This window comes from Theropithecus gelada, chromosome 2 (genome assembly GCF_003255815.1).
Source record: "Theropithecus gelada isolate Dixy chromosome 2, Tgel_1.0, whole genome shotgun sequence".
Taxonomy (NCBI): domain Eukaryota; kingdom Metazoa; phylum Chordata; class Mammalia; order Primates; family Cercopithecidae; genus Theropithecus; species Theropithecus gelada.
This window is the reverse complement of record NC_037669.1, coordinates 80,481,166-80,553,254: the sequence shown is the minus strand read 5'-3', so window position 1 is coordinate 80,553,254 and position 72,089 is coordinate 80,481,166. Positions and strand designations below refer to the sequence as shown.

The 72,089-nt window shown below is 41.1% G+C and overlaps 1 long non-coding RNA gene across 1 annotated transcript; it reads right to left on the bottom strand.

Moving 5' to 3' along the window:
• Positions 1-46,294: 46,294 nt before the first annotated feature.
• On the bottom strand, positions 46,295-67,218 carry LOC112619530. Its single transcript, XR_003118243.1, has 4 exons — positions 67,127-67,218; positions 50,328-50,441; positions 48,840-48,940; positions 46,295-46,611 (listed from the first exon to the last, which is right to left on the bottom strand). It is a non-coding gene; the product is annotated as an uncharacterized LOC112619530 (long non-coding RNA).
• Positions 67,219-72,089: the final 4,871 nt, after the last annotated feature.

The window sequence follows — 72,089 nt, the reverse complement described above, 5'->3', positions numbered from 1 at the left end:
TACTAAAAATAAAAAAAAATTAGCTGAGTGTGGTGGCAGGCATCTGTAGGTCCAGCTACTTGGGAGGCTGAGGCAGGAGAATCGCTTGAACCTGGGAGGCAGAGGTTGCAGTGAGCCAAGATCACACCATTGCACTCCAGCCTGGGTGACAGGAGTAAAACTCTATCTCCTAAAAAATAAATGAAAATTATTTTGAATAATTTAGTTTTCCTTCTTTTTGGCACCGTCAAAATTCAGTTCCTTGATGGGCAACATTCAATCTTCTGGCTAGATGACAAGCAGTTCTGGTAGGGTTGTCATAAAGAAAAAGAGGCCGGAGGTTTCAGTGAGCCAAGATCACACCACTGCACTCCAGCCTGGGCTACAGAGTGAGACTCCATCTCAAAAAAAAAAAAAAAAGAAAGAAAGAAAAAGAAAAAGACAAAGCATGTCCCATCACCTTGCCAGTAGCATGGCATAGACATTCTCAGGTGAAATCGAAGAGACATTACATCCTGGAAGCTGATGTCCAACTTCAAAGACCTAGTAAAATGAATTCTTGTGATTTAGCCACACAGAGCTATGGAAAATTATTGACAATATCTCAGTTAGTTGATACTTATTACCTACATATTATAACATGTTTATTTTAGGAGCCTGAACAGTAATAGCTGAAATTTTCGAAACTATTACTTAGAAATAATACGAATTTATTACTTTGAAATAAGATGTGTTTATCTCAGTACCACCCTTCATGGGGATCAGATTTTACCTTATAATGGAATAGACAGGGATATCTGGCAGTATTAATATTTATTTTCCCCCAAGATAATTTTTTGTCTTCAATAAAGTAGTTCGCTTGATCTGTGCTTTGTAAGTCAATGCAGAGTTTCAGAAAGATTGCAGAAAGACATTTAAGAAAGCTTCCGCCTTGGCTAAAAATGAGCAGAGTGCCCAGAACATAAATACTAGCAACAGGTTGTGCCCTGGGTTGGTAATTTCCCGCCTGTGACCCGTTTAGAATCAGATCATCAGAGATCAGACTCAGCATTCTAAGTGCCTTCCTTACAACATTCCATCCATTGAGGTTTAAGGTGGAAAATAGAGTTGAGGCAACAAAGAGGCCTAGGGGATCAATTGCAAATATCACTGCATAATGAATAATATTTCCCTAATTTTTTTTGTATTGATTGTACACCTGTGGTCTCCCAAAACAGTTTTGATAACTTTCGAACTCAGAGGCTCATACTGCCTTCCTGGAAAAGAGATTCAAAGTGCGCAGGCAAAAACCCAAATTCGTTCTTTCAGATTTATTTTCTTTCAAAAACCTTCTTTCTGGTAAATCAAATCAGATAATCATTTCTACTTGTTAAAACTATTAAATCAGGAGGTTTGGGGATAGTAGAAGCCGTGGCAGCAAAATGTTTGCATCTTCCCGAATCTTCACATAGAATCAGACAGAAAGACTACTCAGTAAAACCAAAGCTCATGGTTTCAGAACAAAGCAACATGACAGGGTATACCGCAAGCCTCCAAATGCAACCCAGTGTCAGCATTTGTCAGAAAACAGAGGAAAGCAGTGGGCATCTGGCCGACCGAAGAACAGGAGAACCCCAAAAGAGCCAACAGACACTAGCTGGAATGCACAGCAGGCCGATTTTAAAGTAGCAGCAAAAATGGGGAGGGGTTTTGCTGCATCGCGTAACAGATGAGTGCCTGTCAGGTCTTAAAGAGCTAGGGCAGTCTTATCTGCATGAACTCTCCACTCTGACTTCCCAGGGTCCATTCAGGACAGGACTCTGCACCAACGAGAAACTGTTGGGAGTTGAATCAAAATTTAACAGGACAGGGACAATAGATACAACCAAAGAACAAGATCCGGATAAAAATAGGAGAGAGGAACAGATACAAAGAATCTCAAAAACAGGCCACCGTATTTTTAATACTACATGAAGACAACTGAAAAGAGAGTTCTATTAAGTAAAATAAATCTTTTCTGAACCAAGCTTTCTTCTAAAAGTTCAAGGAGAGTAATTTTACATAGATATGAGCAAAAGAAAATATCCAGGTCAAATCCCACACAAAATTGTTATAACAAAGAGAATAAATAGTAGAAGATATCCTTGCACATGATGAAAACATGCCAGAGATAGATACTCAAAAAACAAAGATAAAAAATTGGGACATTCTATTAAAAAAAAAAAGTCTAAAATACATTGAGTAAATGATAAAAGATATGAAAAAAACAACAAATCAAAATTAGAAATATTCAAATTAGGTGACGAAGCTCAAGGAGGAATTAAAATAAAAAGAAAAAGTCATTAAAAAATAGTGGCTAAACTAGAAGGAACAAAGGAGTAAACACAAGGTAACGCCTTAAGAAAAATAGAAGATAAAAGGAGGGAATTTTTAAAAATCAAAAAGAAGACGGCCGGGCGCGATGGCTCAAGCCTGTAATCCCAGCACTTTGGGAGGCCGAGACGGGCGGATCACGAGGTCAGGAGATCGAGACCATCCTGGCTGACACGGTGAAACCCTGTCTCTACTAAAAAATACAAAAAAAACTAGCCGGGCGAGGTGGCGGGCGCCTGTAGTCCCAGCTACTCGGGAGGCTGAGGCAGGAGAATGGCGTGAACCCGGGAGGCGGAGCTTGCAGTGAGCTGAGATCCGGCCACTGCACTCCAGCCTGGGTGGCAGAGCGAGACTCCATCTCAAAAAAAAAAAAAAAAAAAAAAAAAAGAAATGAAGAGATAAAAAGGATTCACTTGAAATTGACAAATATTGAAGAGGCAAAGAAGATCCAGTGTATAGATAATGGGAGTTTGTGAGAAAGCAATCTGAAGCAAGGAAGCAGAGCAAATACTGAAAATATAATTAAGAATTTTATTCTGGAGTTAAAAAATTTTAAAGTGCATATTGTGAAAGAGATTTTTCAATATCAACCAATAGCAAGATATATCCCAATAAAATGTCTGAACTTCTTTTTTTTTAAATGGAAAATCACATTTGGGAATCCTAACAAAGAGAACCCTTGACTTACAAAGGAAAGAATATCAGATTTCATCAGAGTATTTGACAGCAACATTTTACTTCAGAAGAAAATGGAATAAAGAAGGCATGAGGAAAGTCATCATCTACCAAAATTGACCTTCTAGTGTAAAGGGCATAGAGAGTCATCAGTATCCAAATTGGAAAGAAAAGTGACATTAACCTTGTTTGCAGATGACATGGTCTTATACCTAGAAAAAACTAAAGAGTCCACCAAAAAAACCTGTTAGAACTGAAAAACAAATTCAATAAAGTTGCAGGATACAAAATCAACATACAAAAATCAGTAACATTTATATATGACAATAGCAAACAATCTGAAAATAAAAATCAAGAAAGAAATCCCGTTTACAATAGCTACAAAAATATAAAATAACTAGGAATCAAGCTAATCAAGGAAGTGAAATACCTATAAAAGGAAAAGTACAAAACTCTGGTGAAAGAAATTGAAGAGGATACAAAAAAGTGGAAAGATATTCCATGCTCATGGATTGAAAAAATTAATATTGTTAAAATAAGGATACACCAAAAGCAATTTACATATTCACTGCAATCCCCATTTTAATATCAATGACATTCTTCACAGATATAGGGGGAAAAAAATCCTAAAATTTATACGGAACCATAAAAGACTCTGAAGAGCCAAGGCAACCCTGAGCAAAAAGAGCAAAGCTGTGGGTATCATAATACCCGACATCGAAATTTACCATAAAGCTATAGTAACCAAACAGCATGGTACTAGCGTAAAAAGAGATACATAGACCAATGCAACAGGATAGAGAACCTATATATAAATCTACACATTTACAGCCAACTCATCTTTGACAAAGGCACTAGGAACATACAATGGAGAAAGGGCAGTCTTTTCAATAAATAGGGGTAGAAAAACTGAATAACTATTATGCAGAAGGAAACTACATATCGTAAATGAAAATCTAATCCATAGATGAAAGACTTAAATCTAAGCCCTGAAACTATGAAAGTACTGGAAGTAAACATTGGAGAAATGTTCCAGGACACTGGTCTGGGCAAAGATTTTTTGCGTAAGACCTCAACAGCACAGGCAACCAAAGAAAAAATAAGTGGGATCACCTCAAGCTAAAAAGCTTCTACACAGCAAAGGAAACAATCAACAAAGAAAAGAGACAAGGGAGCAAGTATTTGCAAACTGTGCATCCAACAGGGATTAATGACCAGAGGAGTTCAAACAACTCAATAGCAAAAGGAACAATCTAACTTAAAAATGAGAAAAAGATATGAACAGACATTTATCAAAAAAATACATATAAATGGCCAACGGGTATGCGAAAAAAATGTTCATTGCTAGTTGTCAAAGAAATGCAAATCAAAACCACAATGAGATCTCATCTCATCCCAGTTAAAATAACTTGTGTCAAGAAGACAGACAGTAACAGATGCTGGTGAGGATGTGGAGAAAGGGGTACCCTCATACACCGTTGTTGGGAGTGTAAAACAGTAAGTACAGCCATTGTAGAGAACAGAGTGGAGGTTCCTCAAAAAACCGAACATAGAGCTACCATATGATCCAGCAATTCCACTGCTAGAGAAAAAGAAAAAAAAATATATATATATGTGTGTATATATGTATATATGTGTATATATACACACACACATAACATATATATATACACACACACACTTTTTTTTATTTTTGAGACAGAGTCTTGCCCTTTAGCTCAGGCTAGAGTGAAGTGGTACCATCTCAGCTCACTGCAACCTCTGTCCCCCTGGGTTCAAGCGATTCTCCTGCCTCAGCCTCCCAAGCAGCTGGGATTACAGGCACCTGCAACCACGCTCAGCTAATTTTTTGTATTTTTAGTAGAGATGGGGTTTCGCCATGTTGGCCAGGCTGGTCTCGAACTCCTGACCTTAGATGATCCATCCACCTCGGCTTCCCAAAGTGCTGGGATTACAGGCATGAGCCACTGCACCTGGCCAAGAAATCAATATATTGAAGTGCCATCTGCACTCCCATGTTACAGCACTATTCAAAATAGACAAAATCAACCTACGTAAGAGCCCATCAGTGGACAAATGAATGAAGAGAATGTGGTATATATACACGATGGAATCTTATTCTGACATAAAAAGTAATAAAATCCTGTCATTTGTGGCAACATGGATCGAACCAGAGACCATGATAAGCCAAGCACAGGAAAACAAATATTGCCTATTCTCATTAGTATGTGGACACTTAAAAAGTGGGTTTTATGAAGGTAGAGATTAGATTGGTGCTTATCAGATGCTAGGAAAGATAGAGGGAAGTGGGGAGATGAAAGAGAAAAAAAATAAGGATATAAATGTATTTATTACCACCAAACTTTACACTTCAAAATTGTGACAGGCCAGACATGGTGGCTCATACCTATAATCCCAGCACTAATGGGAGGCAGAGGCAAGTGGATAGCTTGAGCTCAGGAATTTGAGACAAGCCTGAACCACTGCACTCCAGCCTGGGCAACAGAGCAAGATTCTGTCTCTAAAAATCAAAAACAAAAAAAAGGCAACAGTGGTAAATGTTATGTGTGTATTTTACCGCAATTTAAAAAATTAAGAAAAAGGAAAAAATAAATAGAAATGTAAGATTTCAGGGGTTACCTTTCCCATTATCTCTTTTTTTCTTTGTTTCTTTCTTTTTTTTGGTCAAGGAATCTAGTAGAGAATCATCTTCAGATTACCAAAATGACTAGAGACCTCAATATTAGAACTGGCAGTAAGCACTTAAATGTATTGTTACAATACTTGTGTGTCTATGACTAAGAAGAGAAAGATTCTGGTAAGTAATGTTTGTATGATGTGAGAATGCAGACATAGTACCACAATAAAATGAGGAGAAAGATGGGAGAGCATTTGTAAAAAAATGTTCTCTAATCGGGAATCATTATTGATGGCTTTAGTGTTGTTATTCCAAGACTCGTGTATGTATACAAGGGTAATGTAGGAAAATTAAAGTAAAATTCGTAAACTCCCAAATTTGAATTAAAAATATCATTACGAATTCATGATGTATTTAGACATTGAGCATTGATGACTACTAACATCAAAAAAGAGTGAAAAACAAGACATGGTGTGTCTCCAGGTGAAACAACCCACTACCACCATTAGTCTTGCCAAAAGCATCAAACTTGAGTGTAATTAAGCCTCTTGATCCAGTTGTCAGTTTGCAAGAAATACCAAGGAAAGAGGCTCGCGTTGAATTGTCTGTGTGTGCAACCAGTAAAATCCAGACGGCAGGAAACTCTACATGGATGGCACAGGTTCTTCAACAAATACAAAGTAAGGGGAAAAAATGATTGGAGGGAAAAATATCTCAACTAGAATGCCTTCCTCACCTTGCATTTATATTGGAAAAATAGTAGAAGAATTTAAGAATTGCCTTAAAACTCCTGAAATTTCTTAAACAATTGGTCGGATGATAAGAAAATGTAGGGAAGATTTGAGGATTCAACTCATGGCAATGATAGCAATAGCTATTATGCATGGAAAGCCTACCACGTGTCTGGTACTATAATAAGAACCTTCAATATATTATCTCTAATCTTTATGACAGTGATGTGAAATAATAAATATGATCCCCATTTTACAGTTGAGGAAATAGAAAAACTAACAGGTTAAGAAAATTTCACAAGATACTTAATTAATACATAGCTGAGTCAATGGGCTAACCCGGGCCTATGGACTTCATAGCTCATAATTTTTAACTACATTGTATAAAAAATTAACTTTAAAATGTGTATTAAGAAGCCTATGTTGTAACCTTAATGCTATCATTTGGGAACTTAAAAAGGTTGTGTTAATAAATCTTTTGTTACAGTTCAGACATAAAGCTAAAAAGAATGGTGTGGGATTTAGTATTAGCCAAATGGTATTGGCATCTAATCATCAGCATATCAGACAGAATTTATATTGGGCATTAATTTTTGGCTCAGTAGAGATGTCATATTTTTGAACTCTTATTCTGTGCTTTGAAAATTGTCAAGCACTGCTTCTAAACATTTTATCACTTTCAATCTTATTTTGCATCTCTTATTTTATGGAAATTTTGTTTAGCTACATACTTAAAATTTTGGTTTCTGATAGAATCAGAACAAGATTTTGATGATGCCCCTGAAGGCAAAGTAAGAAACCATTAAACTGTTATTAGTATTCTATAACTGATCCCTTATACCATGGAGCTAAGCTTCTTGAAGAAAATAACTTCTGAGATGCTGACCCAATGTAACTGAGTTCTCTGCTTAGCACATCCCAAATATTTCATGCATGGCAAACAGGGAGCTGTCTCCAAAATGGCACTGATTTTAGGGAGTTTCTCATTTTGATTGGGCAGCACATACATTGCAATCCATTTCACTTCATGATATCTTTATTCAGATGCCACCATGGGAAGCAGCATGATCTTAGAGAAGCATGGACTACCCTAGAGATTTCTGGAGGGGATTGCAATAATAATATTTCAATTTGCTATAAGGCCAAGAGTTTCATGCAGAACCTTTCTCTTTCTTTCTATTTCTTTTCCTGTCTGACTCATTCTCACTCAGCTTAAAGCCCATCTTGAAATGGTGTTAAATCTAATACTACTCTCAGATTTCATCAATCTTTGAAGTTGGCCAGGGCTACATAGAGTAAAAAGGCAAGCAAAAATGGGCCTCTATAGATTAGAGATTGGAAAATACCTATTAGAACACCAAGATTCTGACAAAACTTTCCCCTCCAATATACAGGGCTTGAAATTGAACTGGTTTTCTCCTCGGATATACCTCAAAGAATGTTAACGCCTCCTTTGTAGTGGATTGTAATTACTCGGGCGTCCCCTGCCCACATTACCTCCATTTCTTTATTCCTGATTTTTAAATGAAGGTGATAACTTTTGCTTCATTACAAATTTACCAGAATTCCATAATCTGCATGTTGTTGATTTAGTCCCTGTCCTGGAGACTTTAGGATGCTAATAAATGGATGTAAATAAACTTGGACCCTGGTCACGGATTATAGAGAGCCACTGAGCAGCACTTCACATGGAAGGTCAGTGCATTTTTAACAACATAGAGAAAAAAGATTAGCCATGGGTATGTTTCAGATCCAGGAAAGATGAAGTCAGAGAAAACCATCTTCCCTCCCTTAGAAGACTTTGTAGAAGAAGGGAATTTTCAGGAATTGCTTAAATGACAAATGAGCTACCACCAACTTCACAAGGATTCTGTGTTGCTAAACAAAATACTTTCAAATCACTCAGGTATTACTGGAAGAGATACTACACAAATACACTGCCAGATCTGTATTAGAAGTCGCCCTTTAACTTTGGCCACCCACTTATTCTTTAAATAATCTAATCTCCTCTTCTGAAAGTTGATGTGCGTATATTTGTACTTTTACATGTGGAATATAGAGTTGTGGTTGATATGGGCAATAATTTTAAGAATGATGTAAAACAAGATCCATAGTATCACTGAAAAATGTAATGGATTTGCACAGTGAAATGTCTTTGGGATTGATTAGGACTATTTTGCATGACTTGGTAAAGGTAAAATGTCATCTCTCTTTTCTTCAGACAAATGGATTTGGTTATCTTTTTTTTTTATTTGTTTTTTTTTTTTTTTGAGATGCAGTCTCACTCTATCACCCAGGCTGGAGTGCAGCACAATCTCGGCTCACTGCAACCTCGACCTCCCGGTTTCAAGCGATTCTCCTGCCTCCGAGTAGCCAGGATCATAGGCATGTGCCACCACGCTCAGCTAATTTTTGTATTTTTAGAAGAGACATGGACCTACTCTTAGGACCTACTCTTAGGACCAAATTAGGACCATAATAAAAAAATTTATTGAAAATGACCACATTCTCTTTTACTATAAACTTTCAGACTATAATTTTTATAGTGGTCTGGTCTTCCTAATTATATTTGAAATTCTGACTTTTATTTCTCTTTCAATTCTCAGGGCAAACTCATTAGTTATCAAAATCTTTTGATCTTTAGTAAATACTCATTATGTTAGCAGTTTATAAGCTAAAAATAAGAAGCACAACAGGAACCACTGAAAGATTGAATAAAACTTTCTAATTCTAGACCTAACTTTTGTTGAGTGACTTGGATAAATCATTTAACATCTCTGTGGTTCACCTCCCCTTCTGCCCAAAATCTAACAAATCTCTCCCCTCTTATTTCCCCAAATGCCAATGGACAGATAAATGAATAGGTGGGTGCATGGGTGATATATGAATCGATGCACGGTTGGGCATGTGGACAGATGCATATTTGGGTGTGTGGACTGATACATGGTTGGGTGCATGGGTGGTTGGATGGGTGAGTGCATTGATGGGGTGCAGGGTTGGGTACATGGATGGATTCATGGATTGAAACCTGGTTTAAAGGAAAGGCAGAAGGACATACAAAAGAAAATGGTTTTATTAAATAATGAAATTAATTCAACAGAAGAATGAACTGAAGTAAAACTGGAAAAACTGATAAAATTCATAGAAATGTTTCTTTCCCTGAAAGGAACTATAGTGCCTAAAATATTTTTTAAATAATTTCAAAAAATGTATTTGTGCCAAGCTCCATGTTAGATAATGTCTCAGATGTTTTCTTTGATAAGAGGCCTCTGTATTTTATATGGCAGAAACTTTATAGCAAGAGTCCTCCACTTGTATAATAAGATGTTTGCAATCCATAGAGACAACCTCCTGCTATTTATCTTACGGTCCAGTCCAGTTCATTGCTGCGTGTGTAAGGAGAGGTACTGAACATCAGTTTGAAAGGTTCCTTAAAGCATCCAGAGCCCCCTGGTATAGGTAAAGCTAACCAGGGGAGCCATTGTTGTGTTAATTTGTTTTGTTAGATTAATGATTCTTCTGTTAATATTTAACCTTTTGTCACATTGTGATGCATAAGGTTGTACATCTAGATCAATACAAATGAATAATGAGACAGGCATATTTTTTTCATCTCATTTATTTTCCTGCTAGTATACAACAGTGTTTTATTGACAGTGTGTTTCCAAAGGTCCATTATTAATTAAACTTAGAGAAGGCCATATCCTTTTACCACATGAAAAGAAACACCAACGTTTCCCCGCTTTGATCTTTTCTGAGGACTTGGAATAGTAAAGAAGTCTCTTAGGACTGTGGATGGAGGGGAGAGTGAGGTATGCTTCATGGAGTGTTTGCAGATTGGGCACTATGTACTATTCCCTGAGGGGCAGTTCTGAAAGCTTCTCTGTGTTTTTATGGTTAGGATGTTATTGGCGATGATGCTAAATAAGAAATGCAACAGTAGCTGGGAATTTCTTCAAATGGTATGGTTTAAAATTACTAGGTCTCCCAGAATAGAAAAGAATAATAAAGTACAGGTTTCCTCCATCCCTCACAATATCATTTTGCCAGTTTTATATTTTAAAATCATCCTCATTTATGCATTCTGTCAATAAAATCTGTCAGGGCAAAGTCCTCACTCCACACAACGTAGGAATAAGAGCGGCAGCTTAACCATCATGTAGGGGTTCTGCGGAGACGTTCTGCTTTCAAATCCACATTTCTCACCAGGGTCCTGAACTCTCTGCTTTGTATTTGTCTGTCTGTGCGTCTCTCTGTCTAGCTCCTTTGCTTCTCTCCTGCACATCTGTTCCCTCTCCTCCCTTTCTGTCATCTGGACCTCTCATCCTCTATCCAAATGATGCAAGGATGCTCTACTCTCTCCAAGTTCACATGCCACTGCCAGACACTTACAGGGACTGAGGAGCACATTTTGATTCCAAATTCATGGAAGAAAGAAGCTGTTTGGCTCTGCTTGGGCCAGATGGTCCAACATGGCTGTACGTCACCCACCTCCATGGGTGTGGAAGGAGGGGTGATTGTGGGAGGAGGGAAATGATCATGAGCTAGGCAGACCTTCCAAGGAGTGTCTACTACAACAAGGTACCTCATAAAGGTGTGCTGAGTAGAAAGAAAGACAAGGAATTGGAATAAATAATTTCTATTTAATTGTAAATTGTGCTTTCTTCTTGAGGGCACGTAAATTTAAGAAACAGAATAATTATAACAGCATTTTCATAAATTAAGTAGTATTAGGTTTAACCCGAGTCACGGCTGGGTGCCCAACACAGCAGGGGTTTAATAAAGGCTTGTTAACTGTCTAGAACTCTGTTGAATTTAATTTAACTTGATTTAGCATTTCCTATATGCAAAGTACTTGACAACAATTGCATTTCCTGATATTTGCAGTCTTCCTGAGAACCTGAAATGCTATTTCTCATTTTATAAATGTGAAGCTATAATTGCCCAGAGAGACTCATTGCTTTGTGGGAGGAGAGTGGAAATAGTGGTTAAGGACACCAAATTAGATCCAGATCTTGGCTCCTCTGCTCACTAGTTTTGTGACGTTGGTCAAGTTACATAATCCCCTTGAACCTCACTTACATCTCTTAAACTAATATAACAGAAGTTACCAGGCCCAGGTTTCATGAGGATTAATTGAGAGCTTAGGACACAGAAGGTGCTCAGTATGTTAGCTCTTAATAATTGCGATAGTTATTGTTGTACAAAATTTTACTGCACATCAGGCAACAATTTTTTTCTTAAAGAAGAGTCCCAGGAATGCTGTAACATAAATGGCTTAAGAGCTGGTGCTGTTGTTTGCCCGATAGCTCCCTGTAACTGATACGCTCAGGTTACAGGCTCAAGTATATGTGTTTTATTCTCTGCATCACACACAGAGAACACCCTTCCCCTTGGGTGCTGGTCTGTTGGATCCTCCTCTTCAAGAGACAGACCAAGCTCTGAAATACTGACTTGAAGGGCTGGGTAGTAATTACTTTGCTCCTCTTACCTAAAGAAGAGAGAGCAAAGCTAAGGGGCAGGTGATGTGGTTTAGCTGTGTCCCCACTCAAATCTCATCTTGTTGCTCCCATAATTTCTATGTGTTGTGGGAGGGACCCAGTGGGAGATGATGGAATCATTGTTCGGTGGTTGGGGCGAGGGCGGTCTTTCCCATGCTGTTCTCATGATAGTGAATGGATCTCACAAGATCTGATGGTTTTAAAAATGGGAATTTCCCTGCACAGGTTCTCTATTTGCCTGCTGCCATCCACGTAAGATGTGACTTGCTCCTCCTTGTCTTCTGCCATGATTGCCAAGCCTCCCCAGTCATGTGGAACTGTAAGTCTAATAGACCTCTCATTTGTAAATTGTGCAGGCTCGGGTATGTCTTTATTAGCAGCCTGGAAAGGGACTAATACAGCAGGTATGGAGAAGCCATGCACATTGTCCAAGCAGAGCCTAGGAGCATTGTGTGAGCACAGGAACAGGTTCAAAACAAGGCTGAACAAGGAGAGAGGGCTCAGGCCTTACTTAAAAAAATGACACTGGGGACCTGGAGAAAGCTGCCAGGGGAAGGGGCTAGGGGTTTGTTAAGGAGAGGAGCTAGAGTTCAAAGCATCATGCTGGGACAGAGGCCATTATTATGCAAATGTGATACTGGTCTTAACAGTGATCAGAAAGCGTTTATAGGCTAATTATTATAATATATGCTAATTACTATAATATTGGTTATGTGTTGCCTGGCTTTCTTACTGCTAATTGGAAGAACTCAACGTTGTCCTAGTAATGTGGCTCATGGTACTGTCTTCAGAGCAGCTAAGTTTAATCAGACCATAGCATCAGTGTTGGTACATTCATGTATATAAGGTATAATCCTTATGATTTCATTATTAATCATGGCTGCAGAACTATCTTGAAATCATCTGAATACCATTTAGCCACTCGTTGATTATTTCATTTATTCCAACTTTGTTGAGCAGGCTCCAGTGAAACCCAGATTACCTAGACCCGACAGTCTAGAGGGAGAAATAGCTACATGCACCATATATGCACATGATGAATGTTTTATGCAGCTTAAACTTGCTTCTCACAGATTTGGGAAGCGAAAAGTGTAGTGCAAAAAATACAAGACAGTTGGCAGATATACCCATGTCTCTTTTATCTATGCTGTCAGAGCTAAAAACTCTTGACTGAGCTGTAGAGGGTCAACAGATGGCCAAAGCATCAACCAGAGAAGCAAGTTCAGCTTAAATCCAACTCATTAAGATTCTAGGTCAGGCTTCAGGCAGGAAGCCTGAACTCACAGGTCAGTGGAAATAGACAGGGGTTGATGCAAGTGACCTTCAACATCAAGACCTGATTGCTCCTGCCATTGAGACTGGCAATGTGGAAGGAAAGGGCAATGATATACCTTCAAGCTGAAATTATGTGAAAGCAGCCTATGGTTGCAGTCTCAAGTCGGAAGGAAACAAATGTGTTCTACGATGGTCTGGCACTCGCAGGAAATTACTATCTTGGGAGAGAGTTGCCAAGCTAAGACTCTCAAATCTGGCAGGGTTTGCCTACTTAAGTCCTAGATGAGAGTTCGTGGTCAAACGCTTTCTTTATAGTGTAAAGCCATTTCTTTAAAGGGAATTAGCAGCACTGAACAGTGCCCTTGTGATTTCCTGTGCTGGGAGGAATGATAATTGAAGCAAAACATTGCCATTCTACAAATTCTCTATTTATTCATCCAATCAGTCAGTATCTTGCAGGCACCCACCATGTAAGGGACCACTAAAAAGCTCTGAATTACAGCAGTGCAAGGTAAAGCTGATGCCCTTCTTCAAGAAAAGGAGAAATAAAGGGCTAGCAAGAACATAGCAGAAGAGATGTATTCACTGTGTACCCTGCTCCCAGGCATGAGAGAGCACCCAGCAGGTGTGGTGTCTGATGAGGGCCTGCTTCCTGGTTCTCGTGTGTCTCCAGGGGTGCAAGGGCAAGAGCAGCCTCAGGTACACTTTATAAGGGCACTAATCCCATTGATGAGGGCTCTTCCCTCATGTCCTAATCACCTTTTTTTAAAAAAAATTTATTTATTATTATTATACTTTAAGTTGTAGGGTACATGTGCATAACGTGCAGGTTTGTTACATATGTATACTTGTGCCATGTTGGTGTGCTGCACCCATCAACTCGTCATTTACATCAGGTATAACTCCCAATGCAATCCCTCCCCCCTCCCCCCTCCCATGATAGGCCCTGGTGTGTGATGTTCCCCTTCCCGAGTCCAAGTGATCTCATTGTTCAGTTCCCACCTATGAGTGAGAACATGTGGTGTTTGGTTTTCATTTCTTGTGATAGTTTGCTAAGAATGATGGTTTCCAGCTGCATCCATGTCCCTACAAAGGACACAAACTCATCCTTTTTTATGGCTGCATAGTATTCCATGGTGTATATGTGCCACATTTTCTTAATCCAATCTGTCACTGATGGACATTTGGGTTGATTCCAAGTCTTTGCTATTGTGAATAGTGCTGCAATAAACATACGTGTGCATGTGTCTTTATAGCAGCATAATTTATAATCCTTTGGGTATATACCCAGTAATGGGATGGCTGGGTCATATGGTACATCTAGTTCTAGATCCTTGAGGAATCGCCATACTGTTTTCCATAATGGTTGAACTAGTTTACAATCCCACCAACAGTGTAAAAGCGTTCCTATTTCTCCACATCCTCTCCAGCACCTGTTGTTTCCTGACTTTTTAATGATTGCCATTCTAACTGGTGTGAGATGGTATCTCATTGTGGTTTTGATTTGCATTTCTCTGATGGCCAGTGATGATGAGCATTTTTTCATGTGTCTGTTGGCTGTATGAATGTCTTCTTTTGAGAAATGTCTGTTCATATCCTTTGCCCACTTTTTTTTTTTTTTTTTTTTCCCTGAGACGGAGTTTCACTCTGTCGCCCAGAGTGGAGTGCAACTTCTGCCTCCCAGGTTCAAGCTATTCTCATTGCAACCTCTGCCTCCCAGGTTCAAGCTATTCTCCTGCCTCAGCCTCCCAGCCTCCCAAGTAGCTAGGATTACAAGTAGGGGCCACCACACCCGGCTGTGTGTGTGTGTGTGTATTTTTAGTAGAGATGGGGTTTCACCGTGTTGGCCAGGCGGGTCTTGAACTCCTGACTTCAGGTGATCTGCCCACCTCAGCCTCCCAAAGTGCTGGGATTGCAGGCATGAGCCACTGTGCCCAGCCCCCTAATCACTTCTGAAAGACCTATTTCCAAATACCATCACATTGGGAATTAGGTTTCAACATATGCATTTTCCAGAGACACAAACATTCAGTCTAAAGCAGCTCCTTAAGCCATGAGCAATGCACTTTATTCCTCAGGCTGTCACTTCACCTTCAGGCCTCAGGTTTTTGCAATCCTGTCTATATGGCCTCTCACTTTGATTTCCTTAGCCATTTCTGGTAGGCTACTGGGAAGGAGTTAAAATGGCTCTAGGTCAGCCTTCCACCCTCAGCCCCACATAATCCACATCTTATTCCTTGTAAAGACTCACACTTTTGTTACCTCGACATATTCTGGAAATGGAGAACAATCCCCATGCTGCCATCTCTATTTAACTCCCATCTACTCAATTGCTCAAGCAAGAGTCAGATCCTAGTCTATCAGGTCCTTGGCTATAGAAAATACACATCAGGTCCTCCTTTGACGTGCTGCTAGACCCAAGCCTTAGTCCTTCTTCATGGAAGGTGGGTTAGGACTTGTAGCACGCCAACAGCTCTCTCCAAAAACACCCTCTCCCAATTTCCTAACCACTCAGTCTTTTTATAGCCTCATTAGAGGCAAGGGATTTAAAAGTCAGGAAACCACGTTCTAGACAAGTTCTTTGAAAATTTTGCTCATGTTACCTCCTGTGGAATCTGGTCTGTCTTGAATCTTCGTACCTCAACTAAAACTTCCAATGTAACATTCTGCTACGTAGATTTGGTAACACACTGCTGGGCGTTTGGGAGAACCAGACAGAAAAGAAAAGAATGTCCTCTGTGCTCCTTGATAATGAAAAATGGATATTGATGGAGAGATAGGGCAGAGGGGAATTCACTGGCAGAATTTAGGATGAGTCTAAAGGAGGACAAGAAATGAAACAGAAGGGAGAAATCATGAAAAATGTAGACTTTCAATGGAGCATCTGAGAAACACTTGTTGAGAAGATGGGTCACTGCTCTGGTTTGAAGTCATAATTGATCAAGGAAATATGCCCAGTTAGAGTCTTTGTCTCCATCCCAGGGCTGCTATTTTGGTTTCAGGGAAGCAGCTCAGTGATTCCTGAGAACATACAGTTTACGAAAGAAACTTTAGGTTTGTGAGAACACAACTGAACTGTGGATTCCTTAGTGGTCAGACAGATCATTAGTTCCCTCCATCCCCAAACGGCTCTATTTGTCTTACATTATAAACCAGCTCATTGAAGAACAGAAGGCTTATGCCAGGCCTGATAATCAACTCTGCCACTGGAAAGCACTGTCGTTTTGCTTCTGGATTTTTAGTTTTTTCCCTTTATAGGCATAAAATGTGGGGGCCTCTCTTAGGAAACCATGCAGGTGAAGCTTAGTCATTTGTGTCTGAAATGACATATCTATTGGGATAATTTCAATCTGGTCCCAGAACGGACCATGAACCTGCCCCAGTCTCATCCAGGGCAGTGATGAGGAGTTATGTGTACCTGTGGTTCCTAGTCGAGAAAGCGTAGCAGACACCCACACTGCAACTCTCCAGACTGGAGCTGATGAATAGATTTTATGAGTGTCAAGATTTCAGTGGTGAAAAGTTTGGCATTCTCATTTACCAATTGCATTATCCCTATTCAGAAAGCAGTGGCTAATGTGGATGAAAAATGGAAGGCCACTTTTAATCTACCTCCCAAAGCTTTCTCATTGATTGGGACATTCTTAACTGTCTTTTACTCAATGCCTGCTCCTTAGCGCCACTGTTTTAGCTCCCCACATGTTTTGTTCCTCACATAATGAATACATTTCGGGTATTTTTCCAAGTCACCAGTCGCCCACTTTTACTGACCTCACTATCAAAATGTAACCCATCCCCTTCCCCAGGAGCCGTTCTGTAAAATGTGAGCCTGTGCCCAGCCTCAATCACATTAGATCAAGCTTGAGTGACATCCTATCAGCTGGACCAATCAGAATTCCTTCCTTCTAAATTTGGAATTGAGATCAACAGATGATCAGGGAGATTATCTCCATGTGTCTGGACAGGTAATGGCTACACTCAGGAATCCTGGTGAAGCCTGGGACAAAGTCAGGCAACCTACAGGGAGAGCAGGGAATGATGTGGGTTCATAAAGAAAGAGAGACAAAGAACGGGGAGAGAGTGCTGGGTTCTTGGCAGCATCCAGTGCCTAGTTGCAACCTTTCCTGAGGCTTGGCTGCATTCTTGGTCTTTGTTTCCATGTGTAATGACAGCATGATCTGGTTTGTCCAGTTTAATTATAATGGTGCTCCCCCTTTCACCAGTTGAAAGTCCACAGACACCCTATTTCTATGGGACTTCAATTTTAGTCATGTAAGAGAAACTCTCTATAGCCTAAGTTATCTCAAGTTAGGTTTTCTCTCTTACATTAGGACCAATGCCTACTGCAACCTTAACAAATAGACATTTTAGAGAGTTGTCTCCATTTTACAGACGAAAAAACAGAGGTTCTGGGAAGTTAGGCAAGTTATCCAAGGTCAAACATATAATAAATGGTGGAGCTGGGATTTGAACCAGATCTGACCACCTCTAAAGCCCATTCAGTTTTCACTGGACTTTAGCATTTCTCAAGGACACTGACTGTAGTTGTTTTTGTAGTCAACAGCAATTTTGTCTGTCTCAAAGCCTCTAAGGACAGATTGGGTGTCCAAAAAAATGAATCCCAAACTTTTCTGATTAAATATCTGCTTTCCAATTGCTCTTTGAAATATGAGATAGAAAATGGCAATGCTGATGAAGATGAAATGAACTCAGGCAGAAGCCTGAGCTGAATTTGGGAAAGATGATTAGTGGATTGAGTGCTGGTGAGAAACAAAGAGGTTGTTTGCCTTTTTCCTACTGTCCATGTGTCATTGAAAAGGTGGACACATTCCCACCTGAGATGACTCTAATTAAAAGGTCTTTTGGATAAAAATCTGAATGCAACAGAGGGACCATGAATTAAAGTGTATGTGTTCTCTGTACTGATCTGGTTTCATTAGCCAGTGGACCACATCTTTTTCTATTATACATCAGGGATCATTACCTAGAGTGGCAGTGAATGCAGCCACTGGCTGAGACTAGAAGGCCCATTAGACACTGATTCTTAAGACTTTTTTCTCTCCAATCAAGTAAAGTCACGACTTTCAGAAACGAGTCATTATATATGTTTTTAATTAACCTTAACTGGATGCCAGCTTTTTTCATACAGGTCAGCTTTGACTTAACGAATGTAATGTGGCTAGATTTTTTTCTTCAGGGGTGACATGGCTCTGGTTAGTACTGCAAAGAGGTTTTAGAACTAGACTTGTCCAGTCCAGCATAGTTTTCTCTCAGGGATCCAGCCCAAACTCCCATCAGAAGGAATCTCCCTTTCTTCTAACCACTACTATGCGCAAAATCCATCTACCTTTTGTGATATACTCATCACTGGCAGAAATCGGGGACCATGGAAGCTAAAAAGTGCTATGCCAGTAGGACTGGCTGTTGGCATGCTTTTCCAATTAAAGTGCTTATACTTTTCCCTGCCTCTTACTCTATCCTCTTAATGGCAAAGGATGTGGTGCTAATTTTACTGGTCAGCAATCGGAAGAGATCAATAGCGAACAGAGGTGCCAATTTGTAGGGGAGGTGTTATTTTTAAACAGCCTGCCAAACTCCAGAATTAAATTGAGGCTTTAAGGACAAAGAATGGACAAACCAGGTCTAATAACTCTTTATTCTTTCCAGTTTCCCATATTTTATCATTGTCTTGTTTTCTAAATGTAAGTTGCTCTGGCTGCTTTCAGAGAAGGATGGGGGAAGGATGGGAGAGGGGTAAAGAAGAGGTGGAAGGGGGAGAGAAGGAAAGTATAAAAAGCTGCATGAATTATCAGGGCCCAGAGGATGACATAATACCAATGAGTAACTTTAAATTGTTGGCAATGTCTGTACTGCTGACTCTGTGATTGGCTGGTCCCCACTGAGGAAGATTATTTAATGTAAATTTGTCATTTCACTGTAACTCTCCAGCTTAACATAAATAAAATTTCAACACGTGCTCAACATTGCACCCAAAGATACAGACAGAGAAAAGATACCATTTTATGCCTGGGGTAATTTCTCCTCAATCAGATTTCTTTCCCAGGACAAAGTCATTCAATTTTGCTGCTGTATAGGTCAGGCCTTAGGAAAGAGGTCCCAGATCCATTGAGCATTCTCTATATTCGTATCATGTGCCCTGGATGTGGAATAAATGATACTGGGGGTGGGGGAGATGGTTTGGTTCTGAGGAAAACCGTATAGAATAAGCGAGATGATTCCTGGTCTTCCAGTCCATAGGCCAAAGTGCACTATCCCTGTGGGGAAATATATGAAGGGAGGGGCCACTGGGGCAAGTGGGAGGGGCACTGGTATTTTCAGAACAATCCTTCATATTTTAATTTGCAGGAAAATGCATCTTTGTTATGTTTTCACTACTAGATTACCCTGAGGAGGCATAGTCAGATTTTTTTTTTTAACTTTTAAATTCAGGGGTACAAGTGACAAGTGCAGGTTCATTACATGGGTAAACTTGTGTCATGTAGGTTTGTTGTACAGATTAATTCATCACCCAGGTATTAAGCCTAGTTCCTATCAGTTGTTTCTCCTGATCCTCTCCCTCCTCCCACCCTCCAGCCCCGATCCGCCCCAGTGTGTTTTGTACCCCTCCATATGTCCATGTGTTCTCACCGTTTAACTTCCGCTTACAAGTGAGAACATGCGGTATTTGGTTTTCTGTTCCCTTGTTAGTTTGCTAGGGATAGTGGCCTCCAGTTGCATCCATGTCCCTGAAAAGGATATGACATGGTTCTTATTTTTTTAAAGCAACTATTTAAAATGGAAATGGGAAGCAAATCCTGCTTAGCCCAGATTTGAGAGGAAAGAGCAAATGGGTAGACCATGCACAGTAAGTAATTTCCAAACGATTCTTTCTCTTCAGCTTGAGATATTTCCATGAGGTGAGAGTCACACATTCTTATATATATTTACACCCAAATTACTGTACCAACATTTAGATCTTTCCCAAGTAACAGTGTGAAACCAGCAGCTCAAAAGTATTTATAACAGAGATGCATGATTGGTGGCACAAGAATTGTTTTATAAAATACTATACCTATCATTTTCGATTGTTGACTTAAGGTGGATGATCTGTATAAAAAATAAATTATTTGTGTTAAGGAAATGGTGATTAAATATGGGCTTTGTGTGTTAGTCATTAATCTTTCCATTTAAATGCAAATTTTCATTTCAATCCCTACCTGAAAATACTCACATCTAATAAGAAACAAGTTTGATTTTCTGATTTATTATTTCAGACAAAGTCTTTGGAATATGCATTTTCTTGTCTTGGGAAAGAGTGGGTTCTATTTACAGTTTTCAAATGTATTTTAAAAACCCAGCCAACCAAATATCACTTGCAACTCAAACATGAAAGTTATTTGGTTGGCCGAGAGACGTCTAGACGTATGGGTGTGTGTGTTTGAGAGACAGGTGTTGAAGTGGATATCCACTCTCCCTTGGTGATCCCCAAGTCATGGATTACTGGGGATCTTGGAGTTACTGCTGCAGTTTGAAAACGCTGGTATTCACCAAACATTATCTTAATAGTCGAAAAAGTATATATATCTTGCCTGTGTATTTTAATAGTAATTATTAGTATTACATAGCAGGAGGTACCATATTAAACTCTAAACTAGGTTCATTCGTCTGATCCTTACAATAACCCATTGACATAGCCATTATTTTTATGCTCATTTTATAGATAAAGAGGTGAGACCCAGAGAGATTAAGGAACTGGTCTAAGTTTATATGGATGTTAAATAAAGGATAGGTTGACACCAATACCTGGGAATTCACCTGTAGACCATGCAGCCTTTCAAGATTAAGTATTATTTAAAGGCATTTCTGATGAATTGTTTTTCAAAATCAGTGTTAAAAAAATGTGGTCCTCAAGCACGAGAAGGCTAAGAGCCCATGCTCTTATTTAATCAGGACCTACATTTAATCAGGACCTACAGTTAATCAATTTGGTTGTTGTCAACTGAATTCTTTCTAAAACTAGGAGATCAAAAGAGATGGGTAAGGGACCAACCGAGGGTGTGCAGTTCATTCATGAACTAACTTACCTGCCACTCAGAGGAAATGATACAAATTTTAGGTCAGGTGCTCAGGTACTCATCAGAAGGATGAAGGAAAGAGTCAACTACTAACAAGCCACTCTGTGAATGTAGTTTTTCTGTTTCTTACAAATGGCCACGTCAAGATGACCCAAAGGAAAAAAAAAAATAGAAGGTAAAGTAACCAGGAGACTGAGGTAAGTGGATCACTTGAGGTCAGGAGTTTGAGACCAGCCTGGCCAACACGGTGAACCCTGTCTCTACTAAAAAAAAAAAAAAAGATAAAAAATAAAATAAAAATTTGCTGGGCTTGGTGGCAGGAACCTGTAGTCCCAGCTACTAGGGAAACTGAGGCAGGAGAATCACTTGAACCTGGGAGGTGGAGGTTGCAGTGAGTCAAGATTGCACCACTGCACTTCAGCCTGGGTGAGAGAGCGAGACTTCATCTCAAAAAAAAAAAAAAAAAATCAAGACGGTGAAGTACAGATCAAGGTAGAAATTGCTGTTGCCAAGGGGTGCTTCCCTCTTTAGTAATATAGGGGAAATAAATACTTCTGTAGGCTGCCACCCTGGAAAAAAATGTTAGTACTGGAGTATCATCTAGCAATGTCCTGTTACGTTACTCAGCTCCTCTTCTATCAAATACTATTAGCAGCTTCACACATGTGGGAAGGCTAGGTTAGACAACCTCCACCTAGTAAATCCTTTAGCGCAGTAACTGATAGTTGCTCTTGTCACTGCTACCAGATCCCTCCCCCACTCTCACGCCTACCAAAAAAGTGGTAAACGCGATGAAGAGAAAGAGGAAAATGCAACTACCTCTTTTTTTTCTTTTTAGGCTACAATAATACATCTCCTATGGCTCTCTCTAAGAAGCTAGGAGCATTCTGTGGTCTTTAGGAGAGCCATTTAGTGGCTGCAGAATTGGTCATTAAAACAAGAAGAGACCTGCCTGCTGTGCCTCACCCATGCTCTGGAGATCACTCTGGTCTCTGACCTCTTCAATCTTTCCTGTTTTTATTTGGTGGTCGGTCCATGCCCTGCCCTGCTCTGAGCATTACTAACCTGTAAGTGAGAGCCGGGAGGGGGGTCAGCCTCTGAAAACCCAGATAATTGTAAATGTTAAAGCACTTCATGGCATTATAATTAACTACTCTATTAGGTGTTTTACGATCCTGACACCACCACAGAGAGAAAATGTTTAATCAGAATTGAAAGCACCTTGGAATTAATCCATTTTCATGGTGGAAATTGCAGTGAAGGTATGAAATCAGGTCCAGGTGGGAGAGCTAGCCCATTTTCCTCACAGGTTACATGCTAGTCACTGTCTTTCCTGCAGCTGGTTACAACTTTACCACCCAGAACTATCTATGCTGTGCAACAACTTTTTCTTACTACAGCAAAATCCATTTATCAGCCTTACTTGGAGTCAGGGTTCTCAACACGATTTTCCCTATCAGAATTCTGTAAGCCCCAACCTGTCTACAAAAACAGCGTGGCATGTGGACAGCTCAATCTGGAATGAGGCTTATGTCACCCAGTACCAACCCTGATGCATCCCCTCTGATTCTCCCAGCAAAGGCACTGAGGATCGCCGGTCCCCGCTCCACCTGGCTAGCATACCTGACTGAACAACATGGAGAAAGGAGGAGCTGGCCATATTCCAAGGGTGGTTGAGCCCTGAGTTACAACTGCTTCCTGCTCCATGATTCCATCCATAGGGCCCATAGCACAACACCTGCCACAAAATCGACAGTTTCCAAGTGGTTAATCTTTTACAGGCACCATCATTTTGCTACTGGGCTGGGACGAGTTACTTACCTGCTTAAACATCTCACTATCTTTATTACAAAAATAACCTTGTGGGACTTATGTAAGAAACAGAGGTAACAGATATAGGATGCCTAGGACATGGTACGTGCCTGAAATAATGAATGAGCAGCATCATGCAACAGAGGGTGCTCACAGGTGTCTGCTCATATTATTACAACAACTATTTGATAAACTTTGTCCTAGAAATAGAATAAAGATAGTCCTCTGCATTGAATAACTGCATTGGTGTGCTCAGACAAATATATTTGTTGATTTCCAGGCCTCTGAACTTTTGCACAGGCAAACATTACTTACTTAATTGTATTTAATAAAAGTTAGAAACATCAGAAGATATATTATTTAAGTCACACTTTAGTGCTTATTTTAAGAATAGGATGTTTTGTCCTTGATGGTGACTACCTTGCAGGAAGCCCATTTGGACAGGTTGTACCCATTCTGCAAACAATAGATTTCTGCCTGTCACTGCCCAGCTGATGGACGATTTAAAAATGGTTTCTAGCACCTGTGAATTGCAGAGCTACCTATGCAAACACTTTACCGTCTCCTAATAAGAAACAACGAGGTCTGCAATGCAATCAGGTCTGGAGGGTGGCCAGGTAATCTATTTGTACAGAGTGTCTGTCCCTGTCTGTGAAGGTGTTTATTTTTAGCTCTCCACTGTTTCTAGCACCATCCCTCCTTTGGAGCCCGACAGCCCATTTGAGGGGCCTTAAAAAAGCTATTAAAAGCAAGAAGCTGCTGAAAGTGGGAGGCAGTTGAGCAGCCGAGAAGGTGATTAGAGCAGGGTTCACCTTAGGTGTCCGAGGTAGAAAGGCGGCTTCAGCTTTGGCTTCGACAGAGTGTCAAGCAAGTTGGCCAACAAACTTTTAAAAGCCAGCCCCAGTGAAACTTGCCTGGAGTTTTAAAGAAACAATGCCCGAGAAGACCTCAGAGTGTGAGGGCCTCTGGGTACAAAGGATGGCACTGGGCATGTGACTTCTCACAAATAGGCAGGAAGCTAGACTCCTGAGCTCAGACTGCAAATGCCAAGGGCAGAAGCAGGAAAAGAAACCCTGGGTCGGTGACATTTCCACGGGGCCAGCTGGTTGGTGCCTGTTTGGGCTAAATCGGGGTGGCAGGAGGTCTGTGCTTAAGGTCACATTCATAATTGTGATAGTGTCAGAAGGTGACACCACCCAGACAGTCCTTGGACACCTGCAGGGGACAGAGCTCCAAGGTTATGAAAGTCAGCAATGACATATCTCGGAGCAAGTTAAGTCCCACAGGGTCAAATTCTTTGCAGCAATGAAGGAAAAAGAGGCTGAGGACATTGCCTTTCTTTTTTTTTTTTTTTTTGAGACGGAGTCTCGCTCTGTCGCCCAGGCTAGAGTGCAGTGGCCGGATCTCAGCTCACTGCAAGCTCCGCCTCCCGGGTTTGTGCCATTCTCCTGCCTCAGCCTCTCGAGCAGCTGGGACTACAGGCGCCTGCCACCTCGCCCGGCTAGTTTTTTTTTTGTATTTTTTAGTAGAGACGGGGTTTCACCGTGTTAGCCAGGATGGTCTCGATCTCTTGACCTCGTGATCCGCCCGTCTCAGCCTCCCAAAGTGCTGGGATTACAGGCTTGAGCCACCGCGCCCGGCCAGACATTGCCTTTCTAAGTGGTTCCAAGTACACTGAGTGCCCTAGATAAATATTAAATAGCAATGATGACATCATATCACATCAAGTGCGTCATTAGAACTCAGTAAGTCTGGTTGAGCCAGCTCAGTGTGACCATCAGCAGAGGGCCTGACCCCAAGGATTTTTAGTGTGGAAGGGGACAATGGGAAGCAAAACAGCAAATAGCAGAGACTGTAAGAGCAGCTGCATCACTCAGGCCTGCCAGGCCCACAAAAGAGTCCGTGACCACAAGCACTGGTCAGCTCTCTGCCTGGGTGTTTTGATTTACAGCAGACACAAAAGGTACAAGTAGTTTCACAGAGTACCCAGGGGAGGCAAAGGAGATGAGAGACCTTCCTCGTCAAGGTTTACAATCATGTATTGGCCTTTAACTGGGCGGCACTTAAAGTCTTAGAGGCAGCAGAGAAGCAAGTGGGGAGTTGACTTCTCAAGAATGTCACAGTGGAAGGAATACCCTGCTGGTAGATGTTGCAGAAAGTATTCTCAGCTAATGGTGGGGTTTTGAGGAGTTGCAGAAACTGAACATTGACCTCTGAAAATGGTGGAACATTTTCCTTGCGAGTTTCTAGGATTCTTCTTTCTATGCCCAACCTTCAGGTGGTGGGGTATCCATCAAGAGGTGGAATGATTTGTCCAGGTCATGCAGCCAATCTGGCTGAACCTTGTCAAATCTCTTAGCTGACGGTGAAAGGTTTTGGACCTCTAACTCTAAATAAGTGACATAACTGAACCTCAGGCCACTGAAAGCTAGGGGTCAGTCATGGGAAGAGCATGGACTTCAGAATCAGAGTGAACTTGGACTCAAACAACTCCACATTCACTAGCTTTGGGACCTCGGCAGAGTCGTTTAACCTCTGAGTCTCAGACTTCACATGTATAATGTGGAGAAAATACTGCCAGCTTTGTCAGGCTGAGAGAGAGTGTGTGTCAAGCACTTAGTACAGAATCTGGCAGAGTTGCCATTCAATTAACTGCATTTATCAATCCATGTTAATTGTAATGAAAACCAACAGGGAATTAGAACCAAAATAGCTGTCTTTCAAGTCAGAATCTACTGATGAACTGAAACAGAGGAAGAACCTACAATTTTAGACTGTGTCTTAAGGTGCTTAATATTATGGCAACTATTTAAGTATCTATTGTGGATAATTCTCTAGAGTTGCATTTTAGAAGTGAACATCATTATCTCCTAAATATTTACAAGTTAATCCATTACATGAAAGGATAAGAGAAAATAAAAGATTTGAGGCCAATGAAAAGAACTGTGTATGGGTAGGTTGTTTTTTTTTTTTTTTTTTTTTCCAACCAAACTGAGAATGTGGATAGGGAAAAATAAATGAGAACAAGAGAGACAATAAAGATACGGTACTTCCAGCTCTGAGTAATGCGAATTGGAGAGGAGGACGGATTCCAACCACTGGGATAGGTCAGAAGGGAAGAGAAGAATAGAAACCACTTGGCAGACATCTGAAAGTCAGCAGCTACCACAAAGGTGGAGGTGAGTCTCCGGAGACATCCAGCCTCCACCTGCTGCCTCACAGCACGATCTTCTGTGAAGTGGGAATCACTGGCACTACTAGAACAAAGAGCCAATGCGGGCAACCAAGCAGCATCCATCTGCTCAAGCTGGAAGCAGGAGACATGGGGAACACACAGGCTATTAAATATAAATAACCTGTATCATCATAAATATTTTATATGGCTGCATACAGAGAAGGTACCATATTTTATACCCTCACTGCTAATCTAAATGTTTTATTGTTGCCAGTTTTGCCATTGACCTCAGCTACAGTGAGGTGTTTGTGGAGATTGACATTATTTGGTTATATCACCAATGATCATTCCTATCAGCATGTGACATCATCTCTCCCGAGGAAATAATCGGCATCCATTGGCAAACACTGGACACGGATGGATTTGTTTGCTTTTAAGTGATTCTGAGAGATGCACAAGCATGTGCACATACTAAGGAGAGGGTTTACTTTTAGAATGAAGAAACTTGAGGAAACTGTTATTAAGGAAGTAGTTTTCTGTGCTTGATTCAAATGAATAAAAGGCAATACATTTCTGAGCAGGAGCCTTGAAAGGATTTCTATTTTTGTGTAAAAGGAGTGTGAATTGATACACAAAATATGGTATATCCGTATGATGGAATAGTATCTTGTGACAAAAACACAGTACTGATATGTGCTACAACATGAATGAGCCTCAAAAACATGCTAAGTGGAAGAAGCCCGACCAAAAATAACATATAATTCCATTTATATGGAATGTCCAAAACAGGCAAATCCATAGAGACAGAAAATCAGTCCCAAAGCAAGAGGGTCTCGACAAGAATCCAAATCCCAACCTTGTCTAATGTCAGGGTGGAAAAGGGGAGTAATTAATAATGTGCACTGAGGTTCCTTTCTGGGATAATAGAAATATTCTAGAATCAGAACGGGGTGATAGTTGGACAACTCTATAACAAAAGCTGAAATGTGCACTTAAAATAATAGATGAATTTTATGGAATATAAGTTCTATTTCAAGCTGTTAAGATGAAAAAAGGAGTGTACCTTTTGCTGGATGCTACTGGAAGACCTCTTTGGAAAAAAGGTAGGGATATAAGTTTTGAAGCCTCCCAGAAAGGTAATAAAGTGGGGGCATGGGGACTGGAAAGCTGAACTATGGACTCTGTTCCTCATGGTTACAGGAGCATCCTTCATCCCCTGACAAAGATGTGACCACAGTTCCCACCAGTTTGCCCTGTTCATATCTGGATATGTGTCTTTGTATGTGCTGAGACAGATGCTCCAGCTAAAGGGAGAGTGAGCAAAATAAAACTAGATCAGACCAGTCTCACAGGGTGGGGAGGGGAGGCATTAATAGCACCAAAAAGGAAAGAAAGCTGGATCACAGGTGGCACAGTCCCAAGGCAAGAGGGTCTCACCAGGAGTCGAAAGTCCAAATTGAGTGTAAGCCAGAGACAGTTGTAATACAAGTAGCTTTCGAGTTCTGCTAGCAGCAGAGAGCAGAGGTGCCGGGGGTCATTGCACAGCACAGTAAGACGTGTCACGTGCTGCATCCTCCTGTCAGTGTGATATCCTGCCAGAAGCTGCAATCCAGCTTATTATTCATAAATAGGATTGGGAAGCACACCTGGGTATTTTTCCCTATCTGTCTAATTAAATGGTAAGTCCCAAAAGTGAGAGACCAACTTAAGCTCCAGGTTGTGCTCTCAGCATAGGTTTTGGTGCTGGATAAATAGCAAGCAGTAGTCTTGGAAGAAAAGACTAGCATTTTCCACAGGGCCTTTGTAGCTGACGTGAAAAGAAGTCCTTTGAATGGAGCTGCAGAAGTTCCTCATGGTTTACTTATTTCTTAGTAAGAGGCTCACTCTTGTCAATCACATTTTTCATTTGTAGCAAACTAAGCTGACTGAGGATTATAAATTACATAGTTTCATGTTGAAATATAACCATGTAAGGCCTCAGATGGGAACTAGTTCTTGTTAAAACTAAGAAGCAACTAAGGAGTCAGTGCCTCACATCAATTCCTCTAGAAAGAGTTGGCCCAACTCAACCCAACACCTAGAGAGGTGCTGTCCAATAGAACTTTCTGCAATGATGAACAGGCCCTGTGACATAGAAGACATATGTAGCTAGTGGCTACCATACTGGACAACACAGCACTACAGGCTCTTTAGTACAGAAGATTCCGCAGCTTTTTGACAACCTGCACTGAAGTTTATTCTTATATAACAGTGACAAATTGGCATTAGGTGGCGAGTACCTGTAGTCCCAGCTACTCAGGAGGCTGAGACAGGAGAATGGCGTGAACCCAGGAGGTGGAGCTTGCAGTGAGCCGAGATTGTCCCACTGCACTGCAGCCTGGGCAACAGAGCGAGACTCCGTCTCAAAAAAAAAAAAAAAAAAATCATGTTGATCTGTCCATTCAACAAGTATTTACTGTGGACTTTCTAAGCACCAGGCCCTGCTCTAAACGATGTAGCTATCTGAAAAAAAAAAAAAAAAAAACAACAATAATAATAGTAATAAAAACTGGCAAGGCCCTTGATTTAAAGGAGTTTATAATATAATGTGTAGAAATAAGAAGTAAGAAGCAAATAAAGGCATGGTTATAAATAATAATCAGTGTTTTCAAGGAAGCACAGGGAATGTTGAGAGGGAGATTGAGCTTCTTTCAAGGGAGAAGTCAGGGAATATCTACCCAAGGAGGTGGGATGGAGGCTTCAGTTGGAGAAATGGTTGAGAAGGATTGTTTTAGGCAGAGGGAACATCATAGCAAGAAACCTCAGGTGGGAAAGAGCTTAATGTGTTTGAGGAACTAAATTAAGGCCAGTGTGGCTGGAACAGAGTGGGTGAAAGGAGAGAGGAACAAGATCATGTTGATAGGCTGGGCAGGAGTCAATCATACTGACTCTATTTCCAGTATATCAGAAGGTCTTGGGAGGATTTCAAGAAGAATGACATCAATCAGATATGATATGAAAGTTTACTCTGACTGCAAAATGGAGAGTGACTTGGAGAGGGGCAGGAGAGAGAGTAGGGACAACAGTTAGGAGGCTGCTATGGTCGAAAAGTGAAAGGCAGGTGGCAATGCTGTAATCTAGGACATGAGCTGAGCCATGAAGATGACGGAAGAGGGGTGGATTTGAGAAATGATTCAAGAGGAGTGATAGAACTGAATGATAGATTGGACATTAGAGCAAGAAGATGGAGAACTCAGAAATAATTCTCAGGTTTCCAGGCTGAGAAACTGGTAGACTTTGGCCTCATTGGCACTATTGGGAATGGAATGCAGATCTCTCTTCCCACTCTAATTCTGTGTTGACTTTGCACGCCCACAGTTTTTTTTCCTGATCATGGAAGGTTGGTGATAACAGGGACTGAACAGGACCATCCCATTTAGCACTGACGCATTTCTGTTTCCAGACCTATCACTTTAAAGTATCTTTTATTCCTGAAGCAAGAATGGGCTTGAAAAATAAATTATATTAAAAAATAAAAATAAAATGGCTTCATTTAACTCTAAAATCCATCATGTTATAGAACTAGAAACTTCTAGAGGGTTTGCTTCATTGGTTCCCAATTTTTCAGAAATGTGGGACCCCTCTGTAACAGTGAAGTCCACCCCTCCGTATCATGGTAATAAAACTGTCTATCTGCTTCATTTAAATGAGATACGGGCTGGAAGAAAGATGCTAAACACATAGCCTCTGTGGAATTAGATTAAATTTTCAATTTAACCTGCTGAGATTATGAAAACAGTCTGACGCACAGGGCAGAGGGAGTTGCAGCAATTATCAACCTGTTAAGAGTTACAAAAACAGTGGGATTTTTGCAAAATCATTGCCCCAGGCCTTATATCACCAGCTTTCAAACTATGTCCCAGAAAGATGTAAGTACTTTCTTAAATTTAAGGGACTATTTAAAGAAACCACACTCTCCTACTTCTTGACTCCCACTTAGCCTCACTATGCAAGGGTGAAGGGAGAGTCTGCCACCAGGTTGAGTAATATTTTTCTCATCCTGAATCCCGCACAGCCCATCTCCTTTCTCTGTGCCTGATAGAACACTTACCATGGGTTCGGCAGGGACTGTACCGAGCCCTTTCCTGCATTATTTCATTTAATCTTCACAAAAATTTCATGAGATAAGCTTTCTTTTTTTATGTTATTAACAAATGGGGATATTGATACTTTAAGTGTTAAAGAATAACCACTTTATTTTGGGTACATATTTATTGATCAAGAAATACATGGTAACAAAGTGCTATAAATTTTAGTGATCGTAGATGAATTTGTATTTCATTCATTCCAACAGTCTCTATCTGCTTGGGAAGTTAGTTACCATGTCATTCATTTAATATTTAAACAGTATGTAGAATGTTATGGGTTTGAGGCTTCTTGCAATTAATTATTATGCCTGCCCCCCGCCCACCAGGGGTCCTTGGGTCATGATCGACATCTTCTGATCAAACCCAAACTACTTGTTCTAGATTAGAAGATTGGACTTTAAAGAGGACAGGTGACTTGGCCAAGGGCACAGAACTTGTTGATACCAGAGTGGAGGCATGGACCTGGTCCTTCCATCTTTTCATTCACAATCTTTGCCACTATAGCTTCTGCCCTTATACGGTGAAGATACTAGCAAAAAAAGGTGATTAAATCAGGACTGGCGGGAGAGTTGTAAATGCTATGAAGAGGAGTTGCCTGGAGAGTTCTGCAGAGAAGGATCATGAGGCCCAATCTGTACTTACTGGAAAATAGTGCAGTGACTGATGAATCATGTCTACCATGAGTTCATGATTGGGAGTTAAGTCACATGTACTATGTATTTGAATGTAACTGGGTCAAGTCTTTGTGGCTTTCAGGTGGCTTTAGGCTGGTTATCCTCATGGGATGGAGCTGTGCTCCATTTTCCTCATGGCTGTCCTGCCCATAAAAGCCTTAAGAAGTCTGACGTAGTGGCATGCACCTGTAGTCCCAGCTATTTGGGAAGCCGAGGTGAGAGGATGGCTTGAGGGCAGGAGTTCGAGGTTGTAGTGTGCTGTGATAGTGCCTATGAATAGCCACTGCCCTCCAGCCTGGGCAACATAGAAAGGCTTTGTCTCTAGAAAAATATCTATTTTTTTAAATTGGATTTTTAAAAAGTTAGAAAAGAGCAACAGAATTCCACTAGCTCTGGGCACTGAAGGAACATTTCCATCTCCTTTCCATCTTATTCACCAGCCTATGTTATTTTGCTACAATCAGATACTAGTAAAAAATTCTAAGCAGTTAAAAATTCTGAGCACTGTATACAAAAACCTTCCTTGACAAAGAAACAGCAGTTATGCTGAATTGTGAAAAATTCGGATGATGATAATTGGGAGTACCCCTTGACATTTATTCAAAATTTTAAGTTGGAAAAACTAAAAAAGTAACATTTCAATGTTTCTCTGTTCCCGTTTACCTCCAAACTGGCAATTGATTGCCCTTATATCTGAATACACAGCTGAGTCTTGAAGTAGCATTAAGAAAATAGAATTTCCAGTAGAAAGCCTGAGTCTACCCACAGACAGGGGTATTGACCAGAAATGTAAGGGCAAACTAATCCAATTACTTTCAGTAAAGTTTAACCTATAATCTTCACCCAAGCATATAGGTACCTCAGAATAAGAGAAAGAACTTATAAAAAATTGATGATGTTGCCCCCCCAAAAAAGAGAAAGCCAGCAGCTGGTTTTGGGGAGGGCTAAAATCTGTTTCTGTCAGCACAGGGACTACCATCTTGGAACTGTGAAAGAAATGAAAATCAAGGTGAAAGTTAAGTACTTTTTCCCAATGACCTGGTGTAATGATTAAAATGCTGAATTGCTTTTTTAAAAGGTTTTTCCACTGAAAGAAAGAATGTCAGAGCCTTGTCCCGACTCAACCTCTGCTCCTTCTTTCCAAATGACTGTGAGAGAAAAGAAAATGGAATATATATTTATATATTTTTTCTTGGTAAACAATTTGATCTCTTTTATCTGAAAGTTCTGCCAATGTTTTCATCAGTTCCCTCAGAGATGGCTGTGATTCCACTTTTTGTTTGAACAAAGAATAAATTGAGTTTCTTTGAGGTGAAAAATAGAAGCCTTGCTAAAAGCACTGACTTCAAAATAGTGCTTATCGTACATTTAGAGAAAGCATATTGAAAAAACAGTGCTCGTGCCGCCTTTCCCGAGAAGCCCACTTTGGCTTACATTAAGCTGCCAGCATCTTCTGGAAAAAACAAACAAACAAACAAACAAAAAATACCTTGGAGATATGCTCACCTAGAGGCAGTGTTGGTATTTTCCTTTGAATCTGTTTCTCATTCATTTACTTGTGCCTCCATTAGCAATTTATTTTTAATTCCACATTCTATGGGAAAAGCATATTGCTGGAGAACAGGCACATCTTACATGCATACGCCTGACATTTTAAAAAATGAATGTAACGCACTCCACACTCAAAATAAACAAGCTGTTTTTCCCTTTCCCCACACAATATTTATGAACCTCCAGGAGGAGATTGCTAATGCATTTACCACTGCCAGCACACTAGTCCTTGCTGTGTAACTCCTTTGTTCTTTTGAAAGAACTGTGTCCATGGCTCCCAGAGTCCCACCCTTACTGCCCAGGCTCAGGAGTCACCGGCCATCAGGTAGGTGACCTTCTGCTGGTGACCTGCTGGATTCAGAACAGCAATATTTCAGAGTTAACCCAAGAAAATTCTTGAAGCTTGCATATTTCCAATGAACAGTCATGTTTACTTTTTCATTGGTGTTAATCTGCCTTCTCTGTGTTCTGCACATTGAAGAATAGTTAAAATCATCAGGCAGATCTGAGATGAGTCCCTATTCCATTCTCTGAAACCCTGGGCAAGAAACTTTTCTGAGTCTTAGCTTACTCATCCATATTTAAAATTTATACTGAAATATATATGTATACACACACCTACATTAAAAGTTATTGTAGGGATTCATGAGAAAATGCTTGTAGAGGGCTTAGCACAGGACTGGACTTGCTAATAATTATTATTTGCTAAACCAGTGATTAGATAACATTACTGACATTTATAAATAGCTTCCCATTTTACAAAGCTGCTATCCTGAACAGCATATGAAAAGCAATTGGTGTCCACATTAATATTGTTTTTCTTTAAATGTCATTTTAATACTACAGATAAATTACCTAAGCTAGATGTCTTAGCCTATTCCAAAATAGATTGACTGTAACCAATCCTATTTCCTCCAGGGTCCCGACCAACCGGGCAGTTATGACATTCTAAAGAAAGATGGCCACTGCTATAGATATTAAGTGCTATGGTTTGAATGCCCCTGTAAAACTCATGTTGAAATTTAATTGCCAATGTAACAGTATTTAAGAGGTGATTAGGCCGTGAGGGCTCTGCTTTCATTAATGGATTAATGCTGTTACCATGGAATGGGTTTCTGATAAAAAGGATGAGTTCAGCCCAATTTCCTTTCTCTGCCTCCTGTGCTTGCTTGCCCTTCTATTATGTTTTGATGCAGTAAGAAAGGCCTCACTAGATGCTCATGCCATGCTGTTGGACTCCACAGCCTCCAAAACTGTGAGAAATCAGTGTCTTTTCTTGTAAATTACCCAATCTGTGGTACTGTGCTAGAGCAGCAGAAAACTAAGACAGTAACCTTGGGTTGAGTCTTAGGAACTCCAGCCACTGTAAAAAAAAAAAAAAAGAAAAAGAAAAACATTTTCTTTTAGTAATTAAGACAAAAAAATCTGCTAAGCAAAATTTTTATTTATTTAGCTCGGATTAACTTGAAGTACATTTTCAAATTGAGTGCTCATATTTCTTCAATTCTAGAAAACTATAAGCCTTATCTTTTTGAAAATTGCTTTCCCCTACATTCTTTGTTGATGCTTCTGTGAAATACAGATCTGGGCTTTCCCATCTGTCCCAGTTGTGTCTTTAGCTGTTTTGCATTCTGAATGGTTTCCTCAAATTCAGTTAGCCAATTTTTTTTTTTAGGTGTATCTGATATGTTGTTCAACATGCTGACTGGGGTCTTAAATTTAATGACTATGGTCATCTCTTAGTATACACAGGGGATTGGTTCCAGGACTCTCTTGTATACCAAATTTCATGCATACTCAAATCCCACAGTTGGCCCTTTGGAAGCTGCATGCACAAAAATCAGTCTGCCATATAAGTGGATTTCTCATCTCACCAACACTGCATTTTCTATCTGCATTGGGTTGCAAAAAAATCTGCCTATCACTGGAACTATGCAATTCAAACTCATGTTGTTCAAGGGTCAACTGTACATAACCTATTGCCAATTATTTGGTTCTCTTTTCAATGTTTATGATCTTTAAAAAATAATGTCCTCTTCTTTCACTAGGGTTTCTATGACATCTTTACCTTTGATGCTTTTCAACACATTGATTTTATACTTTCAATTAAATGATTATCTCTAGTTCTTGAGATACTAATTTTCCTGTTATACAGCTGGTTCTCCCTCATGGTTCTGTGTTTTCCTGGGCAGATCATCTTATTTTTAAAAAATTGGGCTTATCATTGGAAATGGGGGGTGGGAACTTCTTTGCAAGTTCTGTATGTCCTGGATTATAAAAATATTCCTGTGGACCACTTCAACACTTGATTCTCCTATACTTTTCTATATTTGTATTCATTTCTCAGCTTGAGATTCTCATTCCACAGGTTAATTAAGACCCCACACCTGATCATGGAATTTAGTCTGTGGGTTTTCCTCTCTGTGTATAACTATTTCTCCACTTGTAACTCCCTCATAGTTTTATATGATGCAATATTAGGCCAACAGGGGAATTTTTCTTGTCTTTTACTCATAGAAAGAAGAATATTTGAAGGCTCCAGTATTTTTGTTATGGGCTTACTTCTAGTTTCCAGCCTCTCATTATCCAAAAGGTCACCATGGCATCATATCTATTTAGATTTTGTGGCCCTCTTTGTTTCTAGACATCTGGGGATTACCTCTCCCTTGCAAGCTCTACTATGTATGTACTTGTTTTGTTGTTTTTACATTTCAGCCTTCCATTCCTTGTGTTTTTAACAGGTGGATCAGTTCAGTGCACTGGGTTGACCTAAGCATCTTTTCTTAGAGAGCACTTCTCACTACTGTATATCACTTGGGCCTGCCTGGCTATAACTCAGCAAAATTGCCCACTCAAAGCACTGAGACCAGAACCAATTTAATGCCTTGATCACAACTCTGGACCTTTTGGTGAAGCAACATCAAAGTGATGCTTCCCATTTTATTTAATGAGTTGTCTTGAATTCTAGGTTTATTTTGTGGAAAAACCCTAGATGTTTGATCATTTAAAAATACAAAAAGCAATTTCTCACAAGGATGCCTTTTTACCTGAAGGATAAACTGGAAGGTATTTCTTTCTGCAAACCAGCTCCAGATGATCTCAACATCTAAAAGAATTTAAAAAGTTATTTTACCCCTAATTTAATCAGCACTCCAAGCCAGTGATGGTGTTTTCAGCAATAAATAAATCATCTCACTGCTGGCCTAATGTTTTCAGAGAGTATCCTAGGTGATGTATAAATTGTGAAATTGTTATGAAAACTTTGACAAGAAGGGCTTAACCCCTTTCTTATTGATGAGGTGATATCCAGGTGTTTTTATAGTCCTTAATCTATAGAAATATAATTTGGGGTCTAGAAGCGTTCTGTTGTAACAAAAATGAAATAATCCAAACTTTTTCCCTCTCTTAATAAAAATTCCCCATGACCTGAAATAGTCACATTTCCCTATGGTAGAACTAGCATGAAGGTCAAGAGTTGGAACCTAAGAGATGGTGTGGGAGGTAGTAAGGCAGGTAGAGAAAGAAAGATTGGTTTAGGTCTTTTGTCTAGCTGATAGTACAATAGGGCCAGGACTAGGGTAAAGCAAATGGGATCCTTGTCTTGGGCACAAAATGCAAGGCAAGTCTAGGATGCTTAGTAATTATTATAGTATTTTAAAGTAATATTAAAAATATGTTAATTCACTTGATTCAATCATTCCATAAGGTATACATATATAAAAACATCACATTGTGCTTTATAAATGTAATACAATTTTGATTTGTCAGTTAAATAGTATTAATAAAAATAAATTTAAAATTAATAAAGCAGTATTTTAAAAAATCAAATTGGCAAACTATGAGCCATGGACTGTCACCTGCTTGGGTAAATAAGATTTTATAGGAACCAGGACCAGATCATGGTGAGGTGAATGAGGCAGAGTTGTCCAAATGCAGGGTCAATGAGGCATAACAGTTGTCCCTTATTATCTTCTGGGGATTGGTTCCAGGACCCCCACAGATACCAAAATCCTCTGATGCTCAAATTCCCTACATAAAACGGCATAGTATTTGCACACAACCTACGCACATTCTTGTATATACTTTAAATCATCTCGAGATTACTTATAATACCTAATACAATGTAAATTCTATGTAAAGAGTGGTTAGATTGCAATTTTTATAATTTTTTTCTTTCTGTTACTGTTTTTTTTTTCTGAATACGTTCAATGCATGGAGAGCCAACTGTACTGTCCTTATTTAAAATTTGATATTTTGTTCATCGTTGGATTTTTGCATTGCTTTTGATTTTTTAAATCGTTGCCTTAAAAAATATCATTTATCTTGACTACCCCCTTAAATTTTGTGCCCAAGAGGAGTGCCTCACTTACGTCACCCTGTTTCTAGCCCTGAGATGGGAAGATATCACAGAGAAATGGTGATTTCTGAGCTGTTACTCTTGCATAGCTAGTTATACAAGCATCATAACAACATTCCGGGATGTATGATCTTCATCAGGGTGTTTAACTCTTGGTTTTCCCACCACGAGATGGTGGCAGTAAAAATACTTACTTTATAGGGTTGTATTGAGGATTAATTGTAGACTGCTCAGCACAATGCCCAGCACATTGGCTCAGTAAGTGTCTTATTCCATTCAGATTGCAATAGCAAACTACCATATACTGGGTGGCTTATAAACAACAGAAATGTATATTCTTATAATTCCAGAGGCTGGAAGTCCAAGATCAAGGCACCAGCAGATTCAGTGTCAGGAGAGGACCCACTTCCTTGTTCATAGATGGCATTGTCTTACTGTCTCCTTATATGACAGAAGGGTCAAGGTAGCTCTCTAGGGCTTTTAAGGGAATTAAGGAATAATTCCATTAACGAGGGCTCTGAGGGCTCTTTCTGCATGACCAATCACCTCCCAAAGTTCCTACCTCCAAATACCATCACATTGGAGATTAGGTTTCAACATATGAATCGGTGGGATGGGGCAAGCATTTAGTTTATGGCAGTGAGCATAAGTTAGCAGCAATAATAGAAATGAAAGATAAGTTGTTAAAGCTCTAAGCAAAGGCAGATTGATTAGGGCCTTGATTAAGAATTTTTTATTGTAGTAAAATACGTATAACATAAAAATTAATTTAATGATTTTTAAATTATACAGTTCTGTGATGTAAGTACATTCACATTTTTCTGCAGCTATCACCACCATCCATCTCCAGAACTTCCAAAGATTTCAAACTCTATCCAGGAAGCTTTTAAAGGACCACTGGAGGTTGTGGAGAAGGAACCTGGCCTAAAGAAGCGTGTGGCTAAAATGAATCTGAGAAGATTATCTAGATGATACAGAGGAAGACAGGAGACAGGAAACAGGAGGGTCCCACAGTGGTCTGAGTAGGTGGGCTTTGACTAGGAAGGTGACAAAAGGAGTAAGGAAGAAGAACAGAAAATGGAACCTCATTAGACAAGGAGGGAAGAATGGAAAGGAATCAAATGGGTGAGGTGATATTTTGAAACAGAATACAATTAATTGAAAAGTTCCATTAGGCATAGAAATAGTGGAGCTGGGGGTCAGACAGCTGCTTCTCTTGCAAAGTGGCCTGCTGCCACCAGCTTCTGCTGGCAGAGCCGATTCTTTAATTTTCGGAAATGTTATGAGCCTATTGTTAAACATTGCCATAATTAAAAATTAAATTAAACTTATAATTAAATAAATTACATTAGAAACAAAGGTTATAACTGAATATCCATCATTCCTTAATTACTACATTTCACTATTATCTCTGCTTATGAAGTTATTTAAATCTATCCTATCTGTATAGTAAAACACCACATAACAGCATGCCCTGCCCATATCTTCTCACTCCCACATTTATTGACATTCTATTGGTAACCTGAAACTGGCTGAGGTGGGAGTATTTACACCAGGAAATTGGCAAGGGCCTCAAATTAGGGCTTGATTCTTTGTTGTCTATCACAGTGTTAATAATGCACTTAAAGTGTGTTGCATCTGTAGCTACTATACTAAAACTGTATTTTAAATCAAAGTTGAATGGCTAAGAAATTACAATGAGTTCAGCAAAAAAAGAAAGCATTCTGAGAAAATCAAGTGGAACTTACAGAATACTGTATATTTTATTATTTATAACTTACATGATATATGTCCTTTGTATCAGTAAAATTTGTAATAAACTTATATTTGTATAAATGCATATTTTGGGGGAGTCAATTGTTGAACATTTACTAACACACCATTGACCATTCTCTTCTCTGATAAAGACATTTACTGTATAACATGTGTTTATTGTTATATCCACCTTAAAACTGTCTTTGCAAAAGACAAATTGACTCGTTCCCTAGTCAAAATGAAAAACTGGACACATCTTCTACCTAATAAACACGGTAATGGTTTTTCTGTAGGCAAATCAGAGCAATTGATTGCAATTGACAGAAAAAACGATTATTTTTCACTATAATCACTAGCTATAGTTAGCATTTTTTGAGCACCACTATGTACCAGGCACTATACAGTGTATTTTATTCATATTTCAATCCTTGCTCCCCTATGCAAAGTAGGTCCTCATGTTATCCCCATTTTGTAGATGGAAATATCGAGGTTGTATAATTAGTAAGTGGTATGGTGGAGATTTGAAGGCGACCTTTCTGATTCTTTCTGACCTCTTCATTGTGATACCTTCTCTGCTGTATTGTCTCCAGCTGTTTATATGGAGGTAAAACCTTCACTTCAAATAACATCAGATATTCCAGGCAATAGTTATTCACCAACTACTATGTTCACTGTGCTGTGCTGGGTAATCACAGGAAATTTCTCAGGGAACTCACCTGAGAAGTATACAAAGTGGCCTCTGACTCCCAGGAATCCGTTCTGTTTACAAGGGTGCTTATGTAATCAAGTGTCCATGTGTGGTCCACTTCTGCAGTTGGAAGCAAGTCCACTTCTGCAGTTGGAAGACTGACTTGCCAAACATGCTGCACTCAGCTGATCCTGGTTGGCTTCACTTGCTCCAAGGCCCAGACCCTCTTTTCTCAAGTGTCTTGTACTCATCTCCTAAATCTCCCTTGAAGAATTCATGTGCTTCTCCTCCCACTCAGTGCTTTGTAAGGGAGTTAAATGATGAGGCAGAAATCAAGCAGCAGGTACCTCCAGCCAGGAGGTCCTTACTGGTTGCACAATTACATTTAGTTACAGAGCCTTTGAGGAGTCTCCTATCAAAATTTTGTGTTGCCATGTGTGCTGTCAGCTGATTCACCTGAGATAGGTCCAAAATGAGAAATTTCGAGGGCTGTTAAGCACTATTGTTTTCCAAGCGGATCATTACAAAAGTATTCAATGTTGGAGTCTTGGAGTCCTAGATACAGTGGAAGAAATTTTTCAGTACTGGATGGTCCTAAAACTTCCCCTTACCCCATAATTCCAAAGCAAGCCCAAATTCACAAATACCTCATGAACAAATGGCAGAAACTGGGAGGTGGTTCAAGGATTCTGGTTCTCTCTCCCTATTTTCTCTTTCTTCCTGTCTCCACCTACCAAGATAACTTCCTTGCCTCTGCTTCAAACTAGGCTACTAATTACGAGAGAAGTCAGAAATAGTGTTGATACATGTCTGTGATGCAAACAGAAGCTCAGATGAAGCAAGACAGGAAGGTACGCTAAAGATAGAAAAGAGATCCTTCTGTTCATCAATGGCTGAAAAATAAAGATTCTAGAAAATGAAAAAAAAACAAAACAAATAGAAATAAACAGGTATGTGTGTGTGTGTGTAACTTAGCATGTACACATGTAATAGCATTAATTCCTTTTGTCTCCAGAGAGAAAGAGGGAGAGGCATTTGCAAACAGGAGTGCCCACTCTTTAAATGTCCATGTGGGTGTTTGGAATCATGGAAATATAGGCTGATGCTTGTCTTCGAGTGGTCTACAGCCTACATTTCCAAAAATGGAAAGTAAGTTCTGTTTATGCATGCCATAAGATCACCAAAAATGATTGTTTTCCCATTCATCAACATCTTTTTTTGTGCCAGGCATGCAGTAAATGCTCTGAGTACGTGATCCCATTCACTCTCCCCATCAACACCTTTAGGAAGGTGGTGATCATTTTACATTACAGAATGCTAAGGGTGAGATGGCTCAAGCTATTTGCCCAATGTTATGGATCTGGCACAAGGCAAGGCTGGAATTTGAGCCCAGGTCTGTCCAATTCTGGGCCCTGGGCACTTAACCTTTCTGCAAGGGCTGAGAAAAGGGCCTGGAGACCACACAGACTCAGATTCAAATTCAAAGTCCCCTCTGTTGCCTCCTATATTACTATAGTGTGGTAGTGGTGGTGATTTACTTTCCCTTGAGCCTCACTTTCCTTCACTGAAATAGAACCAACCTTGTAGCATATTGTGACAATGGGAAAGAATATGAGCAAGGAGCTTAAAACAAGACCTGGGCCAGGTGCGGTGGCTCACGTCTGTAATCCCAGCACTTTGGGAGCCCGAGGTGGGCGGATCACGAGGTCAGGAGTTCGAGACCAGCCTGGACAACATGGTGAAATCCCGTCTCTACTAAAAATACAAAAATTAGGGTGTGGTGACATATGCCTGTAGTCCCAGATAGTCAGGAGGCTGAAGCAGGAGAATTGCTTGAACCCAGGAGGCAGAGGTTGCAGTGAGCTGAGATCATGCCATTGCACAGAGTAAGACTCTGTCTCAATACAAACAAACAAGACCTGGTGGATAGTTAACATTCAGTAACTAGCAATTGTGATTTGTGTAACTAATTCTGCTGTGAAATGGTGCCTGATCTTCAATAGGCAAACTTTATACATAAGTAAAGAGAGAGTTATTTTTAAAAACCCAATTCATCTGACATCCATTTGTTTATTCTTTTGTTTAGCCATTCAACAAATATTCATTAAGCATCCACTCTGACATGAGATGTTTTCCTTGGTGCTTTATGTGTTGCTTAAAAAAATAATGACGACAATCACCTGTAAACCACACCATGCAGTAGGTGTGATGTCTGAGCCTTCACCAGCTCAACTTCTCACAGCTTCTTTTGTATTTCAGGCACTGGGCTAGGCTCAAGGATGGACTGAAGGCACTTCCTGCCATGTCAGGGATGAGGGGCTCATGGTCTGGCCAGAGGCAGCAGGCAGCATTGCAAGGAGTGTGGATAGAATGTTCAAAGGAGAGGGAGAGATTGCATATACACAAGACTGCACCTCGGAGATAACTTTCGAAGGTGTTTCGGGGGTGAGAGGAGGTGTGACAGGCCTACGGAGCAGTGAGAAACCCAGCTTGGTTGAAGCATCAGGTGCAAGGCAGCGTGGGGGTGGAGTGTCCATTTACCTTTTGGAATACAGTCTTCCCGTTGGCATGGCAACTGCTGCAAAATAAATTGAAGGTGGTACTTCAAATGATGCCTCCGAGACTGTCCGGAGTCATTTAAATTGCTTGTTTGTTATGTATGAGAATTTGCCTAACCTCCAACCTGCAACTGTAGCTTGGCAATCTTTTGTTTATTGTGCTGATGTGCTTTCTTGCATCATCGTCTTCCTTAAACCTCTTTTTTGGTTTGTTTTTATTTTGCCCATCTAGAAAATATACCCAGGCATTGTGTTGATTTTCCCAGGCTCCCTTGAGATCCTGCAGGACCTCCATCTCTTCATCTGATGAAAAGGCTGCCAGGGTGATGTTTACAGTCTCATTTTTCACCCCAGGATCCCTGCACTCAGCTGTGCTGGGAATCACAGTGTGCCCAGCCAGCCATGTCCCTTCTTCCCATGGAATTTCTGGAATTTGGGCTGCTCACAGGGGCACAGAAGTGCCAACTACATTGCTCCTTCTAAGCTGGGGAATGACAGAGTCGGTGCTCACACTACGAATGTCTCCCAGATATACACAGCTGCCCTACAGACCGACACCACATGTCTGCCATCCCTGACTGACTCTAAGTACAAAATAAAAAAGAATTCATGAAAAAAACAAATAAATAACTTAGGGTGCCTTTTCCCATCTGAGACTCTAAAGCAAACAAACAGAAGTCCTGGCTTCTTAGATCAGTGGTAGATTTGCCAAAGCAAAATAAATGCCTGAATCTCCTCTTGTTCCTGTTTCTCCTAAGCATGCGTGTGTGTGTGTGCATGTGTGTGTGTGAAAGAAAGAGACAGACAGATGGGGGCTGGGGAGGCTGGATGCAGGGAATGTGGCTTCAGCTTGTGCCAGGAGAGTTTATCTGTCTTCCTTTCTCGGGAAACTGAATATAAAATCCTTAGGCATAAAAACAACCTTTCACATGTAGACTCCTTGGGAATTCAATTCTTACTCTTCTCTACTTTCTTTCTCACTGTTTCTTTTGAACTTGAGGAAAAAAAATTCCTATGCTGTTCACTTCCCTTGCTCTCAGATAATGAAGAGAGAGAGAGCTAAGGTGCTTAAATGTCAAGGTTTGTAAAATTGGCAAACTGGCCCCACGAGGTTTGTGGTTTGAGTGATGGTTCTCCATCAGGTTTGGTGACAACGACAGTGAAGGAACCTAAGCTGGTAATATAGCAGATGCTTCTTTGGCCCTTCCTCTGTTTCAGTCACTGTTCTGAGATCTATGCGTGCATTAATTCATTTAACCCTCCCAATGGCCTTACGAGGTGATGGTGTTATGATTGATGCTGTTGTTACATCACCTTACTTTTTTGCAGATGAGGAAACTAATATCTGAGAGGTAAGTGTTGTGCCCGAGTTCTCACGGCTAAGGAGCACAAGAGCTTAAATTTGAATCCCTGCAGTTCAACTATAGATTGTGGTTCTCAACCAAGGGCAATTTGTCCCCCCATCCCACAAGACATTTGGCCATGTCTGGAGAGATTTTAAATTGTTGTGACTTGGAGGGGTACTGCTACTGCCTTCTAATGGGTAGTGGTGAGGGATGCCACTCTATCGTGAGCCCCATAATCAAGAATTATCAACCCAAAATGTGACTATTGCCAAGCCTGAGAAGCCCTGCTCTGCAGATAATATGTCTCACAGTTCTGGTGCTGATCAGACAGCACGTTTCTGGGGCTCAATATAGGCGAGCCAGAGATACTGCCCACAGCAAAGGGAATTGTAATTAGCAGAGGCCAGGCTTTGGCATGTGCATTTGTGAGCAGACGCACTACTGAAAGGACAGGGCTGAGGGTACCTTATGGTTCTGTTTCTCCCTTAGGATGGCAGCATCTGATAACCAGATATAAAACTTGAGAGGCAATTTTTAAGCTGTGGCTAGTCTGATTCCCAGCTGGCCAGCTGAGCCACCCTACTTCTGTGTTTTCTGGTGCAAAGAGCAAGGTTCCACCAAATGACCTTAGACTTGGCTTCTGGATAAAATTGGCAGAGAGCTTCTAGCATTTTGCCTGAGCCATCATAGGGGACCTGGGTTTGGAAACTCAACCACTCATGGCAAAGTTATTTTCATTCCCCTTGCTCTCACCTGCCCCCATGGGAATCCTCCATAGAAGAAATGTTCTAACTGGACTCATTAGAAAATATAGTTCATGATTTTGCAAGAATCAACCGTAAAAGACGGGTGACCTTTGAAATTCTTTGCTGGCTCATTTAAAATGCATTGAAGAGGGGAATCTTTTTTTAAGCATCTTTTTTTAATCATCAACATAGTTTAGTTTTAAAGTGTTCCAGGAGTCAGGCCCTCTCTCTGGGCTCCCCAAGGACTTATTCCTGCTGACCCAGAAGAGGTTAGCTTTACTATTCCCTCCCAGTTTACTACATTCCACCTAAACTTCCACTGTGCTTTTAGAGAATTACAGTCATTAGACCAGCAGTCTTGGCATCACTTGGGAATTTGCTGATTATCTCAGGTTGTACCCCAGATCTCCTGAATCAGAATCTGTACTTTAACAAGATTCTGAAGTTGCTCGTATATGCTAGTCTATAAAGTTTTGTTTTTTACTCTAAAAATTGTTCTCTAGGAACTGAGTCCAAATGGATGGCAGATTTCCTCTCTTAGTCCATTCCGAATTTTTAGAATGTGGACATTCTGTTAGCTGAGCTCCAAGGCCCTGTTGCAGCTCAAAAATGTTGTGATGGCCCAGACTTCTGTAACCAAAGAGTTCCCAAACAATCCTACCAATACACCTAGGCAGGGATGTTTGAGCTGCTCTTCCAGTGATATTTCATACACTCTCAGTTGACCACCAGGCTCTTTGCCTGACCTCTCCCACTGAGAAAGAAGATTTCCTGTTAACCGCCACTCTCTTTTGGCTGTGACAGGTTGTCACTTACTTGATCTGACTTCTTCCATCACTCAGCAGTTTCTCAGTCCGATTGCCACGTCTCTCAGGGCATGTGAGTTAATCTACTTCTTGGTCCTCTACTTTCATCGGGACTGACATCATCTCAATATACTCTTAAAAGTGATCCCAAGTTTTTAGGTTGAGGCCCAGTTTCAAAAACCTCATTCCAGGGTTCATGAATACCTGGATCTATTCATCTGAACGTCCGCACAAGTTTTAAGATCACCATAGTGTGGGGCTTATTCCCCTAACCTCTCTATTTAGCTAGAAGGTGGTAGGCTGTGCCTGTACCCACCAAGCAGGTGGCATTGTCATACAGATCTCAACCAGAAAGGGCTGGTGCCCTGGTTGATGATGAGCTCGTCAAAGAGATGTAAAGTTTCAGAAAAAAAGGGGGTTACAAAAGCACATGTCAACAGGGGCCATAAGAAACGGGGTGGGGCCTATTGTCACAGGACCTGGGAGACTGTTGTGACCCCGGGTGAGGGTGAGAGGACAGCAGATGCAGATTCCAGATGGTTTTTCCCAGGAATAAGCACATGCCCAGGGCCTTTACATGATCTGATCTTTTCAAAAGGAGTCTGAAATCTGGCTTATGACATCTTCCTGTCTTTGAAATATTGGTGATAATTCAATTTCCTTTCTTAAACACACTGAGTAGGCAAGAAACACATCTGCAGGGTGAAGTTAGACATCAGTCTCCCCAGACTGATGTTCGGGTAGCGACAAATCAGTCCTCATGTCTTGATTGAGCCTCTTCTAGAGCTCCAGCACCTTGTGTTTTTCAAAGTTCAGTTTCTGGATCTACAGTGGCAGAATTGTACAAAATGACCATATGTCGTTCCTAGTCCCTGCCCAGGACAGCCAAAACCCAAATTTGGTAGATGATTCCTGGGAATTTGTCCTTCATTGTGCTTTTGAGGGTGCAGAAGTATGATTCTTAGAAAGCCAGGTGATATGCAAAATACAAAGAGATGTAAGAGCATAACCTCATCTTAGGGCCCTAGAATCTACTAAAGAAAATAACAATTATTACATATGAAGTGGTACATTTAAAAACCAGCATGATGAGAGTATATGTATAAAATCTGGCCGAGGACTGGGGATCACTCAGATCAGTTACCTTAAGCACTAGGCAAAGACCAGTTTCCTTGGAATTTTGAAGGGGACTGACTCTTTAGCTTGGAGGTCAGCCTTCAAGGACTAGTCTTGTGCTAATTGAATTTCTAAGCACAGGCATATAGCTGTGGTTTAAATACTCTGCCTCAGGTGCCAGGCAGATACGTGAGGGAGGGAAGCAGGCCAATGTGAGATGGAGTAAGATGTGGAGTAGGCTGTGGAAAATTGGAATGTTCCTGGCCCTGCTAGAAGGGGCAACTAATTCTCCAGAAAAAAATAATTAGTAGGGACCAAAACTAGGTATATTAAACAAAAATAGCTGTGAACTGCTAATTGACAACTATTTAGATTAATTTTATTAGAGGCTCAGAGGTAGAGAGCTAAGTCTGCTTTTGACTTTGCTGCTATTTGAACAGGTCACTTCCACCTTGCAGGTTCTTAGATTCTTCATATGTCAAATGAAAAAATGGCCCAGATGCAGAAAAGCTCCAGCACTCTTGTTCTTTCTGTCCTACAGGGCAGTTGTGTTAGGTAGTAGGCCTCCCACTGAGCTTTGGCCAATAAAGAACACCAATAACAATAACAGAATAATGACTAATGTTCATGGAGTTGTTGCAGTATACGAGACATTGGGGTGGGGGGGTTTTCTTCTAGAAAATAAGAGACAAGAGAGGAAGACAGGCAGGCAAGAACAAGCATGATATGTGCACAGACAAAAGGAAGCCAGAGAAATAGAGCTGAGTTTCTCTTTGGTTAATGCTCAATGAAAGTCAATTGTTTTTTTCTAATGATTATTCAATCTTGCAGTTAATGGGCAAAAGTCATTCATATGTTCATTAAACACGTTTATTGAATACCTATTATATGCTAGTGATTGGTAACCATTAACTTGTCTCAGACCAATCCCCATAGGCTGACCTTCCAAAAAGAGACTTGGCCTCTGTCTTAATCTGTTTTATGTTGCTATAACAGAATACCAAAAACTGGGTAATTTAAAAACAACAGATTTTTTTTTTTGGCTCATGATTCTGGAGGCTCGGAAGTTCAAGATCAAGGGGTTGCATCTGGTGAGGCCCTTCTTGCTGCATCATATCATGTTGGAAGGGCAAAGAGAGGATGAAAGGCCAAAGGGAACCAAATGCATCCTTTTATAAGGAGCCTGCTTCAGCAGTAACTAACCCACTCCTGTAATAACTAATCTACTCCAGTAATAACTAACCCACTGCAGCAATAACTAACTCACTCTTGCAATAATGGTATTAATCCATTGATGAGAGCAGAGCCCTCTGACCTAATCAGCACTTAAAGGTCTCACCTCTCAACATTGTTGCTTTGGGGATTAAGTTTCCAACAAGTAAAATTTGGGGAACACATTCAAATCATGGCAGTGCCAATACTCTATAGAAACTGGCCACTTTCAAGTGCTTTAAGAAGCAACCCTGCTGCATCCCAAGTCTTGGATAGCAACCCTTGCTGCCACTGCCACCACCATTGCCACCCATTATGCCAGGCAAGAGACTGTTTCTTCTTCAACCAGGAACTATGAGGTGACACATTCTGTCTCAAACTTTTCTTATCATACATCCACAACTGTAAGGCTTGAAACTAAGCTTCCAGATCAGGGAAGGGGCTACAAACACTGAGCCAGTTGGAGGGACAGGTGCTGAGACTCCAACTTACATACTGCTACTATATCCTGGCCCCAGGTTATGCCAGGGGAGGGGTGAGTGCTTCCCTAACTATTTGGCTTTAAATGAAAAAACAAACTTTCTTTCTCTCTCCATTTTCACACATTACTCAGCACAACACTTCTGATATCATGTGTGTGTTTTGTGAGGGGTGGGGGGAAGGGAGGGTTGGGGGGCTCCCCACACACCAGGTAGTTCTCCAGTAGACACCAACCATGTGTCCTATAACTCAATTCTGACATTTTCTACCAGGAGATATCCTCAGATTCCACAGGTTGTGGGCTCAGTCCCACAAGACTGTCCCCCACTTCAGATGCCAATAGCAAGTACTAGGCTGTCACTTAAACTTCTGACTGACCAGCTATAAATCAGGGGTTCTCATGACCCCCTCCTTCGGTTCAACTGATTTGTTGGGATGGCGTAGTGAACTCAGGGAAACACTTAACTTGGGTTTACTGGCTTATTAATGACAGAGAAAAGGATATAGATATGAATAGCCAGATGGAAGAGATATATAGGGCAAAGTATATGGGAAGGGGCCTGGAGCTTTCATGCCGACTCTGTATAAACTGCTCTCCAGGAACTTCCACGTGCTCAGCTTTCTGGAAGCTCCTTGTTCTTTTGGGTTTTCATTGAGACTTTGTTAAGTAGGCATGATTGATCAAACCATTGGCCATTGGTGATCAGCTCAACTTTCAATCCTTTACCCTCCCCAGAGGTCAGGGGTTGGGGCTGAAAATTCCAACCCTCTAATAACGTGGTTGGTTTCCCTAGCAACCAGCCCCCAATCTGAGGTTGTCCAGGAACCAACCAAGAGTCATCTCATCAAAACAAAAGATGCTCCCATAACCCAGAAAATTCCAAGGGATTTAGGAGCTCTGTATTAGATGCTTCCTATCACTCTGAAAATTACAAAAGTGGTCTTAGGAGCTCTGCATCAGGAACTGGGGTCAAAGACCCAATACCAGAACAAAAGGTTCTTCTGGTATCCCTATATATGAAGGTTTTAGGAGCTGTGTCTTAGGAACTGGGACAGGAATCAAATACGTATTTCTTATTATATCACAAGACCACAGCAGCTTAAAAGTCACATAGCCTGTAAGTCAGGGTCCTCCTACTGGGGTCTGAGCTCTAAATTGCTGTGACTCTGAGTGCTGCTCCAGAATGCAATGGACAATGAGTATTTGTACCTGTTTCTGCTCCCCTGTCCATGAATTTTCCCCAATGAACATTGCTCAAGCCAGCCTTGTGTCTCTGAGGTTGGCCATCTTGCTTGCATGACTGCCAGGAGCTGGAACTGCAACAGAGAACAAGTCAGACAAAGTCTCTACCCACCTGAGGTTTACATTCCAGTGGAGAGACTGAAAATATACAAGTGAGCAAAGAAATATGCAGCAGACTGCAGGTGATTGTAGGGTGTGAGAGAAACTGATCAAGATTGGGAGGAAGAGGCTTTCTAAATACTGTGGTCAGGAGAGACCTCCCTGCTGAGGGGGTAAATGAGACCAGAAGGAATGTAGGGATCCAAGCCGCAGGCACTATGGAGGATGACGAATACTGGACGAGGGGTACAGTGCCTGCAAATATGTGAGAGGCTATCTGTGTGCAGCATATGATGTGTGGTTTCCAACTGAAAATGAGGTCTGTGGGTTATTTCTTCATTTCTCAAATACTTTGAACAATTATTTTGTGCAAAGTGCTGGAGATATAGCTATGATAACCCACACGCCCTGCCCTCAAGGAGGTTACCCTCTGGTTAGGAGTTGATATATATGTGGGGAGAAGAGGAGTGAGGCAAAGAAGTGAAGAGGCAATGACATTGCAAAGTCACCAGTGCTGAAATGGCATAGAGAGGGTTGTGGGAACAGAGGATAACAGGGAGTAGCCACTGAGGAGGCAGGAGCTTCCAGACAGCTTAATTTATCTTGCTCATGATCAGTATAACTTCAACAAACAGCAACGTCTTTACTGTTCATTTTTAGTTCATCATAGAGCTAAACATGTTTAAAAAAAAAAAAAAGTTCATGTCCATCCTACATTTGAGGCTTTCAGATAGGCTTTATTTTTAGATGAAGATGTTATAGTTGATGGTTCTAGTGCCTTTCATATGCAAAACAAAATGCTCAATATAAAAAGGAAGGAACTTTTTAATTTTATGAGACTGAAATTTAAACATCCAAGAGCCACTGCTCCAGCCAAATGTCCTGCCAATTCTGTCCTTATCAAAGGAAGCTTATATTTATTGAGCACTTATTACATATAAGACTTGTCTAAGTACTTTCATGTGCTTTTTGGATCTTCAAGCTAACCCTGTGAAGAAGGGTAGATTATCACCCCATTTTACAGATGAGCAAAATGAGGCACAGAGAGGTGAGGAAACTTGCCCGTGGTTATGCAACTAGTAAGCGTCAGAGCTGGGATTTGATAGGCAAATTCCAGAACTCATGTTCTTATCTTCCTCTTCCCCACAAAAAAACAACTAGCAACTTTTGGAATATTAGAATTCAAAGCTTTGATTATCATCTATAGCTCTTTTCCTTTCTCCCATCCCTGGTACTGGCTTTGGAAACTCTTGGATAAAAATTACCCTAGAACCAAAGAGAACAAGGAACCCATAGATAGGCAAAGATTCTTGGACATTCCCCTGAGAAATAAGAACGCTTTGCCAGCGAGTTCACTGTGCATATTTGCTGCTCTGCAAATGTGTCCCAGTTGGGCCAACTTCTGTTCTCGGCTGTTTGAATATATCCTGGCAGCTCAGAGGTGTAATTTCTCCAAATGCCGCATTCCTGCTGAGCCCACGGGATGAATTGTGCAATTTCGGGTGAGCACTTTTTTAAACTCTAGCAGCGCTTGTAGTTTCCTTCCTCGTACTTTCTCTGCAGGCTCCACATGGAAGATTGAGGGCTGAGTGGATGCTGGGGCCAGGGGTACAGAAGGTGCGATGCTGGGATGGAGAGATGGAGAAAGGCAGGAGAGGAAGAGGAGGGTGGGACAGTATCAGCTGCCCAGGCAAATGCCACAGCCCCACTTTGAGAACTGAGATCATCTTTAATTTCCTGGAGTGTTCATTCATTCATGCATCTACTTGTAAAAATATTTTTGCTTTATTTGCTTCATGCCAGATACAATTTGGGAGTAGGAAACAGAAATAAGGGGACAGGTGGAATCTCAGCTGTTAGGAAGGCAAGTCTAGCTTATGATGAGCACACATAATGGGGGACAGGGTTAACACAGTCAAGGAGACCAGGGATATCTTCTTGGGGGGGCACATGGAATTGAGCAGAAGTATGAAGGCAGAAAGGGGTTAATTCAGTAAAGAGGAGAGGAAAGAGTGTCTGAAACAGAGAGAGCAGCCTATGAAAATTTTCCGGGATAGGAAGGAGGGTACCTGAATATATGAAGAATTCAAAAGCAACCAATCTCCTCCCCTCTCCGTTTATGATGCTGACAGTGCTGGCCCAGGCTTTGGACTTTACAGTCTCATGATAAAGCTTGCCAGAATTTCAGATTTTCAAACAAACAAACAAACAAAAAAACAGATTTTAAGAAGCTAAGTAATTTTTCCACAGCCACACAACTAGTGCATAGTGGCATGGAAATTCAAGTCCAGGTTTGTGTAATTCCAAAGAAGGGCTTCTTGATCACCACTTTATATTGTCTCATCATTTGCAGAGACCTATGTACACTATGCATACTTCTGTCTTGGTTCTAACATTGAAAATGTGAGTAGACTGATTTCCTATAGAAAAACTAGAAAGTAAAGGTAAAAAATAAAGTCACAATAGCTAAAACTGTGGAAGTGATGCAGTTGTCCATTGAGGAATAATTGGTTAAATTGTGTTGTACACATACAATGCAATATTATTCTGCCTTAAAAAATAATTCCAACACATGCTACAACATGGATGAACTTTGAGGAAATTATGCTGAGTGAAATAAACCAGTCACAAGAAGATACTTTATGATTCCCTTTGAGAAACTAGAATAGACAAATTCGTTAAAAACAAGTGGTTCCCAGTGGTTGCAGGGAGGTGAAGACAAGGAGTTATCTAACGGGTGTAGAGTTTTAGTTTTGCAAGATGAAAGGAGTTCTGGAGATTGGGTGCAGAATAATGTGAATGTACCGTCACAAAGTACATAACAGTGTTGCAGTCAGCAACGAACTGCATATACAAAGGTGATCTCATAAGATTATAATACCGTATACGTTTTCTATATTTAGACATGCTGAGAAACACAAATGCCATTGTGTTACAGTTGCCTGTAGGATTCAGTACAGCAACATGTCATAGAGGTTTGTAGCCCAGGAGCAGTAAACCATCCCATCTAGCATAGGTGTGTAGTAGGTTATACCATCTAGACTTGTGTAAGTGCACTCTGATGGTCATACAATGATGAAATCTCCTAACAACACATTTCTGAGAATGTATCCCCATGTTATGACACATAACTGGACTTGAGATTGCTGAACTCTGCACTTCAAAATGGTTAATATGGTGGGCCAGGCGCAGTGGCTCACACTTGTAATCCCAGCACTTTGGGAGGCCAAGGCAGGTGGATCACTTGAGGCCAGGAGTTCACGAGCAGCCTGGCCAACATGGTGAAACCCCATCTCTGTTAAAAAATACAAAAATTAGCTGGGCATAGTGGCATATGCCTGTAGTCCCACAGGGAAATCGTTTGAACCCAGGAAGTAGAGGTTTCAGCGAGCCAAGATCACGCCACTGAACTCCAGCCTGGGTGACAGAGTGAGACCCTGTCTCAAAAAAAAGAAAATATGGTGCATGTCATGTGTATTTTGTAAGTAAAAATGTTTAAGGAAAAAAAGGAAGAAAAGAAATTTGTAAATCATGCATAATTTCATCTGGAAATGACCACTGTTAAAAAATCACCTTGTATAAACTTTTAGACATGTTCTATGTAAATGACACATGGGAATCTTTATATGTTTGCACATAATCAGATCACATGATACATAGAGTTTGGTAGCCCATTTATTTTCCCTTATTGAGTATATCAGAAACTTATTTCTAGGTGAGTAAATACACATTCACATTATTATTAAAGACAATATAGTAGTTCCCATTAATCAATGTGCAGGATGTACACCATGGTTCACAATTATAAACATCATCATAATCAACACACTTAGGCTCAGTACCCTCATCTGATTATTACCTTGGGATGCATTCCCAAATTGGAATTACTCTGTTGAAGATTTTTGTCATTTGTGAGCCCCTTAATACTCTCATCAAATGGCCCTTTTAAAAAAGTTGTACCACATTATATTCTTTCCAAGAGTTGTCCTTCTGTCTGGATTCTCACCCTTTTGTGTTTGATGTCGGCTTTACAAATGTATCAGTGGTATGATCTTGGGCAAAGGGGCCTCATTTGTCCCAGATGAATATGGTGCCTATTCCACAGGCTGAGGAAGGAGAAAATGATGGAATCCTCGTACAGGGCTGGCAGCATACAGCAGGTGCTCAGTATGCCTTCACTGTGCTCTCATTACCTTCTCCTCGTTCTCCAGGAATCATAGCTCCTCAAGAGCAGGAACATCACACCCAGCTCTGGTGAAGCCTGGTATCTGTTGGACCAGTGTGAGCAGATCAGAACAGAGCAAGTGATGTGTGAATGTTTGTAGAAAGCCTTAGAAAGAGAACTAAGAGAAAAGCTTATTTCCTGGATCTGAGGGGAATGGAAACAAGAAGCATACTCTGAGGACAAATGGATACCTCTGCCTTTTTTACTTTTACTTCCAGGTGTGTAAGCCTTTTAGTCCTGCTTTTAAATAATTTTTCATTTGCAACAAAAGGTGCCTGGCTGGACAGGCTGGCAAGCATCCCCAAGCGAGCACAGAGGGTTCATTATTCCCAACTGTCTTATAGGGAGAGCCAGCCTGTATCATTGCAATAGTGGGACTTTTCTGATCCATCTGAAATAAGGAGCAGGCCCAGCGTGGGCATTCATGGGCAAACCCTTTTCCTCTGATAATGAAAGTCAGGATCTGAGCAGACCTGCAATGCGAGTCCATCTTGGAAAGGCAGCTGGTGGGGTTCACGAGGAGCCAGCCAGCTATTCTAAGGGGCTTTCGACAGAAGCTCTGAGGATCATGCTGCAGGTGGGGTTGGGGATGTGTGGTGCCAAGCCCTTAACACAGCATCCCAGCACCCTCTCAGGAAAGCTATCCTTTCAGTCATCTCTCTTTTTCTCGAAAGATATTTGATTTCATGGAGCTTCTTTGCATCCAGAAATCATCCTGGAGTTACTGACTCTGAGATACAGACTTGGCAATGGCAGTCAGGAGGGACTCATCTGTGCTCATTTAATGGGATTTTTTTTGTTCTACAGAGACCCAGAGACTTCCAAAGGCAGGGATGGCAGGAGGCAGATTAGGGCTTGAAGAATTTGAGAGGTCAGTACTTTTTAGAAGTTCCAACATTTGATGAATGGGGATACTGAGGTCCAGAGAGAAGGAGCTTAGTGAAGGACAGATGATAATCAGCCTGGATTTTAAGTTCCTCCCTCCCTCCCTTCTTTCCTTCCCTCCTTTCCTTTCTACCCAGCATTTTGGTTCTCTTTGCATGTCAGGCATTGTGCCAAACGCTTTCCTCCATTAGTCCTTCCAACCACCCATGCAGTAGGTTTTATTATTAGTGCCCTTTCACAGATGAGGAATGTGAGGCTCAGAGAAGCAAAATTACATGCCCAAGATCTCACAACTAATACATTGTAAAATCATTTCCTTTCCCTAGAGGCTCTATAGCCTTGATGGCAGGGGAGCAGGTTCTTATTCTCATGAAAAATCCTGAGGAAACAATCCTCTAAAAGAAAGTAAAGTCAGCAGCCAGTCAGCCTGGGCATAGCAGTGCCACGCTCAGGTCAGGAGGTCCTGCCTCATGGGCATCAGCCAGTCATTGGCAGACCAGCTTGGCTACATAGCACAGTCCTCCTTGCAGCCCCAGCAGGAGTCACACATATAATTATTGAAGGGCTCATGGGAACTCACAGAGCAGAGAGCAGAGCATGGGATTGAGACCAGGGACTCTGGACTCAAATCAAATCCCAGCTGAGCCACTCTGGAGCAATATCTTGGCATATGTTTTATCATATCTCTGAGTTTCATTTTCTTTATCTCCCAAGGAGAATCATAACAGAACTTAGCTAATAGGTTCATGAGATAATTTAAATAAAGTGGTCAGTACAAAATAACATGCATGGTAAACCTAGAAAGGATTCTACAAGGCTGGGCATGGTGGCTCACGCCTGTAATCCCAGCACTTTGGGAGGCCAAGGCGGGCGGATCATGAGGTCAAGAAATTGAGACCATCCTGGCTAACGAGGTGAAACCCCATCTCTACTAAAAATAACAAAAAATTAGCCAGGCATGGTGGCAGGTGCCTGTAGTCCCAACTACTCAGGAGGCTGAGGAAGGAGAATGGCATGAACCTGGGAGGCAGAGCTTGCAGTGAGCCAAGATCACGCCACTGCACTCCTGCCTGGGGTATAGAGCAAGACTCCATCTCAAAAAAAAAAAAAAAAAAAAAGGATTCTACAACTGGTAGTTTCTTCTAATAGTATCATCATTGTCATCATCATCAACAACAACATCATCACCATGACATCATAAAAGCCCATGTGGCAATGAGCCTTTGATATATTATTACCATTAAGAAATCATAGTAGGCTAGGATGACAGCTATACAATGTTGGCGGCCTTTATTGGTGGCAGACCCTTGTAGCAACAGAGAAGACCTCACAGGAAATTTGCCTTGTATACTTATTTATCCTTTCCAGCTATAATAATTTCTGAGTCATTGTAGCTACTTATTAAATATTTTCTGATTAATTGGATGAATGAGCGAATAAATGAAAGAATTAATTACTCTCTGGCCTGGTTCAAAGGTCATTTTGCTCTAGCAAATACTCTTGGTTCAGGAAACGGAAACGACAAACTACTCAAGAACAACCTGAGATTTACATCTGCAAACCCAAATACTCAAATAATATGAATACTTAATAAATGGTAATCATTGCAATTTGTCGCAAGCTATGCCTATGTATTGATGGTGTACTAAGCACTTAATGTGAATTATCTCACGATACTCAATACCTGTGAGGTAGGCATTATTAATATCCCTATTTTACAGATGGGGAAAATAAGGTTTGGTGAGGGTAAGCAGGAGTTCAAGATGATGCAGCCAAAGCAGCAGCAGATCCTGGACTGGTTCCTGGGTCTGTCTGATTCCAGGGCCTGTGCTTTAAAGCACTACCCTCTTTAACCTCCCCCAGTCTTCGCTGAGGGTCAAATGAAACCCTAAACTCAGCTTCACTCTTTTCAGAGCAGAAGGATAGATTTTGGGAAAGATAACCATCTAATATTGGGTATCCATGGACAAATGGAGAGTCAGACAAAGATAATTTTCAGTCCTCTAACATCTATAGCGCCTCCTCCCCGGCCAATTATAGGCCACCCCTGGCATGCACAGAACACCACTACCTTTGCTACCTGTACCAGCTCACCTATCAATGTTTGTTCAGTGTCCCATTTCCTCCAATTTCCTCTGTACTCTGGTTCTCCTGAGCAACCAGTTTGAGCTAAGACATCAAAAGTGTTTTCCAGGCAATTCTTCCAGTCTCTGGTGCTCATTGTGAGAAGGAAGACCAGACCAGAGGCCCAGGGCTCCCAGCTTCCCACCCCCACTTTAAACGGAAGAGCTCAGCCTCTAACTGACCTTGGTCTACCAGTCTGGTTCCTGCACTAGATTCAAACAAAGAGTTTTGTGAAGCAAACAAGTGAATAAATAAACTTAACTACTGGCTTAATGTAATCCACAACTTAGTCATTGAGAAATGCTTTTTGGTGCCTGCTCTATGCTTATTCTCAATATCAGGGATTTCAAGGCAAGGAAAGTCCTTGCCTTCATGGCTGTCATATTCAAGTGGAGAGAAAGGAATTAAACTAACAAGTTGATATAGAGATAAATGAGAACAGTAATGGTATGTGTTAAAGAGAAAGTTAAAATCAGGCAATATGTGCTGCATGGTAAAGCTGAATGATGATCTCCAAAAGGATATCTAAATCCTGACCCCTGGAATCTGTGCATATTACCTTATATGGCAACAGGATGTAATTAAGAATCTTGGAGGAAGGAGATTATCCCAGATTGTACCGGCAGGCCCTAAATGAAATCACATGCATCCTTTCAAGACAGGGGCAGATCTGAGAGCTCACATTGGCAAGATGGCTGACTAGAGTTGCCTGTTGTTTGTCATTCCCACAAAAAAGACCAAAACAATAAACAACTATATTTTGACTAGAGTGACTGAGGAAGTATGTTGGAAAGTACCTAAGGAGTGGCAAAATCCTAGTGGAGCATGGATGCCCAAAATAACACCATAAAAGAAAGAGCAAATCATCTTGCATCTACCACACTTTCTCCCCGACTAGGATAAGCATGGAGACATGGTGGATTTCTTCTTCCAGGGAAAAGATAAGCTGGAGACCTCTGGCAGTTCCTATAGCCACTATACATGCCAGTGGTCTTTGCTATAGGAGCATCCCTCAGTCTTCATGGGCTCTGAATCCAGTTAAGATAGTCGCTAGTTCATGCAGCTGCATTGCCCCAGAGTAGGAACCCAAGTCATGCATCACCACCTACCAATCCCATGACCTAAGCTGTTATAGCATGGTGCCATCTTGAAACCAGACCCACTGCTACAATGTGTCCTGACCTGGGGGCCAGTATCACTGCTTTCTCCATTCTTTTTTTTTTTTTTTTTTTGAGACGGAGTCTTGCTCTGTCGCCCAGGCTGGGGTGCAGTGGCCGGATCTCAGCTCACTGCAAGCTCCGCCTCCCAGGTTTACGCCATTCTCCTACCTCAGCCTCCCGAGTAGCTGGGACTACAGGCGCCCGCCAACCCGCCCGGCTAGTTTTTTTTTTGCATTTTTTAGTAGAGACGGGGTTTCACCGTGTTAGCCAGGATGGTCTCGATCTCCTGACCTTGTGATCCGTCCGTCTCGGCCTCCCAAAGTGCTGGGTCTCTCCATTCTTGAGGCTCTGCCATCATTTCATCATATTCACACCGGTGCCTACATCACCACAATCCTGGTTATGTGAAGCCTAGGCCCAATGGAATGACCAAGATCCTGGTGTCCAAACCTATGTAGCACAATTCCCACAGAAAACTGGCAGATCTGCACGGTGGGGAAGCCACTGAACGGCTGGCCATCCTGCCCTGCCCATATGTTCCTGTGCAAAGCCTGACACCCATCTCAGTGGTGGTCCCGCCTCCCCAGAGACATTGCTGCACAGCCAGCCAGCCTGCCTGCCATGCCTCAACATGCCTGACCTGAAAACTAAACCAGTGTCCCTGCCCTCAGTAAGACCATGCCACTGCCATCACAAACTCCCACAGCCTTTGGCACTGAGGCAGTCACAGACGTTGCTGATGAAGATTACAGCTGAAGAAATTACACAAAGACCATGCTACTGAGCCACCCAGAACCAAAGCCCATGTTCCATATCCAACTGTCATCAAGAATCTGTCTACCGAAAAAAGTCTCTCCCTACAAAACTACTCCATATAATTGTAAAAAGCAAGTTTTCCACAAGATGTGCAGACATCCATGTAGGGATAAAAGAAACATGAAAAAGCAAGGAAACATGCCACCTCCAAAGGAACGCAATAAATCTCCAGTAGTAGACTCCAAAGAAAGTATTTACAAAATGCTTCATAAGAAACTCAAAATAGTGATCTTAAGAAAACTCGTGAGATAGAAAAGAATACAGATAAATTCAAAGAAATAAAAATTATGATCTGAATGAGAAATGCAACAGAGATAAGAAAGAACCAAACAGAAATCTTGGAGCTGAAGAATTCAGTGAATGAAATAAAAAATACAATTGAGAACTTCAACAAAAGACTAGATCCATCAGAAGAAAGACTTTCTGAACTTAAAGACAGGTCTTTTGAAGCAAACTAGTCAGAGTGGAATAAGGAAATAAGAAAAAGAATAAAGAAAGCATACAGGACTTGTGGGACACTATCAAGCAAACAAATACTTACATTATAAGGGTGTCAGAGGGAGATAAGGATTAAGAAAAGCCAAAAACCTATTTAACAGAATAATAGCTGAAAATTTACCAGTCTTGAGAGAGATATGAACATCCAGATCCAGCAGGATCAGAAGTCCTCAATTAGATTCAGTTAAAAAAAAAAAAAAAAAACTCTCTGAGGCATATTATAATTAATTTATCAAAAGTCAAAAGAGAGAATTCTAAAAGCTACAAAAGGAAAGCATTGAGCCACATACAAGGGAATCCCTATTAGATTAAGAGCAGCTTTTTCAGCAGAAACTTTGCAGCCCAGGACAGAATGGGATGATATATTCAAAATGCTTAAAGAGTGTGGCACTGCTGACACTTTGGGATCTCATTTCTGGTCTCTAGAATTGTGAGAGAATAAATTTCTTTGTTTAAGCCACCCATCTTCTGCTAATTTGTTATAGCAGCACCAGGAAATTAATACATATGGCTACTTTAGACTAAATGGTCAGGAAAACGTTCTCAGATGCAGTAATGCTGAAGCTGATGCATGAATGATAAGAGGGAACCTCCTTATGAAGATCCAGGGGAAGAATACTGCAGGTAGAGGGAACAGATGGTGCAAAGACCCTGAGGCAGGAACAAACTTGGCTTGTCTAAGAAGGAAAATTAGTGTGGTAAGAATATAATGTGAAAGGAAGAGACTTATATGGGAGGTTGAAGTCAAAGGTACAGGAAAGAAAAATATATAAAAATTTCAAAAAGCCAGAGTAAGGAGTTTAGATTTTATTCTAAGTGTGAAGGGGTTCCATTGAAGGATTCATGGAAGGGGTTGATGTGTACACTTTACATTTTTTTTTTTTCTTTTCTGAGACAAAGTCTCACTCTGTCACCCAGTCTGGAGTACAGTGACGCAATCTCGGCTCACTGCAACTTCCACCTCCTGGATTCAAGTGACTCTCCTGCCTCAGCCTCCTGAGGAGCTGGGATTACAGGCGCCTGCCGCCATGCCCGGCTAATTTTTGTATTTTTAGTATAGATGGGGTTTCACCATGTTGATCAGGCTGATCTCAAACTCCTGACCTCATGATCCGCCCACCTTAGCCTCCCAAAGTGCTGGGATTACAGGCGTGAGCCACCGTGCCTGGCCTACACTTTACATTTTTAAAAGCGTACTCTGGCAGCTCTGAGGAGTTTGGAATGAGAGGGGCAAGAATTCTAGTAGGGAGCTCAGTTAGGATGTTATTATAGGGTCCAGGTAGAAGATGTTCCTGATTTGCGCTAAAATAGTGGTTGAAGAGACAGTGGATGGATTTGGAATAGATCATGGAGTAAATTAAATGGGAATTGTTTCTGGATTTGATGTGGTTGTGTGGATAAGTGAAAGAAAATTTGACTTGAAACACTGAAAAGATAATAGTGCTTTTCACTGAAATGAGGAAGGTATAAGTTGGGAAAGAAAAACCAAGAAGGCTTTTCTTAGTCATATTAAGATTGAGATATATATGGACTTCCAAATCTGGGCTTAAGGAGTAAATCTAGATTTGGAAATATAGAATATGAGAGCTATTGACATAGATATTTAAAGTACAGGACCTGGTGAGATCACTGGGGGGATGGGAGGAATTTACATAGAGAGGTAAAAGGAGCCTCATCCTGAGGTACCAACACTGCAAAAAGGAAGAACCAGCAGGGGAGTCTGAGACAGACAGTAAGAGGAAAACATTGCAAATGTGATGTCTCAGAAGACAAGAGAAGGAAGGATGACTAAAAATGGAGTCATTAACCATATCAAAATAAGTTCTTCTTGCCAGGTAACTTATGTGCATTTTCACTGGGCAGTCAGTGTCTTAGCTCTAGGCCAACAGGTTTTCTCTCAACTGCCATCTCATATCATTGGCAGTGGCTCCCTAGAGTACTCTGATGAAAAGGATCCCAGTGCCTTGCCTGAGCTTGGCAGGAAAGCCTGCTATGATCAGTTGGCAATGCCTGTGTGAAAAGTTGGGCAAGAGTTCTTTGTGTTTTATGATCCTGCCTAACCCAATGGAAAGACATGAGTTATGGTCATTTCAGGGGCTTTTGTAGTTTACAAGGAGCTCAACTGCAGCTAGGGCAGCCCATCAAATCAGTCCCTAGAGCCAAATCCATCTTCATGGAAGGCCTGTAGTGGATATGGGATTAGATGCAGGACTGCCTCTTGAAGAAGTAGATACAGAGAGACAGAGACAAAACGTAGGGGCTATGATTTAAACACCAATGAGGCATCAAGGTTTTGAAGTCTAATATCTAGATTCAACTCTCAACTCTGCCACTTACTATGAGGATGTGGATAAGTTCATCCAACTGTCCTTAGTCTCTTTTCTTTACATGCTGAGTGATACTAATGGAATTATGAAGCCGTAGAAACATATGAGGCTAAGACTCATGGGAACTCTAAAGATCTATTTCTTGACGGTTCAGGATAACTCTTGGAATCTGTTTCTTGAGGGTCCAGGGTGATACCTTTAATTTAGTTTTCCATGCCTCCAGAGGTCTATAACTCTAAGGCCGTAGCATCCTCTTTATAGAGTGTCTTACCCATGATAATTTATTTAAAAATGATCAAATAAACTTGGAGAACAATGATACTGATTTTGTGCTATTGAGACACTGTATAATCAGATTTGGTTAGATGGCAATCCCTTATTAAAGGTTTAACCAGTTACAACAACAAAATATGTGGAACTACAATTTTTCCATGCTCCAAGCTTTTGAGGAGAATACCACATGGTCACAGCTCAGTTATTGGATCTTTGTTGTACAGATCAGGGTAATGAGTAGGAAGGCTGAGTTGAAGAAAGTAAGGGAAGGAAAAGTAGATTCCTCTGTACAAGTAAGCATATGAACCAATCTACTTGGGGATAAAAGTATTTAGGAAGCTGGAGGAAGAGATTAAAGAGAAGCAGAAAGTGAAAGATGTGGTAAGTATGGGCTGAACTTCTTGAAGATAGGAGAGAGAATTGAACAACTACCATGAACAAAGAGACCTTGGGACAAGGGAAATGTGTCTATAAAGCTCTTTAAGGAAATCACTATGTTGTGTAGTGTTAATCTTCCTTGTTACCTCTTGAAGGGGCATTCAGTAAAATATGTACATTGCTTTTGTTTTGTTTTTTGGGGGGAAGTTTTTTGGGTTATGTTTTGTTTCTCGAGTTTTTTTTTTTTTTTTTTTTTTTGAGACAGGGTCTTACTCTGTCACTCAGACTAGAGTGCAGTGGCATGATCATAGCTCACTGTAGCCTTAAACTCCTGGGCTCAAGCTATCCTCCCACCTCAGCCACTGAAGTAGCTGAGACTACCATGTGGTGGTGCACACACCACCATGCCCAGCTTATTATTATTATTATTATTATTATTATTGTAAAGATAGGGTCTTGCTTTGTTGCCCAAGCTGGTCTGGAACTCCTGGTCTCAAGCCATCTTCCAACCTTGGCCTCCCAAAGTGTTGGGGTTATAGATGTGAGACAGGGCACCCATTCATACATTGCTATTCAAGACACTTTGGAGAGTGTGTGCGTGTGTGTGTGTGTGTGTGTGTGTGTGTGTGTGTGTTTAATAGCTTTGTGCTGAGGGTAGCCTCAAGGTGGCCCTGTTTTATTTGGGTTACATTGGTGACACAGTGCCTTCATACTCATCTTCTAATTTGACCTCCATATTAACACATCTGTGATAAAACTTCATCAGATTTTTAAATTATTATCCATCCAAAAAAGGGAGAGTCTTGACCTATGTTATTGAGGTTAACAATGAGCAGAGCTGTAAAATCTAAGTCTTCTGACTCTCAGGCTAGTGTGTTTTCTCTTCCCTTCCTCCGTCACTCCCTCCCATTCTTTCTTCCCTTCTCTCTTTCCCTTTCTCTTGCTCCTCCTCCTCTCTCGCCACCCTATTCTCTTTCTCAATATATTGATGTTAGCAGTGAACCGCAAGCATAAGATGTTCCTGAACCACCTTCAAGCTTTTAGTCGATAAGTTTTTAGTCCCAAAGAGTCCAAAGCAGTGTCTGCCAGGAAACAAGAAGGCCTGTGTGTGGTGTTCAAAAATGTGAAGACCCCAGAGGACTTACATTTTCAGCTTTTAGAGCAAAGGCTCATGAGTAGCAGCCCGTATGGTGGTATATGGATCTCGGCACTTTGCCTCCCGCGTGCCAAAGATCCAGACTGCATGGGGATTTGAGAACTCGCCTGGGCCAAGCAGAGATTTTAATAACCAGGAGATAGGAGGCTTTCTGACAGGTTTCTGTGCTGCCGCTTCACATTGGGTCACACACACAAGCGTGAGTGAGTGGCCAGCTGAAGTCCCGTAAGGCTGCATTCCTGCTTACTTCCTCCTTCCTTGGGCTGCTGAAAGAACCCATTTGTGTATAGTTTGGCTAAGAAAAATCCTGTTGCTTTCCAAGTGATGCTTTGTTTGTTTCTGTTACAAAACATCTGAAAAATCAGCATTTCCCACTCAGCATCGAGCCAAAATTGACTGCTGTCTCTATATAATAAAGCGGCATATTTTGCTGCTCTCTTCTAATTGGAAGACAGAAAGTCTCAACAGACAGAGAGAACATGTTTATTGATCCAGCTTTATCCCAGAAACTGGACTGCACCACAGGGAATGAGCAGAGAGAAAGAGGGAGCGGGCTGACTTTAAATACTTTGTAAATGCTCCGTAGCAGTATTAATGAGCAGGGGACTGTGTGGTGCATTACAGCCTCGTGTGATGGAGTAAATGAAGGCAGGGCACACTGTTTTGTAATGAACTGAAGATTCAGTGGTAAGTGGAAATGTTCTTTTCCTGAGTTACTCATCTTCTCTTGCTGATCTGGAAATATACTGGTTCCCAAAATGCAGACATAATAAGGCTCTTACGAATGCAGGACCAAGTCTTGTGCACTTGCAGGGGAAAAGCAGAATTCTTCAATGCAGTCTCAGAAGAAGCAGTAGAGAGGTAGAATTTAAGGTGGCACAGCTGGGCAGAAGCCAAGAAGAGACTTGCTCTTGGCCTTGGCATGGGTCTGAATCACCACTACTTTTCCTTATCCCATCCTGCTCCCTACTCTCCTCAACCTCTCTACTCATTGTAGCAAAGAAGGCCTGCAATTGGCTGGGCCTGGCCTGCAAGGTCCCTCTGTGGTCCCTTGATCATTTCCCAGCCCAGAAGGAGCTTGCAAAGGTTCAGGAATGTGCTGCTAATGAATACACAGAGCCAACCCTTTGGCAGAACCTACTGCTGTCTTGTCTGGCAACCTGTGGAAAGCGGAGGGCACACCTGCTGCTTGCTTGGATCCTGGCCTTGGGGGCCTGCAGCTCCCCTTGCCTGTTACAGATGCCTTTTTATTTGCTGCACCTGGCACCAACAAGTTGTAATTCTTGCACACAAACCCCCCACGGTGGGTCAGGGGGCTCCTCCAGCTGTAGTGCAATCACTGCAAGATCTGATCCTCACTCTCACCCAGAACACAGGCAACCTTGATCAACCCTGAACTTCAGAGCCACCAGCAAGGGGCTTCTTTTCCTTTTGGAAGCTTTCTGTGGTTCCCAACAACAATGGGGAGAGCCAAGAATCCAAGGAAATTTGAGAGAAAGAGAAAGTAAAAACAGCATGAGGCATGGAAAACTTTGATTCCGGCAGATCTAGGCTCCAATCCCAATTCTGCTGCTTGCTAGAGGCACTGTGGGCAAGTCCACCTAACCTGCCTTAGCCTCGGGTCCTCAGCCCTAAAATGGGGATGATCATGATTCATAACATTGAAGGGAAGCTTAATTCATACAGCCCATAAAAAGCCTTTGAGCACAGAACCTGACATAGATAGATCACATGTTGACATCTGTTCCTTCCATCCACCCCTCACCACCACTTTTTGATCACTGAGCACTTACTAGGCATTCTATAAATGTCTGAAGAATGAAAAAGATGATTTGCATGAATCAATGAATGTGTAATTTAATGTCACTGAGAAATCAGGCTAACTATTGTCATGGGTTTAGCACAGAACTAAAAGTTAGATGATCTGGTTTTGAATTCTCTGTTATTTAGCTGAAGGCACTACAGGGGATGTTTAATTGTGAAAATATTTGCTCAGCTTTATTTTGTCTTATTTTTTTTCTCATGATGTTTTTCATTACAGCAAAATATATATAACACAATTTACCATTTTAATCTCTCTTTTTTTTTTTTTTTTTTGAGATTGAGTCTCACTCTGTTGCCAGGCTGGAGTGCAGTGGCGTGATCTCGGCTCACTGCAACCTCCACTTCCCTGGTTCAAGCAATTCTCCTGCCTCAGCCTCCCGAGTAGCTGGGACTATAGGTGCACGCCACTATGCCCAGCTAATTTTTGTATTTTTAGTAGAGATAGGGTTTCCCTGTGTTGGCTAGGATGGTCTTGATCTTTTGACTTCGTGATCTACCTGCCTCTACCTCCCAAAGTGCTGAGATTACAGGTGTGAGCCACCACACCCAGCCCATTTTAATCATTTTTAAGCATACAATTCAGTGGTATTAGGTACATTCACAATGTTGTACTACCTTCAGCACTTTCTATTTCCAAAACTTTCTCATCCACCCAAATAGAATCTCTGAATCCATTAAGCAATAACTCACCATTTCTTCCTCCCCACAGTCCCTGATAACCTCTATTTTATTTTATGTCTCTATGAATTTACCAGTCTAGATATTTCTTATAAATATCTAGGAGTCATCTAACATTTGTTCTTCTGTGTCTGGTGTATTTCACTTAGCATAATGTTTTCAAGGCTTATCCTTGTTTTAGCATGTTTCAGAACTTTGTTTCTTTTTACAGCTGAATAATATTCCATTGTATAGACATGCCACATTTTGTTTATCCACTCATCTGTTGATGGACACTTGGGTTGTTTTCAATTTTTGGCAATTGTATATAATGCTGCAATGAACATTGGCGCACAAATATCTGAGTCCCTACTTTTAGTTATTTTAAATATATACCCAGTAATAACATGTCTGTGTCATAATGTAATTCTTTGTTTAGCTTTCTGAAGAATCATCAAACTCTTTTCCACAGTGGCTGCACTCTTTTACATTCCCACCAGTAATGCACAGTGGTTCCAATTTTTCCACATTCTAGTCAACATCTCCTTTTTTTTTTTTTTTTTAATTTTAGCTATCCTAGTAGGTGTAAAGTGGTGTCTCATTGGAATTTTGATTTGCATTTCCCTAATGTGTAATAATGATGTTATACTATCTTGTGTGTTTATTGGCCATTTGTCTATGTTCTTTGGGTAAATACCTGTTCAAGTCTTTTGCCCATTTTTTAATTAGATTGTCTTCTTATTGTTGAGTTACAGGAGTTCTTTATTCTGGATATTAAACTCTTAACCAGGCATTAGAAATATGTTCTAATTTGGTTTCCAATTGCACGTATTTTTTCCCATTCTATAGGTTGTCTTTTCACTTTATTTGGCTTTATTTTTAATTAAAAGTTACAAACACACATAGACAAGCATGACTTAAAATTATGAATGTGATTCCTTAGTTCAAGTGCCAGAATCAGCTTTGTAACAACTTATTTGTACCCTCCAATGTAATGTCTACCCCTTAGCATTAAAGGGCAGGAAACTTGTCAGCCAAAGAAGTGTGTGACTTGACAGAATCTTAATTCTGTACTCCATTAGCTTCCTGGGAGCAAGAGGTATTTGCTCTTGCAAATATTTTGTTATACTAAGTATTAACCTAAACTGATTCGACCCAGAATTAAACTCACCACAGAGCCATACAATGTCTTCCAAGATCTGCCTTATTCCCTTGGTTCAGCAGTGGAAGGTGAGAGTAAAGTGACCCAATTAGATATATTTCTAACACGATTGAAGTCTAAATAACCAGACAGCAGGGAGGATATCCCGATCCCAAAATATGGCCTATATTTGGACAGAGCTTCATGTTTACTTGAATACATGTTTCGGAATTGCAAGGGAGCATCTCTTAAACTGAGTTAACTATCAAGCAGGAATTCTCCCCTCCTTACTTTGATAAGAGGCAATGGGCTCAGCCCCCTCTGGGAAATTTTTATGGAAGAACAGGGAGACTCAGAAGCCTGGAAGGGGGAGGAAAAGGACATTGGAACAGTTTTGTCCTTGCCAGTACCCCTCATCCCCACTCTTAACCCCTTTGTACCTAGAGAAGAAATGGTCAGAAATGGGAGGAAGAGAAAAACAAGGAATTTTTTTTAAGTTAACTTTATCCATTTAAGGTGATGTAGTCTTACCACCGAAGTAGAGAGCATCTACACTTCTGAATATTGTCAGATCAGCAGACATGAGAAACAAAGCTGAGGCTTTGAGGTCCCCAATGACAGCCCTGGCCAAAGGAAGGGGTAAGGGCCTCTGCTCTAACATGCAGCAGAGGAAAGCACCATAACTCCGCACCATTTTAGCCCAGGCAGGGGCTTGGTGGTGCAAAGGAAAAGACAAACTCTTCTCACCAGGGAGCTTCATAGAAACAGGCCAACAGCAGTTAGATGCTCCAAAGTCCAAGAGGCAAGTTCAAGAATGTTTCTGCTAAGTGCTAAAAAGGAGGCTCAGCTTAGCATGAGACTCTGGGCCAGGTGCTTTGAGGTGTCTGTAGCCGGAGGAAGCTTCCTACCAGAAAGAGCCAGAGGCCACTCATGTGAAAATATATATATATTTCTTATCTGCAGAAACAAAAGAAGAAATTTAAGCACTGGCCTGAAAGTCCAGCTGGTGGTCTACTGGTACCAAAAAAAAAAAAAAAAAAAAAAGAGAGAGAGAGAGAAAGAGAGAAGGGAGAGAGAGAAGAATGAGATGGTGATGGAAGAGAGGCATTGGCTTCCAGCCCTCTAGCCAATGGGATGCCAATCTCTGCCCAAATATGATGCCAGGGGCTGCCTACATGATAGGTTCTGGGTGCCAGATGACAGCAAAAGTAGCATGCTCTAATTTTTGTTTGTTTGTTTCTTACCCCTCTCCCTTGCCAGATGCCCATGAAGGGAGCTCTCCCTTAGACCATAAACAACCAAGACTAATAGAATATCTTTGGCAAAGGTGGTTGGCAGAAGTCACTGTCATCTCAAGCATCAGACTCTAAGCAGGGACCCAGTTTCCTTGTTATACAAGCAAAATGTTGGCAGGCCACATAGTGAAAAAAGATTTGGGAAAAACACATACTTCTTGAGGGGAAAAAAAAATCCCTAGTTGAGCCATATTGTTTATGTTTGGAATAATCTTTCTGTTTGAATTTGGTTTCCAATTGGAAAACATCTGAGATGTTGCTCCTCCTACCAGAAAAATAGGGATAATGAGAACTGCTCCATGCACACAAGGTAACTTGCCAAGGACCAGGGAAAGTCACAGTCACTCTGCTCATGTCTGATTGATCTTCCTGTGACATTGGCATCAGGGTCAGAGGGTGAGCAGAGTGTGCAAAGACCTCTGAAGTCATTTATTCTCCAGGCACTGTGTCAGCAGCATGTCTTTCATGTCTTTCAAACCCCAATGAGGGCAAGGCTCCCTTAGCCAAGTCAGTACATCCTCTTCCCAGTGAGGAGCAACACATTCCTACATGGCACCTAGAATTAGCCGTGAGGCAACACAGGACCATGATTAGCGGCCCAGGCTCTGAAGACAAACTTCTGCAGTGTCTTGAGTTCCTTGTGTCCTGGCAGTGTAGCCCAGTTGTCAGTAGTGGAGGCTCAGAGCTAGAGTGTCTGGTTTCGAATCCTTCATTTACTGACTGTGTGACCATAGGTAAAATTGAGTTCCTCACTCTAAATGACATGTTTCTTCTCTGAAAAAAAGAAAAAAAAAAAAAAAAAGCATAATAGTACCTACCTTGAAGGGTAGTTGGAAGCCTCAGATAAGCGACTCTAGGGAAAGTGCTGGCACTGGCATGCTGGCTGCCCACTTCTTCCCAGCCTTGCCTTGCCCTCACTTGACCTGTCTCCCTGCACTTTGGCCACTCCTACTTTCCTTAAGGTTTTGCAACAGGATGGGATTTCTCCTGCTCAAGGACCTTTCCTGGGGCTGTTCCCTTCCCCAACCCTCAACTCCACCTTTGCCTTCAGCTCTTAGCTCCCCTGTCGTCCGCAGGGAGGTTTTCCATGCCCCCTAAACAGGACCAGGAACCCCCTAGTACCATGCATTTCCCTTTATGCCTTTTATTACCCTCTTAAGATTTTAATTTGTTGATGGGTTAACACATATTTGATGTTAAAATGTAAACTCGCTTCATTACCTTTATATCCTCAGCATTTAGTAAATTACGCGTATTAGGCTTTTGTTGACTGAACAAGTGAATGAATAAATAAATGGAGAAATGCTCCATGCCCTTGAGCTGTCATTTCATGGACCTTCTGCTTTTCTGCCTAAGAATGAGAATTATATCATTACAAACCTAAGCTTGAGCCTGCTCTGTGTTTTTGCAAAGACAAGTGTTAGTAATGATGTTGCTTTAGCTTTTGAAACAAGGCACTATTAACAATCTGAGACACAGAGTGTGCAGGTGTTTGTGAATCTTCAAGTAACTAAAGGTAGTCTAGGATTTGAAGAGGCAGTGGGATGGAGTAACTAAGAATGTGGGCTCATGAGTCAGACTGCCTGGGCTGGAATCAGTTCCAACCTCACTAGCTGTGTGATCTTGGGTGAAATCTGTGCCTTGACTCTGTCCTCATTTATAAAACCCTTCAGAGGGTTATTGTGAAGATAAAACAACATTATGTATACAAAATGCCTTGTGTATAGTAAGTCCTCTCCTCCATAAGTGCTAGTAATTACTTTTAAAATTCAGATATTATTTCTTAGACATTGTAACCAGATTCTTGGGACACGCAGAAAAAAAATCTTGCTTTTCTGAATTCTGGTCTCTTTTAATATGTCAGGTTCCCAACTCTATCTAAGTGGAAATGTAATCAACAGAGCCATTTAAATTCATATGTGCTCAAGATATCTTGACTGATGTTAATCCAAGCGTTTATGATCACTTAAGGTGTGTTTACATTAGCCACTAGAAAAAATGTAAAATGCACACAGTACGTTTGCAAGGGCGGGGTTTGTTTGTTTGTTTGTTTGTTTTCCAGCCACGCAGCAGAGTATGCACATAAAATTTCAGCAAGGTGCATGCATGTGGTGCCTCAAGTACATTGTTGAAATGTATACATATATTTTCATACAATGCATTTCCCTCTGGGGTTTGCACAACCATGTCCATATAAATCATAATCTGCCTGGATATTTGGCTAAAGACTGAATGTTTCAAACTGTAAAAACGTGTTATTTTCTTTCTGCCAATATCAACAGTTCTTCAGTCTATTATCAGCGAAATTATCCTCCATTGGCCCTTCACCACCATCTCTGTTTTCTACAGGGAACATCCTCATTTACCCAATTTTCTAATGATCAGTATGCAGTCCAAAGAGTAGGCTCTTTGCCAGCCTCTGCCCTCCCAGGAACCCCGCCAGCACTGTGCTTGTTTGTAAGTGGAGACTGCAGGGTAGCTGGTGCTGTTCTTGCCGACTAATTGCACCCCAGAATCACCTGTGCCAAAAGAGTGTCTGGACGGTGCCTGGGAAGACTAATGTTCCTTAGAGTTGTGAGCATTCCATATTGGCCATTGGTGGTGCATGATAAGCAAAGTTTTTGATTAATTGCTTCATACACCACATTTATGTATGGATTAAATGCTGTGGCTTGGGAAGGCCCTTTGATGGAAAAATTATTCAATGTTTTCAAATCATTTACTCAAAACATATGTACCATGTGTCAACTATGTCCAGGGACTGTTCTATACTCTGATTATACAGTAATGACCAAGTCTGCTCTCTGCTCTCAAGGGGCTTACACTCTAAAGGGGGCTGGAAATAATAACGGAAATAAATAAGCCAACAGATAATTTCAAGTTGTATGCTAAGCATTCACACAAACTGGACCATGCATAGAGAATTATTAAGGCTAGGAGTAACTATATTGGGTGATGAGGCCCATTTGGCAGGAAGAAGCCAGTAATAGAAGAATCTGGAGGAAGAGGGTTCCAAGCACGAAAAGAGCAAGTTCAAAGGCCCTGAAAACAAAAGTCAGCTTGGCCCTGTGAGAGAAACCAGGAAGCTACCATCGTGGCTAATGTGTGATGAGCAGGAGGGAGGCCACTCTGGGTCAGATCATACAGACCCTCCCTGGCCTCATTCAAGACTGGATTTGACCATAAGGGTAGAGGTCTGAGTCACTGGGTTTTGAAACTTTGAACAGACCACTCTGGCTGCTGTAGTATCCTGACAATGGAAACTCATACTCAGACCTATTTCTTCATCATGGATCCTCTTCTAAAAGAATGGCATAAAAACGTACTACTTTTCCCCTTATTTTGAAATAATTATTTGGTGCCCTAATATTACTCAGTCACTATAAAGACCATGTGCTTATGCTTTCAAAGCTGCTGGGTTTTCCTGGCCTAGCTTCAGAAATACATTTGACTTCCATTATCATTTGAAAGGCCCCCTGGAGGTGGGGTAAGTCCTCTAATTCCAGTGGGAATTTGAGGAGTTTTGAGCAAAGTATCAAGTATAGAAAACTGCTACAAGCAGAGCAAAGAAGATCTACCTAAAATAGATGGTGCTGGCAAAGGCATTTCTCAGCTAGTTCATCCTAGTGGTTCTTAGTAGAAAAGAATCAAACAATTGTGGAATTATAATAGGATGGATCCTGATTTTTCTCTTTGGAGCCTGGGGAGAATTGGCCAAGAAGATTGAGCTTCTAAAAACTTTTAAGAACAGTTTCTTATTAGTTTTTTCAGAGATGACCTCTGGACAATGGATTCAGAAGTGTAGTCACCAGCAGGCTGTAAAAGTGACTACAGTTGCCTTGCCTGCCTGGTCCACCTGTGCCAGGCACTTAGCAGGTACTCTGTAAACATCAACAAAACTGGATGAATTTCGAATGAACACCTACTACATTAAGCACTTTGACAGGAAATGGTGGCAAAGTCTTTTGCCCTTGAGTATTTGGGGAGGCAGAATACATCCCACTTCTGCTCAAGGGATCAGCGGTCCCTGGGAAGTCAATGAAGAGTCTTAGAGGATGTAGTCAAAGAAAATAGTAGGAGAGGAGTCCATAGTCAGAACCTAAGGCTAAAATTCAGGCTTATGGCCATGGAGAAGTGTTGAGTGATCAGAGTCCAGGATGTAACCTCCCAGTAGGGGAAAGAGAGAAAATAGAAGAGGTGCTTACTGGAGATGAGGATGTCAGAATCTGAGAGGCAGGGATGCAGATAGATTGCCACATAAAAAGCATTATCTCGATTGAAGAGGCAGTCCATGAGTCAGATGCCCACATCTCTGATGGATGAGAAGGAGTGACCAGAAGACAAGTACATGGCAGTGAC